The sequence below is a fragment of the Lynx canadensis genome, chromosome E2 (genome assembly GCF_007474595.2).
Source record: "Lynx canadensis isolate LIC74 chromosome E2, mLynCan4.pri.v2, whole genome shotgun sequence".
Lineage (NCBI taxonomy): Eukaryota > Metazoa > Chordata > Mammalia > Carnivora > Felidae > Lynx > Lynx canadensis.
The window spans coordinates 178,896-239,843 of record NC_044317.1 but is presented as its reverse complement, the minus strand read 5'-3'; the positions used below and the strand labels follow the sequence as shown (position 1 = coordinate 239,843).

Genomic DNA, 60,948 nt, shown 5'->3' with positions numbered 1-60,948 from the left:
AAGCCTCGCCCACACTCCCTGCAAACATAGGGCTTCTCCCCTGTGTGTGTCCTCTGGTGTGTAATAAGAGCTGACTTATGACTGAAGTCTCTTCTAAACTCATTGCAAACGGAGGGCTTTTCCTCTTTGTGTGTTCGTTGGTGTCTGCTGAAATGTGATCTGTCATTGAACCCTTGCTCACAGCCTCTGTTTTTGATTCTTACAATTCTTGACATTCCTACCCCCATCAATAATTTTCCTGTATCCTCTGAATTCAAATTCTGGCCTGTGCTGGGCCCTTCTTCCACCATTCCCTCACACACTCTAGAACTCCCCATTTGTCCTTTGCATGGGGTGGAAAATGCCCTTGAAATTCTCCTCTGCTTTATACTTTTAAGCAAAGGTCTGGACCTTTCTTTGACCTCTTGACATTTTGCTTTGTCATTCCAGCTGTGTGGATCAGAATGTTGCTGCTGCTGCTGATTCTGATCACCTGGGCAGGGATTCTCTGGTTGGAAATGTTTTCTTGCAGATATTTGTGGGAGGCTCTGAGAAGAGTGTTTGCATTCCACATGTTGGCTGAGGAATTTCTGACTGGAGAAGGCCAGCGAGCAGGAGGGACATCGATGGATGTCTGGCTGTGGTTCTGCTGAAAGAGGAAATTTTTGGTCAGGTAGATGTTGCGTTGTATGCTTTGTCTCCTGGTAAGGCCTGCCCCACTACTCATTTTTATTGTGTTGACAATGCAAGATCTGTCTCCCACCAAGTTTTCCTTTATTTTTCCATTCCATTTTCACTTACTACATTGAGTAAATCCAGAAAGCCCATTTCAAGGGTCTTTTTTATGTATTGCCCAGACTAGGTACCTTCAAGCAGCATCAGAGGAAGCTTCCCTCCTTATAGGAATGGAACTACAATGACCTTTCTCCACATACAAACACCTTCTAAGTCATGTGACTCTGTGACAGTGTCTACAGTGATTTTATTCTATTGAGAGGCAACAGCCCTTTTGATGACTTAGAATGTGTCATTAAATATGAACTTGAGTCTCCCCATTTAAAAAAACATATTTAGGGGCACCTGGGTGGCTCAGTCGGTTGAACGACCGACTTCGGCTCAGGTCATGATTTCACCGTTTGTGAGTTTGAGCCCCATGTCGGGCTCTGTGCTGACAGGTCGGAGCCTGGAGCCTGCTTTGGATTCTGGGTCTCCCCCTCTCTCTGCCCCTCCCCTGCTCACGCTCTGTGTCTCTCTGTCTCAGAAATAAATAGAAACATTAAAAAGACATATTTAATTGACAGCCAATATGTGTCTGGATCTCTATCTGAAAGTGGGATTTGGATTGGACGAGACAGAGCAGTGCGGTCTCCTGGACTAAAGGACTCTGGTTCCTGCCGCTCCAACTAGGTTATAAACTGCTTCTCTTTCAGTTTTCTACAAATCATAACATGAAAATATATCCTTCATACTTTATTTCATTCGGTCTTAGCTCATCTCAAATACAATGGGAAGTCCTTTCAAAATATTTCCTCGACCAAGTATGGGTATATATATCACACTCCCAACCACCATTCATCTTCTGCCAACCCACCACCCTCTCTCACTTAGAGATGAAGTGATCTTGGAGGGGATTACCCACTGCAGTCTCTCTCCAAAATTAACCAAAACATCATCTTAAAATAGAGAACACGCCACTCTCCAGTCGAAAATTGCACAATTGTTCTGTCTCAGTCAGGAAACACCCCAGTGTCTCAGCGTGGACCACAGGCTCTAGGGCGTCTACGTATCTATGGATTCTCAGCCACATACCACACATGCCCCACCTCTCTTGTGCCTCAGGGCCTCTCTCCTAGCAGGCCCCCTCTTCCTGGAATCCTTTACCCCTGGGTGTTTGCGCATGTCCAGAGAGAGCCCTTCCCTGTCCAAGCTCTGCCCCATCCCATCCTCTCCTCACACTGGTCCCCAGGCACTTTCCCAGGACTAGTTTTATTTTCAAAGCACCACTTGCTGTGTGATGTTATGCACACACATGCATCTGTACATGTGTTTCCCTTACTCATTCACTTATCAGGTGCTCAAGAGCAGTGATTCTGACAAGCTTGTTCCACCTCCAGTTCCTGGAAGGCTGTCTGGAACAGAGTAGGAACTCACATGACAGCTAAGTAAATTATGAGTGAACGCACACCAACATACACATGTCATTTAGAAATACTGAGCAAATTAAGAAGAGCGAGCTAAAAGGGCAGAAGAAACTGACTTAGTGAGGGAGCTGGTAGGTGCTTGAAAATTTAATTTTTTGGCCTCTAAGTCTTTTATCACTATGTTCTGTTACACATTTTATGCACGAGGTATTTAAAAAATCATAACAAAAATGAAAAACTTAAAAATTATTTCTAAGAGGCCAATGCATATGAAATGAATCCTTATTTCTGAAGCATCTGAATTGCAATCGTACTGATTTTAGACAGGATTTTACTCTACTCGAGAGCTGGACATGGAAACTGCCACGGAGAATTCTTTCTTTTCTTTCTGTTTTGAAGAGCATTGGTGCCCACCTTTCCCTGTTGAGAGCTCGCTCTTCCACTTGCTTCCCCACTTGATGCCCAGCTCCTGGCCGTACTCGTCCCCGTACCAGACTAGCAGTTCACAGCCTGGCCTGATGACCCGGCAGGTTCGGTAGAAGATCTGCCTGTGATACTGAAAGGCCACCAGGTTCTGCTCCTCATCGTCCCTGGCACAGTTCACATACCTGGGGTTGAGGCAGGGAAAGGGAAAAAGAACCATAGGAGATAAATTCCCATTATGTGTCAGATCTGCCCCGATGCTCAAGGCCTCTATGCTGTGGTGCTGTCCACTCCCCAACTCCTCAGGAACCTTCTGTTCATACTTAAGTCTCCCTCACAACATCATATGGATTCCCATCTCTAAGTTCTGCTTACTGGCCACAGCCTGCCTTTAATGTTTTCCCCTTTGCTCGATTAACCATTTTCTAAATCCCAATTCCAGACTTACTGCCACCTTGATTGGTCACAAAAACCCAGTGACCTTTTGTTTCTCTAAACTCTAAATTAAGTTCTGTTTTATACCACAGAACTTGATGCTTGACCATGGACTCTGCTTCTAGATCAACACACATCATTCCACACTCAGCCCAAGTGTGGCTATCTTCCTTTGAGAAGGCTTTCCTCAATCTCCCTACACTGTGTCTGAGGTACCATTCACTTGCCTCCCCTGAGTTCCCATAGAAACTTGGAGCTTCCTTTGTCTTAGTAAAATGACACAGAAAAGCAATATTTTATTTACATACTGCATTCCCTGATAAAATGAGAGCCCCTCAAGGAAAGGGGCTGGGTCATGAAGCACAGAGGCCTGTGGCCATACTGTAGCCCATTCTTATACAGGCTTCAGAACCCAGTTCTATTAGAACTGAGACGAGGAAGAGCTACTGCCCTCACATATTAAAGGTCACTTGTTTGAAGCTATCTCTCCACCGTATACCTCTTGAAAAACAGGGAAATGATAGTTAAATATTCTTAAACTCAATTGTCTATTGTCTGTCTGCAATATATCTTCCATAAAACATGGGTTGTATAATATGTTTAACTCATGAACTCCATTGTCTAAACTGGAACATAGTAAATGCTTATAAACATTGATCAGATAAATTGAAGTGTGAGTCCAGTGTTCCTGACGAATCTAGGCTCCTCAGGTTTTTGCCAGTGTCCAAATTTTGTCTAGCATATTTTGAGGACATATACTATATTCTTATCTCCTTTCCCCCATTAATTTCTCTTGAAATAAAAGAGCATTACATGGAGAAAAAAGAGGAACAGAGGATTGAGGGAGACCATTGAGGGAGACATGATGAGAAGCAAAGGGACGTAGGTTTGTGAGAGGTGAATGTCCTCTCTGGAGCTCTGAACTCTATTGGCCTTACCTCATCCAGTTGGCCCAAGAGTTATCCTTTCCATCCACATACTCGTAGCAGTTTCTCCCTTTGGTGATCTGAGTTTGAGAAAGATAAATTAAAGTTTTTTGTTTTTTGTTTTTTTGTTTTTTGGTGTGTGAGGGGTGGGGAGGTAATAGAGGGATTATTTTACTCTCCTGTGGTCAGTGGTCTTTCAGCCTGTATGGAATCAGTCCCCAGTGTGACCACATGATGTACTCCTTAGTCGTTGTCTACACAGCTGGGTCGCTTTGTCAACTCAGAGCTCAGGTCCCGCAAGGGAGGAGCTTCCTGTTTGTGTCTGTACCACTATGCTCCCTCTTACCCCCTGATCTTTAAGTAGGAACACCAGGTTCATGCAAAGTCCACTCAGTACACAGAACTAACCATGTTATTCTCATCCATGTAGAAGGTGATGTCCTACCAATCCACGGCAGAGATGTGGGAAACCAGAGGACAGGGGAAGAGGTAGATGATTCTCACCAGCCAGGAGTATCCACTGTTGGCTGCCTCTTCGTCTTCGGTGATCTGGCCCTCATAGGGGCCAAAGTGTGTACCCAGTGGCAGATCAGATGCTTCATTCCATACTCCAAGCCCAGCCTCAGGGATGCTCGATGGTCTGATTCTCAGACCAGGGGGCAGAGTGAGGGCTGAGCGGTTGGGATGCCCCTTGCCCACTGCATTGTCCTTTACGAACGTAGGGGGCCCATGAACAGCGCAACTGTCAATGAAGAAATTCTGACACTTCTCACAATCTGGAAGTGAGAGCAACAGGGGTTAGGAAAAGGGTTAGTGCATGTTCCTGCACTTAAGTAGCTTCAGAATTAGCCCAACACACATCATTTAGCCTCTATCCTATACTCCTGGTTACTAGGGGAGCAGAATGATTTGGGGTCCCTATGACATAATGAAGTTATTGTACCAGGAGAGAACAGCTTTCTCTGAGAGTGGGCCAAGATGGTCACTTACAGAGGTAGTCATCATCCTGGGGCTCGCTGACCTCTTGGTATGCAAAGCCCTTTCTTTCTCGTAGACTATACATCTTCACTCCAATCTCCTTTCTCCTGAGCTCTGAGTTGGAAAAGAGTACATGAGTGAGGTTGGTGGGGTCTGGAGTGTTAGTCCCGTTTTGTCAGAAAATGCAAAATCTCCTCTAATAAATTATTACTTATCCTTCTATATACTCTCTCCCCACTGTCCAAACTCTTACTTCAGAGAGTAAGACTCCATACTGACTGTAGATGGCTAATTCAATGTTAGTTTCTTCCCATTATCAGGCTTACTTTACAATATTTCTTCTTAGAAAATGGTTCATTCATGCATTTCTTCATTCAGAAAATATTTGTTGAGGGCACATTTCATGTTAGGCATCGAGCAAGAGCCTGGGCATTCAACACCAAGAAAGTATGGTCTTTATTATCACTGAGGGATTTATTGGACAACTTGCATGTGTCAATTCTTAAATGTTTAATGCTTTCAAACAGTATATGAGCTATGCATTCTTATCTTCAGTTTATAGATTAGCATTCAGGAGCTCAGAGAATTTATAAGATTTATCCAAGACCTCAACGGTAACTACAGGTCTCAGGTTAGTCTAGCTTTAACCTAGGCCTAGCCAAAGTCCACTCCACATACCTAGGTTGTATTCATCAAACTTTCTGGAGGACTTAGAGGGACCAAAGTTCCCATATTATTCTTTCTCTTACCCAATTTTCGTCTAGAGTGATGTCCAGAGGTACTTGCTTCTCCAGGAAGGGACACTGGTTTCTGGCCCTGCTCTGAGCCACTTGTGTTCAGCAACTTTGCTGTTTCTGAGAATTCCTTCAAACTAGATTCCTTACTTAATGGCACTCTGTGGGTTCCCTTCAATGTGAGAGTCACATGTTAAAAGACAACAGGCATTTTTTTTTTTTTTTTTTTAGTCCTGTAAGGCTTATGATGTGTTTTCACATGAATTGCTTTGGTTAATACTTCAACAACACTTGGAAATACCTGGGGATTCCGAATACTAGAGGGAAAAGAAAGGGAATATGTGGATATTGAATTCAAAACTATAACCCATGGCTTAAGACTCTTTCTCTTTAAATTTTCTCAAATTTCTCCATAAAAGTGAGAAGGAGGCAGGGAGAACACTTGGGAAAACTGGCTGGAGAATCAAGAAGGTCTGTGAAAGAAAGTGGTGAGGACTTGTAGATAAAAAGAGGGGATCATCTATAAACTAGTGGACATTTAATGGAGGAGGAAATGTAGACAAGTGGAAGGGACTGCACACGTCTGGAAAATGAGGTGACAGAGCAGAGAGAGGGGAAAGATGATAAAGCGTTGGAGGAAATGTATCTAAACACTGGGGGGAAAAAAAGGATGCTAAATTTGTCGCTTGCCATATCCAGGAAAGAATATTTGGAATTAAATTAGCTGGTTCATGTCAATTCTGTTTGAATAAGGTTGTACCAGCAGCTAGCTCTCTTCAGTTTTCCTGATCCATAAAATGGTATACATGCTAATTTTTAAAAAAGTTTTATTTATTTAAGTAATATTTACATCCCACATGGGGCTTGAACTCATGACCCTGAGACCAAAAGTCCCATGCTCTTTCAACTGAGCCATCCAGGTGCCCTGTATACATGCTATTTCTTAATGTTATAGTAAACAGGAAATATTATAATGATCATCAAATTGTCTCATGAGCTATTTGATACAGTATGAATGTGAGATTACAGTTCTGCTGTCAATTTAAAGGGTTCTCAATTGTCTCCATATTCAAAATCTAAATCACAGATCTTATTTTCAGCATTCTTTGGCCCTTTTATTTCTAATGTAATCTGTAAACGTGGAATTACTTGTTCAGAAAACATTCAGGGGCCCTGTGGGGCCTGGGACTTCTGAGAAGAAAGAGCCTGCAGGGCAGAAGCAGGCTACACAAACGATTCTGAACAACATGAGAGTTGCCTAATGAGAGCTCAGAGGAAGGAGCTGTTGCTTCTTCCTACAAGTATGAACATTTTAAATCAGTTCCAGTTAAGTAAGTTTCTTTTTTTCTTCTTAAGTTTATTCATTTTTGAGAGAGAGAGAGAGGGAGAGAGGGAGCAGGGAAGGGGCAGAGAGAGAGGGAGGGAGAGAGAATTTCAAGCAGGCTCTGCACTGACAGTGATGAGATTTCACGAACCATGAAATTGAGAGTCTGACGCTTAACTGAGTGAGTCACCCAGGTGCTCCACAGATAGGTGAGTTTCTAAAGAATATTATGTAACGTATATGAAGTCTTTAAGTCATTTTATATGTTGTTTCTCAGTCATCAAACCTGAAGGTACTCAGGGCTTCAGATGCTTCCTCTTATTAGAATGGGAGGCTCTGGGGGCATCTGGGTGGCTCAGTCAGTTGAGCGACCGACTCTTGATTTTGGCTCAAGGTCATGATCTTGCAGTCCTGGGATTGAGCCCTGTGGTGGGCTCTGTGCTGGGTGTGGAGCCTGCTTGAGAGTCTCTTCTCTTTCTCTCTCTCTCTCTCTCTCAAAATAAATAAACATTAAAAAAGGGGGGGGGCTGGGTGACTCAGTTGTTTAAGCATCTGAATCTTGATTTCAGCTCAGGTCATGATCTCAAGGTTGTGAGACTGAGCCCCAAGACAGGCTCCATGCTGGAAGTGGATCCTGCTTAAGATTCTCTCTCCCTCTGGGGCGCCTGGGTGGCTCGGTCGGTTGGGCGTCTGACTTTGGCTCAGGTCACGATCTCACTGTCCGTGAGTTCGAGCCCCACGTCGGGCTCTGTGTTGACAGCTCAAAGCCTGGAGCCTGTTTCGGATTCTGTGTCTCCCTCTCTCTCTGACCCTCTCCCGTTCATGCTCTGTCTCTCCCTGTCTCAAAAATAAATAAAACGTTAAAAAAATTAAAAAAAAAAAGATTCTCTCTCCCTCTGCCCCTCTCTGCTCTCTAAATAAATAAATTAACAAATAAATCGAATGGGAGGCTCTGATGGCGGGGATGCTATCTCTTTCATCTGGGACGATCGAGTGTACAAATTGCTGGTATTATTTGTCGGCTTCTCTTACTTAGGGGGTCTTAGCTCATCTCTCACTTCAGCATACTAGAAAAGAACTGGGTCGAAATGAATCAAATGAATAATGTAAATTTTATAAAACTATGAAAGTCTTAATGAGCTTTTAAGTGGTTTAGAAAAGGAGCTTGAGATTAGACTGCACTACCACTAGCACTGTGATGTCAGGTATATAAGCAAACATGTCTTTGTCTCAATCTCACCTATAAATGGTGATATTTATAGTACCCCCCCCATAGGGTTGTTGTAAGGTTTAAGTGAGTTTATTTGTGTAAATGCTTAAAATAAAGTCTGAAGTACGGTGAAAATAAAACAAGTGATAGCTAATATTGTTGCTGTTCTTGTTAACTATTACAGCGATGATGATCTCGGATATTGTGCTAAAGAGATCAGTAAAGGAAGGCAGCAGTTTTTAGGATACTCTGAATTCTTCTACTCTTACCTGTGTTTAAATCCATGAGAAAGATTTTCTTGTCATCAGGATCTGGGAAATACTCACCTTGTGTTGTTTATTCTGATCCACTCTGGATGCCACCCAAGAAGGTTTGACTATAAAGTGATGAGAAATCAGTGTTTTGGTTGGCAAATGTTTCTAAGCTCCAGAGACTCTCACTAGAGACACAGAACTCTTGACTAAGGAGTGGCAAGTACAAGGACTACCAAAAGGTGATTGGAAAGTGGTTTTTGAAATATTATCAAAGTCTATGCTGCTACTGGTGACATGAACTAATTTTCTGAAAATGTTAAAAAAATAGACAAAACCTCATTTAAGCTTCATCCTATGTTCATAACTTATCTATTACATATAGTTATATATATATATAACTACTATATAACTATATATGTAACTATATATAACTATATATAACTATATAACTATATATATAACTATATAACTATATATATAACTATATAACTATATATATAACTATATATATATAAATATATATATATATATATATATATATATATATACTGACCTTCTATGACAAAAAAATCTCAATAAGCTGTGAATAGAAAAAATTACCTCACTCTAATAATGGCCATATATGAAAAGTCTATCTCCAACATCATACTCTGCAGTTTAAAACTGAAAGCTTTTTCTCTAAGATCAAGACTAAGGCAAGGATGCCCACTTCACTACTTCTCTTCAACATAGTACCCGAAGTCCTAGCCAGGGCATTGGAGAAAAATAATAAGTAAGTATGTAAGTAAGTAAATAAAGTGCATCTAATTTGGAAAGCAAGAAGTAAAATCATTGTTCACACATGACATGGTCTTATATGTAGAAAGTCCTAAAGATTCCACACAATATCTGTCAGAACTAACAAATTCAGCAAAGTTGCAGGATACAAAATTAACACTAAAAAATTAGTTGCGTTTGTATGTACTAACAATGAACAATCCAAAAAGGAAATTAAGAAAACAGTCTTATTTATAATAGCACCAAAGGAATGAAATAATTAGGAGCAAACTTAAGGATGTATAACATTTGAACACTGAAAACTACAAAACATTGCTGAAAGAAATGAAAGAAGGCACAAGTGAATAGAAGCACATCCCATATTCATGGATTGGGAGTCTTTTTTTTTTTTTTAAGTTTATTTATTTTGAAAGAAACAGTGTGAGTGGGGTAGGGGCAGAGAGAGAGAGAGAGAGGGGAGACAGAGGATCCCAAGCAGGCTCTGCACTGTCAGTGAAAAGCCCAATGCGGGGCTTGAACCCATGAACTGTGAAATCATGACCTGAGACGAAATCAGACGCTTAACTGACTGAACCACCCAGGTGCCCCCATTTCTGGGTTTTCTATTCTGTTTCATTGATCTATGTGTCTTTCGTACCAGTACCATACTGTTTGAATCACTACAGCTTTGACATATAACTTGAAGTCCAGAAATGTGATGCCTCCAGCTTTGTTTTTCTTTTTCAAGACATTTTCATTCTTTTGCATATGGATATTCTATTTTCCCAACACCATTTGTTGAAATATTGTCCTTTCCCCATGATGTAGTCTTGGCATTCTTTATTTGATATACATATATATACAAATACACACACACACACACACACACACACAGGCACAATGGAATATTAGCCATAAAAAAAGATGAAATCTTAACATTTGCAATGACGTGGATGGGAGCTAGAGAGTATTATGCTAAGCAAAATAAGTCAGAGAAAGACAAATACCGTACATTTCATTCATGTGTGGAAGAAACAAAACAAATGAGCAAAGGGGAAAAAAAAAGGCAAACCAAGAAACAAATTCTTAACTATAGATAGCACACTGATGGTTACCTGAGGGGAGGTAAGTGGGGGAATGGGTTAAATGGGTGCTGGAGATTAAGGAGTGTACTTATGGTGAGCACAGGGTGCTGTATGAAAGTGGTAGTTTACTGTATTGTACACCTGAAACTAATATAATAACACTATATGTTAACTAACTGGAATTAAAATAAAAACTTTAAAAAGGGAATGAAGATGGATCTTCATCTTACATCATATACAAAAACCAACTCTGAAAGGACCGTAGACCTAAATGTATGACCAGAAACTATAAAGCTCTTAGAAGAAAACAAGGGGAAAAGCCTCATGACATTGAATGGGGAACAATTTCTTGTATATGAAACCAAAAGCACAAGCAACAAAAGCAGAAATAGACAAATGGGACCATACTAAACCTAAAAAACTGTGCAGCAAAGGACACAGTCAACAGAGTGAAAAGGCAATGGGAGGGGCACCTGGGTGGCTCAGTCGGTTAAGCGTCCAACTTCAGCTCAGGTTATGATCTCACGTTTCATGAATTCAAGCCCCGTGTTGGGCTCTGTGCTGACAGCTCAGAGCCTGGATCCCACTTCAGATTCTGTCTCTCTCTCTCTCTCTCTCTGTCTCTCTCTCTGTTCCTTCCCCTCTCACACTCTGTCTCGCTGTCTCTCTCTCAAAAATAAATAAAGAATAAAAAAATTTTTTTTAAAGGCAATGGGAAAAAATAATTGTAAAATATACATTTGATAAGGGGTTAATATCCAGACTACACAAAGAACTGCTGAAACTCAATAGTAAAAAACCAAGTAACCTTATTAAAAATTGGGTGCTATGAAAAGAATTATGTCTCCAAAAGGTCCCTGTGTGAAACCCTAACCTCCAATGTGATTGTATTTGGAGATGGGGTCTTTGGAAGGTAATTAGATTTAGATAAGGTCATGAGAGTATGCTCCTCATGATTGGATTAGTGCCCTTAAGAAGAGAAATCTCTCTCTTTCTCCAAGAGTATGCACATATAAATGAGAGGTCATGCTAGCACACAGTAAGATGGAGGTTGCCTACAAGGCAAGAATAGAACTGGACTATGATGGCATCCTGATCTCAGACTTCCAGCCTCTAGAACTGTGAGAAAACAAATTTCTGTGGTTCATGCCACCTAGTCTATGGTACTTTATTATGGCAGCCTGAGGTTTTAATACAATGGCAAAAGGACTTGAAAAGACATTTTTTTCCAAAGAAGATATATACAAGTGGCTAAAATGCACATGAAAAGATGTTCCAGGGGAGCCTGGGTGGCTCATTTGGTTGAGTGTCCAACTCTTGATTTCGGCTCAGGTCACAATCTCGTGGTTTGTTGGTTTGAGTCCCACATTAGGCTCTGTGCTGAGGCTCTGAGCCTGCTTGGGATTCTCTCCCTCCCTCCCTCTCTGCCTCTCCCCGGCTTGTGCTCACTCTCTCTGTCTCTCAAAATAAATAAACTTAAAAAATTAAAAAAAAAAGAAAAGATGGTCCATTGTCACTAATCCTCAGGGAAGTGCAAATTAGAACTGCAATGAGATATTATCTCATACCCATTAGTATAATCAGTATGAAAAAAAAAAAAAACCACCAGACAATAACAAGTGTTGGCAAAGATGTGGAGAAATTGGAACCCTTACACACTATTTGTGGGAATGTGAAATGTTGCAGGCATTATGAAAAACAGCATGAAGGATGCTCAATAAATTAAAAAGAATTGTCATATGATTTAGAAGTCAAATTTCTGGGTATGTGTATAAAAATTGGAAACAGGATCTTGAATAAATATTTGTACATTCAAGGTCATTGCAGCCTTATTCATAATAGCTAAGATGTGGAAGCAACCTAAATGTGCATCGACAAATAAATGGATAAAGGAAATTACACACACACACACACACACACACACACGGGAATATTATTCAGCCTTACAAATGAAGGATGTCTTGTCATATGTTACATCATGGATGGACTTTGAGGACATTATGCTAATTGATATAAACATATCACAAAAGACAAATACTGCATGATTCCACATATATGAGTTATCTATTTCATGGATATGGAAAATAGAACGGTTGTTTCCAGGGCCTGTCGGGGGAAGGGGAGGGGAGGAAATGGAAAGTTGTTGTTCATGGGTATAGAGTTTCAGTCATACAAGATGAAAAAGATCTAAAAATCTGTTGTTCAATAATGTGCATGTAGCTAATAATACTGTGCTGTATACTTAAACATTGTTGAGAGGGTAAATCTATGTTATTATATTTTGTAACCACAATAAAGAAAATTGGGGTGGGAATTTTAGCTGAGGGTAGATAAAGCTGTGTAGATGTATGGTAAACCATGGGGTATATGAAGACTCTTTTCATGTCAAACCTTTGTGGACAACCACACACTGGGTTTTCAAATCTCTGAAATCCGTAGATAGAATCATAGACCTAACCCAAGTTGCTTTCTCCAGTTTAGGGAGATCAACCCTTCCAAACTCTTTTGTTTGAACAGCAAAAGAGGAAGTGAGTTTCTCAGTTCTATTTTGTAGCGATCACACTTCATGTTGTTTGCCTGATGCTGTCTCTGGTGAGTGATATGTGGGAAAGATCAGGGAGACTAGTTACCTCAAACCCTCTTGCAGAATTATGACAAAGAATCTGGTTCATTTTGGGGTAAGAAGATCATGTGTGTGATTAAATATACCTAAAAACTGTATCTTTACATAATATGTTCATCATTTTCTCTTTTTAAGAAATTTAATCCAATAATTGGATAATGAGAATAACTGCAATTACTTTTAGAAAGCTCTCTGGTGGACGTACAGTCTAATTAAGGTTTCTTTATCTTCCCTTTCATTAACTAGCAATGTTTAGCAAAAACAGTCTTTTTTTTAAAAAAAAAACGAATGATAAATCTTAAACATACAGAAAGGTATGGAGAATTATATTGGAAAACCTATACATCCACCACCATTCAGCCTTATCTCTACATTCTGCCACAACTTTATATCTTTTAATTTTTATCTTTATATCTTTTAATTTCTATTTTAAAATTCAAAAACAATAAAAGCAAATAAAAAACTATCCAAGACACAGCAAAGCCACCTGTCACCCATTCCTTCTTCCCTTATGATAACTGTTCTGAATTTGGCATTTCTTTTTCATGTTCAGATTTTGATACATTTACCACTCTTAATGTATTTATAAATAATATAATTATTATCATCCACATTTTAAAATTTTATATGAATAGCCTCTTACTGTGTGATATGCTGTTTTGCGTCTACTTATATTTATGTTTCTGCGGAAAGAGTTTCCTTTTTTAACTCCTGAGATGCAGCTGAGACCTAAACTTTGGGTTCCAGGAGGAAATCTCTAAATCTTCCTGGCCCCTCACCTTGCTGCCTTGGTGTCCATTCTTCATCGGAATCCTCAGTGTCATCTACTTGGGGTTTGATGGCCTGCCTGCGGTGACACATGAAAGCTGGTCGAGGGGCTCTGAGACCTGGAAAGAAGCAAAATCCTTGTCCTAAGAGGGAAGATCTAGAAGGAGGAACAAAGCACGGTAGCAATGGAGCACATCTCCTAGTCAGTGCGACTCAGTTGTATGGGCTGAGAGAGTCTAGAACAAGGCAAGAGATGAGCTGTGCATTGCCAGTGCAAGCCCTACACTGATAGAAGAGAACAAAATTTCATTCCAGATTTGTCTTCACACAGAAGGGAACTGTGATCAGACAGAGCCACCGAGAGGCAAACTAATATAGGGACTGAAGGCCTGATTCATGTTTCCCAGGCTCCTCAGCACCCAGCACTTCTGGTTACCTATAGTCATCAGCACTTCATAGTTCCTTTTCACATTCCTGTATCGGATTTTCTCCCAGTCTCCCATCTCTGTCCATTCTTCCTTGGAGAAGTATATGGAAATGTCTTTGAAAGCATCTTTGGCCTAGAGAAAATAAGAGAACCCATCAGTGACTTACTAATGCAAGTCAGAACTTAGAGCCGGGCCTTCTCCTCCACCTTGTATGTAGTGTGTACCCTGCTTCCTGGGTGCTCTCTGTTAAGCCAGGGTAAAGCGTTTCTGTCCTTCTTGATGGTGTCCTGATCAATTGAACAAACACTAAGCATTTTACCAGCTCTCTCTTGGCAAAGGGAAATCGCTGATGCTACTATCCCGTGTAACTTCCTCCCCCACCCACGTCCTGTAAAGGAGTGAGTGCCCTTTATCCTGTGTACATTCACTGGTGTAGGCCAGGAGCCTGTGGTCCTCCAAGGACCAGCTCCTGGTCACCAGGCCCCTCTCTTCATCCTCTCCAAGAAGTCTGGAGCCCAGCTTCTCCCACACCTCTCACCGTGGGCTTCCATCTTGCTTTCCTTGAGCTTCTCTCAGCGGACTGCTCCGGGAATCTGAGGGGGCTCGTGGTGCCGGGACCTCCGGGCTGGCCCCGCTCTGACTCTGAGGCTGGCAATGGCTCCATGAGTCTCTTTGTCCTAAGGCCGAGGCACCTGTGGAAGGAGAAGGTGCTGACAGGGGGTGACAGCGCAGACCACTGCCCAGAGCCATGTCTGTTTTCTCCATCTGGGTGGGGTATCCAGAAAAGATGTGGGCAGCCCAGGGAGGATTAGAAGATGCAGGGGAAACCTGCGGGTAGTGATGGGATGGAGAACCTCTACTGGCAATGACAGGCCAATCTAACGTGAGCTAGATTTTGTTTCTTTTATTCTACTGCAGCTCGGCCCATATGAGGAAAGGTCGCAAAGGGATGTGGCTGTGGGCGTTTGGTTAGAGTCCTGAGGTGCAAGGCCAGAGGAGTACCAAGGAGGCCTGGAGGCCCCTGAGTGCCGGCCCGTTCCGGGGAGAGTAAGTGAATATTTCTCAAAGAAGCGCTTCTTGGGATGTGCACCTGGGGATTCTGGAAAAATCTGGTATAAACAGGCTCAGTCTCTAAGGGACAGAGATGTCTCAGGGTGAGGAGATTTGGTCTCTCGCAGGCTGAGGGAATTGGGGTTTCTTAAGTCAAGGGGATTTGGGGCCTCAAGATGAGGACACTTAGGGTTCCTCAGGTTGATGATACTGGCAGTCTCTCAGGACGAGATTTGGGTCTTTCTGGCTGAAGAGGTTTAGAATGCTCAGGTTGAGAGGATTTGGGATCTTTGAGACTGAGGAAATGTTAAGTCATATTCTGAGGAGATTTGGACTCTCTCATTAATGGGCTTTAGGTTTTCTGACATTGAGGTTATTTGGGGTCTTTGAAGCTGAAAGGATTGAAGAGTTCACAGGCAGGGGCTGTTCAGGGTCTCTGACACTGGGGAAATTTGTTCTCTCTGTGGGTGTTACATTTCAGGCTCCTCGGGCTGAGGACATTTGGGGGTCTAAGAATTGGGGGGGTTAGCGTTTCTCTGGGTGACGCGATATGAGGTTTCTGCAGCCGAGCTGCTTTGGGGTCCAATGCTGAGGAGACGTGAAGTTCCACGAAGTTAGCGGATTTGGGTTCCCTGACGGCGGCGGGATTGGGTGTCCCTTGAGGCTGAGGGGATTTGGAGCCTTTCAGGGTGAGGGGATGTAGGGTCTCCCAGGAGGGCTTTGAAGGGCTCAGGATCAGGGTTTACAAGGGGTTCACACGGCACGGCAAAGTCCTCGGTGTTTTCGTCAGTCTACCGGGCCTCTCTCGTTGCCCACCCGGATCTGCCGCCCGCTCCTGAGCCCCGGAGGGCTGTGTGCCGGGAGAGAGTCAAGACACAGCGGAGGGCGAGATACCCGCTTATACCGCCCTGTCAGGCAGGAGCCACCAATCAGCGCTGCAATCGAAGCGGTCCCTCCAATTGGCGGTCAGGAGGGGTCTGATGGGGCGGAGCGTAGGGCGAGCCGTGTGTGTCAGTCATTGGCCGAACGCCACCCCCGCGGATGCTCCCGCCCCACCCCGCGGCGATTGGCTGCTCTGAGTCCAGCGCGTGTCTCTCAAGAAGGCTCCCCCCGCCCCCCCCACCCCGCCCCGGGCATTCTGGTAGTTTTCATCACTTCCCTTCCGTACCCGCCCCCCCCCCCCCCCCCCTCCACGTTGGTGAAGGACGCGCAGGGCCAGAGACTGCGCAGGGCGTCCTGCAGCGCAGGCTGAGTTTGGAGCGTTGAGCTGACGGCAGGGCTTTAGGGTGGACATAGGCATCCTGTGTTCTGAAAAGATTCTTTCTCTACCAGACTTTTATCAGGCTCTGGAAGGGTCTCCTAGGCCCATCTGTCCCCGTCCTTGTAAAATCCACTTTTAGCGAGAGCTGTATGACCCGTTAGTATATAGTGAATATCGTATTACATGCAGGGGACAACTATGTAATTAAGTATTGTCTGGTGAGACGGTGTGTAGAGACACCAAATAAAATCTCTATGGCTCAAAGATTTAAACCCAACAAATGGAATAGTAAGTATATTAGAAAACAACTCGGGGGTCGGATTCCTAATGAAAAGTAGAAGTGGCATTCGTGAGTAATAGGCGTGTTTAGATAATGCAGGTCCAAAAGTCATCAGAAGTAGTGCTCGCTTGGCAGCACGTAGACTACAATTGGAACAATATAGAGAAGATTAGCATGGCCCCTGTGCAAGGATGATACACAAAACTTTGAAGCATTCTATATTTAAAAAAGTCAAGAGAAGTAAGAAGACGTAAGTAAAATCAAAGAAAAAAATGAAAAAAATTCGAGTATTTTGCATAAAAATAAGGCATCAAATACAGGACAATGAGTCCACGGGGGGGGGGGGGGGGGGGGGCACTGGCTTTCAGAAGATAAAAAGGGAAGAGTGTTTCTGACCCTTACCAAGTTGTTTTTTTTTTTTTTTTTAATTTTTTTTAATGTTTATTTCTTTTTGACAGAGCATCAATGCGGGAGGGGCAGAGAGAGAGGGAGACACAGAATCTGAAACAGGCTCCAGGCTCCCAGCTTTTGGCACAAAGTCCGACCCGGGGCTTGAACTCACAGTTGGCGGGACCATGACCTGAGCTGAAGTCAGACGCTTCACCGACTGAGCCACCCAGGCATCCCTGACCCTTACTAAGTTTTGATCACAGAAACATAACATGATTTCCTTGTACATGAAGTAGGCCTTCTTTCCAAGGAAGGAATGTAAGACTCCAGGCAAGGTCACCCGGGCAAGTGGACTGCTCCCTCTGCTGTCATGAAGGTAATGGCAGACCAGAACTTTAAGGACCCACAGACCTCTCAGGTTCCTGCAAGAATGGTGCTGGAAGTAGAGGCAACAGTGAAAGAGCGGGGAGTTTTTAGAAACTGGGAGACCATCTCTGTGTTTGCAGATGTTTTGGGAGTTGCTGCTACCCTGACTGGTCAGCTGTGAGTTGCTAGCAGATCTTGTGCAGGAGCATCTATGTGGTCCCTGTTGTTGGCTTTGCTGTTCAAAGAAACATGAGACTTTAAAAAAAAATTTTTTTTTAACGTTTATTTATTTTTGAGACAGAGAGAGACAGAGCATGAACAGGGGAGGGTCAGAGAGAGGGAGACACAGAATCTGAAACAGGCTCCGGGCTCTGAGCTGTCAGCACAGAGCCCCATGTGGGGCTCGAACTCACGGACTGAGAGATCATGACCTGAGCCGAAGTCGGAATCTTAACCGACTGCGCCACCCAGGCGCCCCGAGACTTTTTTTTTTTTAAACATTTATTTTGAGAGAGAGAAGTGAGAATGAAGGGGGAGGGGCAGAAAGAGAGAGAGAGAGAGAGAGAGAGAGAGAGAGAATCCTAAGCAGGCTCAGGGCTGGCAGCCCAGAGCCTGATGGGAGTGGGGGTGGGGTTCCAACCCAGGGAACTATGAGATCATGACCTGAGCTGAAATCAAGATTCGGAAGCTTTACCAACTGAGCTACCCAGGAGAAACAGGAGACTTTGTTTTTTTTAATTTTTATTGTATTAAAAATTTTGAAGTTTATTTATTTATTTTGAGAGAGACAGAGTCAGCACAAGTGGGGTAGGGACAGAGAGAGAGGGAGACAGAGAATCCCAAGCAGGCTCCACACCATCAGCACGGAGCCCGACATGGGGCCTGAACCCACAAAACCGTGGTGAGATCATGACCCGAGCTGAAATCAAGAGTCGGACACTTAACCAACTGAGCCACCCAGGCGCCCCAAAACAAGAGACTTTAAAAAGGCAAAAGCTTGATCTTCAGGTGCTCAATGTTTACCTTAAATATAAAACTGCCGTTATTTTACCAGCAAAAATGGCTTTATTCTGGAATAGCAGGGAATTGCACTCCAGGACTAGCAAGCCCAGGAAAAACCACAGGCTAGTCTTCAGAACAAATAAGTGGATCACTCTTGCATACAGAAGGGGGATTTGGGAAGGGTATTGATAAACAAAAAGTTCATTAGAGTAAAGGGAGTTGTAGTGGCTTCTCATTGGCTGACCTATGACTGTCTCTCTTGTCTGGGCTGTTGTGAAGAAACCATCCTTCCTCCTGCTGAGGTAGTAAAGTAGTCAAAGTAGCATCCACTTGCAAGATGGTCTCTTCCTGTTGGATAAGATACTATGGAGTAAAAGGATCCATTTAAATAGCAAAACTAAAACAAATAAAGCACTGTCAAAAAAAACCAAAAAAACCCCAAAACCCTCCCAAACTAAGATAGACTTGGCAACAAATAAGAAAAATACAAAAGAATGACAGAGAGAAAAGAAGTCGATGGAAAGACATAATGTGTTGGGTTTTTTTTTTTACCTTTTTTTTTGAGAGAGAGAGAGACACACACAACATGAGCGGGGGGAGGGGCAGAGGGAGAGGGAGACACAGAATCCCAAGCAGGTTCCAGGTTTTGAGCTGTTAGCACAGAGCCTGACTCAGGGATCGAATCCACGAAAGGGGATTTCATGACCTGGGCCGAAGCTGTACGCTTAACTGACTGAGCCACCCAGGCGCCCCGTGTTCTTGAACAGAAATACGGAGTGTTATAAATATGTCAGGTCTCCATATGTTAATGTAAATTTTAATGTTATTCCAATAAAATAACAATGTAATTTATGGAATTTTCCAAGCTCATGAAATAGTTATGTGTAAAAATAAACTCGAATAGCAAGGAAACTTGAAAATAATTAAAAGTAGTGGGTGGGCTAGCCTGTCAGATGTTAATATTTCTTTTTTTCCTTTCGAATTATTTTATTAAATCATAGGTGTACAACAGCTTCTTTACACACTCAAATTTTTTTAAAGGAAAAATATGTCTTACAACACCATGATCCTGGGTAATAGCTTTTCAAAACTTGGAGAAAAATCTTAAAAAAGGTTTCACGTGTCATCTGAGACTTACAAATTTAACATTATCGAAGAAGGAATGCTTCTACATTCTTACAAAACCACAAGAAAGAAATAACGATTCGGGGCACCTGGGTGGTTCAGTCGGTAGCGCCTCCGACTTTGTCTGGGTTCATGATCTCATGGTTTGTGGAATTGAGCCCCACGTCAGCATGGAGCCTGCTTCGGATCCTCTGTCCCCCTCTTTCTGCCCCTCCACTTGTGCTTTTCTGTCTCTCAAAAATAACTAAGCATTAAAAAACAAAACAAAACAGGGGCGCCTGGGTGGCGCAGTCGGTTAAGCGTCCGACTTCAGCCAGGTCACGATCTCGCGGTCCGTGAGTTCGAGCCCCGCGTCGGGCTCTGGGCTGATGGCTCGGAGCCTGGAGCCTGTTTCCGATTCTGTGTCTCCCTCTCTCTCTGCCCCTCCCCCGTTCATGCTCTGTCTCTCTCTGTCCCAAAAATAAATAAAAAACGTTGAAAAAAAAAATTAAAAAAAACAAAACAAAACAAATAAAAGAATCAACAATTAAAAAGCTAAGAAAGCCTTTTTTTTTTTTTTTTTAACAATTCTTCCTCCACAGTAACATGCTGTTATTAAACAATCCATTCACAAAATGGCTGTCTGCGTCTGTCTTGGTGTCTTCTGCCGTATCGGGGGTAGGTATTAACATTTCTTATAAATACTCATATTAAAACTGTCCAGTTTGGCAAGTGAGGATACAGTCATATTAATATGATTTAAATAAAATCTAGAAGTAGGTCTGGGGCCGTTCATTTTATGTATTGTATAGGGGGAGCAGAGTGGAAGGTGCAGACCCTGTGGCCCCTGGCCCAGGTCCTGGGGCAATTTGGAGCTCCCTGAGTTCTGCCACCTGGCAACTGCAGGGTTGGGTGTCGTCAGTGTGATGAGGGACAATAAGGCAGTCTGGCACCCCACAACCCCCCCCCCCCCGTGGGATCTGTGTGACATTCCTCAGGCACTTCTGACTGCCCAAGAACCCAGGAAAGGGGCAAACAAGTGGTTGACTGATAAGAGATCAGAGTCAGGTGGGACCTGAGCCTCCATCAGTTTAGACGTCTTAGTGAATTACAAGAAAAAGGCAATCTTATTGGTAGCTTAATCTTCAGAAACCTGTAGACTCAGTCTCTTGGAGCTCCAACTTCACCCTCTCCTCCATAGTGATGTGGGGGACAAAGGCAAGAAGGAAATTGAAGTTAAAACTAAATTTCTTTATAACCTTCAGTCCATTGACAAATACTTGAGGCTGATACAGAGTATAACATTTCTCCAGGCACTCCCTACTTAGGTCTTAGCTTAGAGGGAAAACAACCTTAGCTTGACAATAGCAAGGCCTCAGGTGTCTTTGGAGTCCTCTTTAGCATATGAAAGTCTTCTGGAGGCCTCCCTTGGGTCTTTACCTTCCCCGACTCCATAGTATGTAACAGTCACTCTTCACAATCCTAGTGAAGCTCTCTCTGCCCACGGTCCTGTCCCGGTGCTTTAATAAGATCACCTTTTTGCATCAAAGACGTCTCAAGAATTCTTTCTTGGCCATCAGCTCTGAACCCCCATCATTCCCAAACCCCATCATTCCTGCTGGAGGTCCTTGCCATAGGGCTGGGCGTGGCCCCATATGAGACTGCCTGGGTGACCCTGGCCGCCTACCTGGCCTCCCAAGAGCTGTCCTAGCTGTCCCTGGGGCCTCCACTGTGAATCAGGGCCCAGCACGGGGCGCCTAAGTGAGCGAAACCCTTTTTCTTGGCCGTCGCAACGTGAGATTAAATTCCAGACGCTCTCACAGCCAATAACAGTAATAATAATGTGTCTTATATACATATATCCGTAGTAGTGGTTCTATTTTTCTGGAGAATCGTGATGAATTTGGGCCCACAAGTATTCAGTGAAATGATCATTAAGGGAAGTAAAATTTTTTTTTTAATGTTTATTTTTGAGTGAGAGAGACAGAGTGCAAACGGGGAGGAGCAGAGAGAGAGGGAGACACAGACTCCGAAGCAGGCTCCAGGCTCCCAGCTGTCAGCACAGAGCTTAACGTGGGACTTGAACTCACCAACAGTGAGATCATTACCTGAGCCGATCAACTGACTGAGCCACCCAGCTGCCCCTAAATTTCAAAATATTTTGGAAAAGATAACACTATTGGCGGTTTGGGGAAGCAAGCTGGGAGAAGGCATGTATTGGTATAATCTCTACGAAGATCATTTTGACAATAGCCATCAAGATGTAATATCTACATAATTTTTGATCCAGAAACTCTACTTTTCAAGATTTACACCATAGTTGTGCTTCCCTTTTATGAGATGAAGTATGTTAAAAAATTTTTTTACCCACGCTTTTTACAATAGCAAGAGATTTTATTGAGAAAGAAAGTGTTCAGCAGAAGACAGTTTGTTAAATTACAGTTAACTATTCCGTAGTGGAATATTATAAAACTTCAAAAATGCATGAGGGTGTATTATATTTCAATAAAAAAATGGAAACCTAATGAGATGGTTCAAGTGAATTTTTAACTCGGACTAATTTCTAAATTTTTTCTTTAAAGTTTATTGATTTATTTTGAAAGAGAGAGAGTGCAAGAGGGATAGGGGCAGGGAGAGAGGGGAGAGAGCATCCCAAGTAGGCTCTGCACTGTCTGCATTGCCTTGTTTTTCTTTTGTGTCATTTGGAATGTTGTGTTTTCTTTTTTATTTTTTTTTACTTAAAAATATACAAACATTTACTGTAAATAACTTACTAAAAGAATAAATGAGGGGCGCCTGGGTGGCGCAGTCGGTTAAGCGTCCGACTTCAGCCAGGTCGCGATCTCGCGGTCCGTGAGTTCGAGTCCCGAGTCGGGCTCTGGGCTGATGGCTCAGAGCCTGGAGCCTGCTTCCGATTCTGTGTCTCCCTCTCTCTCTGCCCCTCCCCCGTCCATGCTCTGTCTCTCTCTGTCCCAAAAATAAATAAATGTTGAAAAAAAAATTAAAAAAAAAAAAAAGAATAAATGAAAAGTATTGGGCTATATATATGGCATACTTGCTTTCCCTATGTAAATGAAACATGTTGATCAGCCAGAATATGAGGTCAAAGTGTCCAATTGTCTCCCAAAGCTTCAGCCTAGCAGGTAAATTCTCATAGGTCAAAATGTTATACTGTGTCACTGGGTTACTGTTCTTCTCCAGAGATACCTGGTCCCAGCACTGTTGTTAAATTTTAGATTCCCCAGAAATGTTGTAGCTAAAGGAGAGACTTTGTTCATAATGGAAATACACCTAAGAGAAAATGAAAGCCTCTGTCACCATTTTCAAGAATATTAGATGCATGTCCTTGAAAAGTCACTCAATTTTTCTGAACTTCACCTGACAAATAGTACAAAATCTCTAGTAAACCTGATTATAAGAAAGTAGTGTTGGAAACATTTAATTTTGCACAGCCTTATGCACTGGGGTACATTAGTTACATTTTGGGTAACACATCCATTCATTGTGATAACAATGTTGTCACATTCCCAGAAAGCAGTTTTGAAGTTTGTTTTGTTTTGTTTTGCTTTTTACATATGTGCCTTTAAATACTGTATTAATTCTACTACATTGTGGTCAAGCATTCATTCAATGAAACATGTCTCCTGTCAAATTACATGCAAGCAGCATGCACAAAAACATTTTCTTTTCTTTTTTTTTTTTAATTTTTTTTTCAACGTTTATTTATTTTTGGGACAGAGAGAGACAGAGCATGAACGGGGGAGGGGCAGAGAGAGAGGGAGACACAGAATCGGAAACAGGCTCCAGGCTCCGAGCCATCAGCCCAGAGCCTGACGCGGGGCTCGAACTCACGGACCGCGAGATCGCGACCTGGCTGAAGTCGGACGCTTAACCGACTGCGCCACCCAGGCGCCCCCACAAAAACATTTTCAAATGTGCATTTAGCATGGTTTTATTTTCGTTACATGGTGAATTTATTAAAATAACAGCTCTGAAGTTTGTACGCGAATAGCACTCGTAGAAACAACTATTGTATATTTAAATTCTGTTTTAAATGTATCGCATGGTGGTCACAGCATGGTAATGCGTGTAGAAGCTTCAACATGTTTACTAAGGTGAGATGAATGTAAAGATAAACAGAGAGGGTTAGGGTCAGGGTTTGGAGTTTAGGGGTCAAGGTTGGGGTCTGGGTCTAGTGGCTAAGGGTTAGGGTCAGGGTTAAACATAACTTGTCCCCTTCCTGTTCCTCATCATCTCTCCAGGATGCACAGGACTTGCCCAGGGTCACCCGTGAGGCAGAGATCAAGCTGGACCATGGGTTTTCTACTCTCCCCACCCCCATCCTGGGCTCTAATAGAAGAATGAAATGTCTGCTGGTTACGGTCTGTTTCAAATCCAGCCCAAACTCAGTCAAGAGCATGGAGGGCCTCAGAACTCATGCAGGTTCCTTCTGCCCTCCTTCCCTGGGAAGGGTGCTGCTGGCCCCAATCTGCGTGGGCAGTTCCAGGTTCCAGCATAGGTGTGACCCACGAGGATACATGGGAGACAGGTGTGGATTTATATAGCACTGGGTGCAGTGGTCTACCAACCCCTATGTGCAGCCTTCTTTCAGGCTGGTGGGGCCCTCCTAGCACTGGCTGGGTCCTTTGTCCTATCCAAGCGATCAGCAGTAGACTGTCAGGTCTCAGACAGAGCAACCCTTGGCCTCTGACCACCCAGGCAGGCATCTGTAGTCTTCAAGCTCAGACCAGCCTGGGTGTTGACAACCCCGGACTGTGTTCCTGGCAATTGAACAGTCCACGGGCAGTGTAGACAGTCCCACTAGATGTTTTCATTTCCAGCATTTGTGTGGTTGAAACAAGTGCCTCCTCCCTCACTTCTAGTCTCCCAAGAAAGATAATAACCCTCCAAATGTGAATGTGGCCTTGGCCACTACAGCCACACAGCAGACTGGCCCTGCGGTCCTTTGGCCTCCCAGTTGTAATGTAAACCTTTGACATGCATACTCATTAGGAGTCAAGGATATAGGACCAACTGTGTCTCTCACTGAAGCTGCATGGTCTCAGAGAGCCACATGCACGACCCAGGGACTGTGGCCTCCAGAAAGCCTGCAAAGTGTGGATTCCATGTTGTGGAATAATTCTTGAGCCTCTCATTGTTTCACTGAGCAATAATTTCCTTACCATCTTCACATTTGGTCTCTGCTCTTTGTAAAGGAGAGAGAAGAGACTGGAAAATGAGCTAGTTTGTTCTTTGGGGTTGGGTAATTAATGTGGCCGGGAGGCAGGTGTGACTCCTGGTCTCCCTCCTCCCAGGGACACGAGTGAGGTCTGTGTGCCCTCCGGTCTCTGAGCACAAGGATCCAATGCCCAATACAGGAGCCTTGGGTTTCCCACCAACAGCAAGGTTGCTTTTTCAGCAGGTGAAAGGGGACAGCAAGAGCACTGGACGGGCAGCTGCAGCCCCAGCCCTGAGTGAACCCCTTCCTTCCCTGGGCACGGCGGGTTCCACAGCTGCGCATTCGGCCATCAGTGATGCGGAATCTGCTGCTTTCTGAACCCTTCATCTGTTCTCATGCCCAGGTTCAGCACCTCCGCTTTCCTTTGGGAACTGCATTTCACTCACTTCCCATCCAAACCGCTCCAGAGGGCAGATCCCACACCCCGCGTACCTCAAAGACGGGCATACAACCAATCCAGCCAACCCCGTGCTCTACCCTCTGATGGCTCCAAGGATGAGAATGTGACCCAAGCCAGGCCAAAGGCACTTAAAGCCATGACTTTTCATGGAACCCAAGAGAAAGAGAAACTTTTCCCAGGAGAATGGACAGTGAGTGGGTGTCAGCCTGGAGTTGCTGGAGGCCCCAGATACAGTGAGAGAGACTGTGCCTGTGAGTGGGGCTGCCCCAAAGGCACTTAGCAGGATGGAGTATTGGAGAGGGTCCAGGTCACACTGGGAGAGTACGAGCCCCTGGACCAGTCAGGTTCAAACCCACTCTTAACTTGCTTCTTGCAAGTATTCATTTATTTCTACCATTGGAAAATATTAACTTGTTTTACTTTAGTAAGTGTGTCCAGTCCCTTGCCATCTAAAAAGTGCTGGCTGACTCATCAGAACCAATAATTCCGGAGACTCCCTGTGCATGGTATCCTCACTGGGCGGGCCATGGTTGGGGGAGACAAAGACAGTGGGTGGGGTCAGGTCTCAGGGGAGCTCCAGAACAGCTCTTTATCCCTGTTCGTTCTCTGTCCTGGGAAAGGAGAACCCCCAGAACAATGAGAGGAGAACCATCAGGAGTAGGAGGCTCTGGATGAGCGATCGGTCTGTTTGTATTTTCCTTATTTTAGGGTACATTTTGTTGATGTGTGTTTTTACTAGGAAGACACTCATCTCTAGCTTTCCAGTCTGATGCAGTAGGTTTCTCTTATTTGATCTTTAGTTTTGACTTTTTCTATTTTTCTACAGAATTGTCACAATTAATGAACAAATATTAATATGTTATAAGGTTTATTTTTGAGAGAAAGAGACAGAGAGATCATGGGGGAGGGGAGAGGGAGAGAGAGAGTCCCAAGGAGGCTCTCAGCTGCCAGTGCATAGCCCGACAACGGGGCTCAAACCCACTAACCATGAGATCATGACCAAGAGTCAGATGCTTAACCAACTGAGCCACCCAGGTGCTTTGATAGGTTGTTATTTACTAAAACTCATACTTTATTCAGGTTCCCTCTGTTCTACTTTTTCCTGCTCCAGTGTTGCCTGCTGGGCACCACATGACATGTATCCCCCACATCCCTTGAGGCTCTTCATGGCTCACATGGCTGCGACAGTCCCTCAGACTTGTCTTGCTTCAATGACCTTGGCAGTGTCGAGGAGGACTGGTCAGGTAATCCTCAGTGGGATTTACTGGGTGTTTGCCTCATGATTAGATTGGGGTTATGGGTTTTGAGGAAGCAGGTCACAGAGGTAAAGTGCTCTGTCATCACTGCATATTAAAGGAACATGCTCTGGAGGCTACTTATCACTTTCTGTGTTCACTTTGGTCGCCTGGCTGAGGCAGTGCTTGTCATGCTTCCCCACTGTGAATTACTCTTTCCCATGTGCGTATGATGTGTCTTCTTGAGCAGGAATACACTATGCGGAGCCCACAGTGTAGGAGAGGGGAGTTAGCTCCACCTCCTTGATGGATGGCTGAGTGTCTACATCTATTATGTGGAATTTGATAGGAGAGGTCTATTCAACCCATTTTTTAAAAAAATGAAATGTATTGTCAAATTCGTTTCTATACAACACCCACTGTTCATCCCAACAGGTGCCCTCCTCAATACCCATCACCCACCCTCCCCTCCCTCCCACCCCGCCATCAACCCTCAGTTTATTCTCAGTTTTTAAGAGTCTCTTATTCAACCCATTTTTTTTTTAAAAAACTATGTAATCTGTTAAAAATGTAACCAAGTAATTTAAAAGATCCCACTGGAACAATTAATGAAGCAGGCAGCGTCCCGTCTAGTAAACAGAAAGGAGCTCTTTGAGCTGTAAGGAAGGAAAGGTTTTTAAAGGCAGAGAGGGAATTGAAAAAAAGGAAATTACTAGCAGAAGATGCATTGTTTTAGGCAAGGTCACTCTTCCAAGGGGACCAGAAGGGGCCATTCAGTACATTTTCCAGGTTGACTGGTTAAAGGTTATCTGGGGCGTGTGTGTGTGTGAAACTGCAGTTAGGTTAGGTAGTAAGTCTTGCTTTGCTGGGTCTCTGAACATAAGTGACTCCACTTTTGGGACCGCAGTTTCATTTTTAACTATCTATCTATCTGTCTATATATCATCTATTTATTTTTTACAGTGAGGACAGCTGGGTAGTCATTTTAGGCTGTTGGTTATACTCTAGCACTACAGTGTTTGGTGGCTGGTTCATTTCTCCTTGGCCATTGAGAGTACTTTCCATTGGCTTCTGTTTTCCTTTGACATATTTCATGTGGGGTTTTTCTTGGTACTTTCTTACCTTCTGATACTGGCTCCTATATTTAATGTCTTAGTCCTGGTGTCAGCAGTTTCTTCAAGGAGCCCTGGTTCCTTTCATTAGAGAATGTATTAAAAAACTTAAATATGGGATCTAAATGTGCTCAGTGGACAATGCAAGGAAATATATGCATATATTCCAACCTATGTATATATACCTAATTATAAACGTTTCTATGTGGAACTGTCTGTATCTATATTAAGCTAAAGATCAGTTTTCACTGATGTCTCTAACCTGGTGATGTCTGGTGATGTCTCTAACCATATCTCATCACATGCACATTGTGATCTTCTCCCTTTGCTGGTCTGTAACTTCCCACTCCAGTAGTGAGAAACCTGGCTCCCATCATCTGCCATTTATGTAATTCATCGCTCCATTCCAGATCGCAGATGTGGTGTTTTCAGAACTGTTAGCTGCCACCCCGAGGGAAAGAACTTTATGAAATAGAGTCCACTGCTTATGTACAGTACATTTTTCCTTTTGTTCACAGATTCCATTCACTTCCAAAGTTACTTAGGTCAGCACGTTTTGCTACGTAACCATGAGCAAAACTACAGTTTTTTTTTTTTCATACGTTCCTAATACAGTTAGATTAATTGTCACATTCTGTACTCCATTGAAGGGGAGGAAGAAATTTTCCTCCTGCAAGATTCTTCCAGCTGGACTAAGAATTATATTGACATGAGACAGATTGAAAGGGGAAAAAAATCAAGGTGCACATGGGGGTCCCATAATGAAATTTAGACCCAAAGAAATAACAAAGGCAGGCAGTTTTTATACTTTGTGGACAAAGAGAAAGTAAACCTGTGATGAATTCACAGGACAAAGAAAACTTAACCTTGAGAGAGAGTAAGGAACTCTAAACAGAAATTGGGCTGTGGTAGTAACTTAGTAAAAAGTAACAAGGGTTGTTTATACAGCTTTCTGGGCTCTAAATTTCCCATCTCTGGTGATGTGGGAATCTCTTTACCACCTGGTACAGGGAGATCTTCACATGGAGATTGATGTCATGCTTCCAGGGGGACAGATGGGGTCTGAGTGTTCCTCTTACGTTGGCTATCTCTTAAGTAACTTTTATTGAAATGATCTATGTGCCAAAGTGGCACATTTGGGGCAGCCTGCCCTTGGGCCCTAACATCCTGTGACAATACTACATTCTAAATAACTTAAGTTTAGTGGATTATGGTTTACCCTTTGTGATGTAAAAATGTTTGGGTTTTGACAAATGCATTTTGGCAGGTAAAAATCACTCGAATATCATCAAATACTTCAACCACCCAACCCTGATCCTTTTATCATCTCTAGTTAGGTTTAGGGTTAGGTTTAGGATTAGGGTTAGGGGTTAGGGTTAAGGTCAGGTCAGGGTCAGGTTTGGGTTCGGGGTCGGGGTTAGGGTTAGTGTTAGGGTTAGACATAGAGTTACAGTAGGGTTAACGTTAGGGTTTGGGATTTCAGAAGGCTTTTAGGTTTAGGGTTACGGCTAGGTGTAAAGCCGTAAAGTTAGGATTAGTGTTAGTGTTAGGGCTATATGTATGGTTAGGGTTAATATTTAGGTTTGAGGGTTCGGGTTCCTGTAAAGTTTATGAGAAAGTCTATGCCAGAGGGACTCTTACTGTAAGTGCACTTAGTGGTGTCACCGAAGACGTATTTGGACCTGGGATAGTAGCTAAACGATGCTCCCTAGCCAGTCACGTCCTGACCTTCCAATCCCATTCCCAACATGAAGACCCTGAAACCTCATGTGGACGCCTCCTATTTATGAAATATCCGCCGGAGATACAGATAGGACACCTACTTCCTGTGCTGGAAGGAAGGGGCGTGGGGAAAAGCCTATATGGTCTCCAGCTTATTATTATTATATTGTCATATTTTGCATTGCAGGGTCCCATTAACCCCCTTGGATAATTGATGACATAGGAAATGGTCATTATTGCTGTAACTAGTTTAGACCAAGGGCTGTGGGACCCTTCTCTCCTCGGAGCTCATGGGCTCTCTGCCTGCTACCTAAATGCAGAATTGTGTTCTTTTGTCAGGTAACGAAGTGAGGAGACAGTGAGTAGGAAGAGGGCGGTGTCTTCCATGAGTGTCGAGTTGGGTGGGGAGGGTCCCAGATATGCCTTCTTATTTCAGGCAAGGAATGTTATGTTCAGAGCTCCTAAATAAGGTTAAATCTCGATTCTTTTTGGATTAGAGAGGAAGAACATGAAAATGTGAGCAACAAAGCCAACGGTAGTCCATTATTTGAATCATGTGTCCCCCACTTTGTCTTGGAAACAAAAGCGATTCAAGGAGTTCGTGCCCAGTCTCCACCCAACAAAATCCTGCTGAGGCATCAGTGGTCTTGTAGACCCTCTGCAGCAGATAAGATGAGGCCAGGTGCATGCAGGCAGGGCCAGCTGCAAGGACAGCTTCTCCGGGAGCTCCCCCAAATGGGGATCAGCCCGCACTTGGGACTTCCAGCTAATCTGGATCAGAACACTGTGCCGATGTGTCTGAGACTCAGCTGCACCTGTCAACAGGGTCCCCCAGGCTGGTATGTTTCTCCCACCAGAATTGTGAAATCTTCTGTCACCATGTACATTTGGGAAATGCCAGGAGCATCTCCTTGGGCTTCAGCCCCAGCACACTGGCCAGGACCCAGCAGCAGAAGCCTAGTGCAGATATGAGTGTAAGTGGTGGGGCTACCCGTCAAGCATCTGGCAGCTTCCCCTGGAGGGAAGTGCTAACCTGCCCTATTAGCGAGGACACATGAAAATAGGGGTCCCCCACCCCTTGCCAAAGTTCACCTGCCCCTGTTTGGACAATCACCTGTCTGGACAAGGAGGCCAGGACACCCTGCCTGCATGTTGGTAGTGGGGAAACCCGAGCCCTGGGGTGTCAGGGGCACAGCACCGGCTGCCAGCCACCTCTGCCCACCAGGAATGCTCCAAGCAGGGTAGGGTCTCTAACCAGACTTGATAAACAGAACATACAGACTGCGTGCTTTTTTGTGGGACTCCCGACACTCAGAACCCTGTCTCAGAGATTCATCTGTTTCCTGGCGCGGACCCTTCCTTTTCTGCTGCTGAGTGGTGTTCTACCACGAATGCACCGGGATTCCTTTGCCTTTCTACCTTTGTCCACTTGGATGGTTCTTAATTTGACGTTATAATAAAGCTGCTAGGAGCATTCTTGTACATGCCTTTGGTTGAACATGTGCCCTGATTTTGAGGGGTCTACACCCAGAAGAGGGACTGGCAGGTTAGAGAGCGTGTGCCTGTCTGCCTTGAGTGGTGCTGCTGAACCGATTTCCAAAGCAGCCGTACCGTTTCATGCCCCCGCCAGCTGCTCCACATCCTCCCCAGCACGCGGTATTGTCAACTCTAGAATTCTGGCGGGTGAGTAGTTTTCCACGTACGTTTATTACAGCGCCAATTACACTAGAGTGTTGGGGGGAGTTCCTAACTTGGCACTCCTATCTATTTCCCCTTCCTTAATGCAGTACACTTATAGCTGGGCCTGGGGTCACTCAGCTGGCGACTGCACGTCCCAGCTTCCCTTGCAGCTGCAAGCGCCCCGTGACTAAGTTCTGGTCAATGATATGTGACAGAGCTGATGCGTGCCACTTCCAGTCCCACTGAATCTGTGAGCATGCCCTTCCTCCCCGCAGATGCCATGCTGCCCAGGGTCGGCCTGTCCACCTCTGGCAATGTTATGCTAGAAGTAAATAGGTGTCCACCTTCGTTAAGCCACTGCATTTCAGGTCTCTTTATTACGGCAGCAAGCCATGCGCCCAAAGGATGCACTGTGATTGCACGTTCACCTGTGGCTCTAACACAGCGACACCTGTGCTGATTCTGTCTGTTCAGCCCCATCCTTTCGCCAGGGTGCCGTTCCCACCCAGCCCCGAGGTTCTCTGAGATGATGGGCCCACCCTGCCTGGGCGTAGGCAGGTGGCCCCGGTCTAACTGGTCATGGGTCCCCATCCTGTTTGGGGTTATAGTTCCATGGGTTGGGCATGAGACCCAACTGTAGTCCTCCCATTAGACTCTCAGTATGGTGAGAGAGTCTTTGTCATTACTGTGGATTGTGGCGGGAGAGGGAAACCAACACTCCAGCAGAACCAGAGACAATCAGACAGAGGACAGGAGGAAGCCCAACAATGGTGTCTCAGCTCCTGGATGAGCAGCACCTTTAGATGTAAGTGACCCAAGACTGTGAGCTGAACTGCTGCCACTTGCAACTAAAAGTCCCATCTCCTTCACTAATAATAAAATAAACATGTTTGGGAGCGATTTTATGTAAGTATTGTGTTAAGTGGTAAAGTCTGGAGACACCTTTAAAATGATAATTGTTTCTTGTTAATGTTTATTTACTTATTTTGAGAGAGGGCGTAAGTAGGGGAGAGGGGCAGAGGGAGGGAAAGAATCCCAAGCATGCTCTATGCTCAGTGCATAGCCCGATTCAGGGCTCAATCCCATGACCCCGGGATCGCCACCTGAGCCAAGATCAAGAGTCAGACGCTTAACCAACTGAGCCACCCAGGCACCCATAAAATAGCAATTCTTAATCTGGAGAGACTTTGGAGGTAAAATGGATGGGTGGTCCACTTATATGTGGATTCAAAAGTTTTCTGTGTGTGAATTTTTGAAAAATCATACCGTACAGTCCCGTAAATATACCGTCTCTTCCTGTGATTTCCTCAACGACATTTTCTTTTCTCTGGGTTACTTTTTCGTAAGATTTCAGCATATGATACAAACAACATGCACAATATGTACTAATGCACTGTATCAGTAAGGCTTCTGCTCAGCAGAAGTGGTTAGTGGTTAGGTTTGGGAAAGTCAGAGTTATTCATGGATTTTTTACTTCATGGGGGGTTGTTGCCCTAACCCTCACGTTGTTTGAGAACACATCAACATTGGTACATGTTACAGACCATCATTTTTGGAAGGAATAAAATTAGATGAGGGTATTTAGTAGAAAAGACCCCAAACCTGCCAAACCAGTGAGTGAATAGGCATTAGCATGAGATGCCCTGCTGACATGTAATCCTGCCTGATGTTGACATGAGGCAGACGGTTACTGTTCTTGTGTCTTTTGTGTAAGTTTTGGCAAATGTACACACCTGTGAGACCATCTCCATGATCCAGGACATTTCCTTCACCCCCAGAGTCCCCTCACATCCATTCAAAGTAAACCCCACCCCCTGCCTGCCATTTGCCAGACAAATATGCATCTGCCTTCCCTCCCTGTCCACCTGCTTTCCCTGTTCTCTGACCTTGGGGTCATGAGACGGGACAGTCTCTCTCTACAGGACATCTGAACCTCACTGTGACGTGGGGGATGTGCACCAGCAATTTGCTCGTGTCCATGTGGTCTCTCGTATGCACGGTCCTACCTCTTGTTTATTCATTTACTAGTGGATGGACACTGAGTGGTTTCCATGTTTGTGATGGTTGTAAATAAATGCCTTTAACAGTGGATAGTATGAGTTTAGAAAAAACGGATGTTTATTATTATAAGAAAGTAAATTATGCTCATACCACACATAGATATTTGAATAAAGGATAAAGAAGCAATATTTCTTCAGAGTCCCACTACTCAGTTGTAACCACCAGGCTATTTTGCTGTGTTTCTTCCCAAACTGTGCCATGTGTGTGTATGTACATAAAATCGTGATAATTGGGAAAGTAATGCAAATGTAATTTTGTTCTTGTCTTTTATTTTATTTTTATTTTATTTTTTTTCAACGTTTTTTATTTATTTTGGGGACAGAGAGAGACAGAGCATGAACGGGGGAGGGGCAGAGAGAGGGAGACACAGAATCGGAAACAGGCTCCAGGCTCCGAGCCATCAGCCCAGAGCCTGACGTGGGGCTCGAACTCACGGACCGCGAGATCGTGACCTGGCCGAAGTCGGACGCTTAACCGACTGTGCCACCCAGGCGCCCCTGTTCTTGTCTTTTATAATGAACATGAGTGTCTTAGTGTGGGTTTTCCGGGGAAGCATAACGTATAACATTTATTAAAAGGAATTGGCTCACACACTTATGGAGGCTGGGAGCCCCCTGACCTGCAGCCAGCCCACTGCAGACCCGGGAGCTGGTGATGTGTGTGGTGTGCATGTGTGTATGTGTGTGTGTGTGTGTGTGTGTGTGTGTGTGGTGTATCTGTGTGTGTATACCTGTGTGTGTACTATAAGGAATTGGCTCACACACTTATGGAGGCTGGGAGCCCCCTGACCTGCAGCTGCTGCAGACCCGGGAGCTGGTGGGGGGGGGGGGGTCAGAGCCTGAGCCAGGAAGCCCAGGAGCACAAGCAGAGCAGGTGCACATTCTGGTCCAGAGGCAGAGAAGCCCGGGTCCTGCTCAGCAGCCAGGCGGAGAGGGGTTTACTCCCCTTTCTGCTGTATTCAGGCCTCAGTGCACTGGACGAGGCCCACCCTCACTAGGGAGGGCAGATTCAGGTGTGAACCTCACCCAGAAGCACCTCACAGTTGCACCTAGAATGCTGTTTGGCACACAGAGAGATTGATTTTAGGACAAATCATTTACACAGATAGCCGTGTGGAAGGTATTCCGTTGCTAAACCGCCTTCTCAAAGACAGGGATTTTGTCTGTAAACTTCAGACCCAGAAAATTGACTGTTCTGCCAATGTGAGATAATTATCTGTCCTCCCTGAAGCAGAGTGCTGTTTCTCTGGAGCCCTGCCTCGCTGTGTGCCTGCGCTGGACGCCGTGTGCACAGTGAAGCCAGAGGCCCCCAGAGGAGACCGCCAGGAGCCTCGTGCGGACGCACAGGAACAGAGGCGGGGCAGTGTGGCACTGTGTCCAGAAGGGACCGGTGGGGCCCCGACCAGAGAAGCCTCCAGGCCTCCCTCCCCTCTGCTGTGGCGCAGGGGGCAGGGCTCACAGGCTCGCTGGGAAGTGCTCTTGCAGAGCATGGGATGGGGGCTTGCAGCATGAGAGAAGGAAGCTAGTTCTGAAAGCCTCAGTCTCCTCCCTGTGCCTTCACAGTGGGAGACGGAACATTCACCTCAGCATTGTGCCCACTGGGAAGAAGCATCACCACGTAGACCCCCTTCCACTTCTGCACAGGGCACACACTGTCTCTTGTTTCGCTGCTTCTCAAGGGCATCTGGGCCCCTGGAGAATCTCTCAGGACTGCACTGTGGGAGCACCTTGCGAAGCTCAGAGTCCTCAGGCAGTGGCACCTGCCCTTCCACGCATGCCGTGCTGCCTGTGATGCTTGAGCCCTGCATGCTGCCCACATCCAGGAAGTTTGAGGATTTTGCCCAGACCAGGTTGGGGAGGGGAGCCGCACCACCATGCCATTTGGCCTGGGCCCTGGAGACCCCCCCCCCCAACCCCTGCCTCACCATCTGCATGTTCTGTGGGATGTTGGTGTAGGGGGCATCCTGGCTCTGGGTGACACACCCCAGGACAGTAGAGAGCAGGGTCTGGCTTAGGCTGGGGCCTGACCCTGAGTCCAGGCGGTGCAGAGCCTTGCCCAAGGGGCTGCATGAACCCCTCAGTCTTCTCCTCATGGGGACAGGGGGCATTTATTTCTGCACCTCCTCTACCCTCAGTGAGTAGTGAGCCCAAGTTCAAGATGCCCACAGATCAGGTGTCTGTGAGAGCATGTTTCCTGGCTCCCAGACAGCACCTCTTTGCCGTGTCCTCACTTGGTGGAGAGGTGAGCGAGCTTTGTGGGGTCTCTTGGAAGGGCCCCACTCCCATCCATGGAGGATCCATCCTCCTCAACTAAGCACCTCCCACAGGCCCCTCTCCTAACACCATCATCTTGGGTGCTGGGATTCTAACACGAGCTTGGGGGGCACATGACCATTCAGACCATAGAGGTATGGCATCTCCAGCCTCACTCCCAGCTGTCTCATGAAGGGGTCTCCACCTTCCACAGACACTGCCTTCGGAAGTCCCAGATGAACTTGTCCTCTGTTCCCTGCAGTCATGTCTTCAAAGCCACAACCTTCCTCGTAGCCTCTCTGTTGGGGGTCAAGCTGCTGCATTGGCATATATTTCGGGTGCAATGTAGGCCAGGTGTTCATCTGAGCACTCAGGGCTGTGCAGGTATGCTGTGACCGGGAACCCTTGTCCCCATGCCTGTGTGATGGAGCCAGTGTGTGCCATTTGCCCCGGGCCCTTCCGGTTGTGGGACTTCTGCTCAGACTTGAGCTCTGGTCCCCATAAGCAGGAAAGGCTAATGTGACAGAGTGAGACTGGGCATGTTAATGTTTGCACCCCTGGATTCAGGTAATGTGCTCCTCTGTCTCATCCCCCCCTGCTTCTCACTGTGCCATTCAAATTTACTTAAAGAGCCTTGTGATTCCAGCATACTAGTTTGGTCGATGAGCCTTTGTGGTCCATGACCTCTGGGGTAGCTTGTCCGGCAATGCACCTGGAGGAGACAAAGCGGTGTCTTCACCACCTCCTCCAGCTGCAGCTCCTCCCGGTGCTCCAGAGGTGGAAGGAGACTTCCTGCCTGCCTTCGAGGGACCGTGCAATTATGGAGGCAACTGGCCCCAGAAAACAAACCCTGTGTTCTCCTTCTGTGAGTGGGACACAAGGTCTGGGCTGGCCCAGAAACAACTGTTCCTCAGGGTCATCAACCTCAGGAGATTAAATGTCACCTGGCGTGTAGGGCTGTAGCCTCTGTAAGATCAAGCATTTTGGGTAACAAGAGTTTGGCACAGCCAGTTGGTCACATATGTGCATGTGACCATGTGACATGTTTGTGGATAACCCAGACATCCTGAGGCCCTAAGTAGCCACACGACGTCCAGATAGTCACCGTGATGGCATGACTTTGCATGCAGGTGCAGTCCTCAGGCACCGCCTCCTGACTGCTTGCTCTCTTCTCTGCTGTGTTCTAAAAAGTGAAGCTGCAGGATGGCTGGAACCTACACCATGGAAGGTAGGAGGTGGTTGCTCTTGAGGAGAGGCATGCTGGCCGCAGTGACACGAGCAAGAGATGGGGAAACCGTGAGCAGCAGATCCAAGAAATAAAAAAGCCAGTAGATGGGTAAGGGGGTGTCAGGGCTGCTTCCTGGGGAACCTCATTGCTTTACTGTTCAATGAGCCATGGCTTGGCCTTCCAGACATGTGTGCCAAAGCCCCAGTGGGACCTGGGATTGCCCAGGCATCTCTACCGTGTGCTCACCAGCCATAACTCAAGCTTGTGTCCTTCTCACCTTCAGAGGATCAAGGGTATCGGTGGTCCTTGCTAAGTACATCCTATGTCTTCACAAGTTTGCAAACATCACAGTTTGCCGGGAGTGACACTGGGGACCTGGATTCTTGATGCAGTACTTTCTGACTTCAAGATGTCTATTCATTGGCAACCTGGTGAATTTTGTAAATAGGGCCCATGTTTGTTAATTCAGCTGCATCGAAGTTAATAGGATCGAATAAGGTCCTTTCATAATATGTTAGTTGACATCAAATCCAATGAGATACTTCTGAAAATCTGAGTTGACCGAGAAGGCTTTTCCAGAAAACGAGCCCTGATTCATGAAGCAGCAACTCAAAGATTTGTCTTGTAGTTGAGACCCTTCCTATAAGCTCCCCTCCCATGGCTTGTGTCAGGTCTCCTGCTGCTGCCAAGCAGGGATCAGCCCCAGGGCTGGCCTCCTGTCCATGACATTGTACTCGGCCTCAGCACAAGCAGATGGACTGCTGGCATGGAGTCTGGAACCGGGAACTAACAGAATCTGATCCCAGATGTAATTTCTAATGGGATCCAGGGTGCAGAGCAGAGCCACAAGTTACACGGGGCTGGTGTAGAGAGATGTCCATGGTTTTGGAACAACCCCTGGACACCCTGATCCCACCTCCTCCTGCCACCAGCAGATACTGAGAAATTCCATTCCAGGTCAGTGAGGGGCATCAGCCCAGGGACGTGGAGGGCAGCAAGTTGTCCCCAGCTCTGACTGCTCCCCACTGTGGGCCCATCCATGGCAGCATCAAGGCATCTTTGGCCTCAACCACTGTTTCAGGAAAACGCTTGAAAAAGTCAATCTCAGCATTTATTTCCAGGGTTCCAAACCACATCTGAGGAAGGAAAGATCGGCAACAATGCAAAGAGAGCCTCTCAGCCCAGCCCTGCTCTCCAGCCCTGAGGTCCAGGGGTCCAAGGGTCCAGAGGGAAGGACTCATGGGGTTGAGTAAGACAGTCTCCTCAGCATTGACTCCACAGGGGTGTCACTTTCTTGGCTTATCCCCCTCTAGCCCGCAGATATCCAACAGAATATGTGGGCTTTCCGGAAACTTGAGGGCTGTAGTGGGTGGTGGGGGCATTTTAGGCCCGTGTTTTTGAGGAAAGATGCCGCATGGTTAAGACCCCGGGCCTGGGTGCTCTGGGGATGGGCAGGCTGTAGGTGTGTTCAGAGGTCATGGCAATGCTCAGGGCTGTGTGGTCAGTGGTGGGCCTGGGTTCAGTGGGCCCCCTGCAATGCCCTTCCTGCACAGAGTGGGGCTTTTCTGTCTCTGTAACCCCAGTGACTGGCTGGGGCCTGTGCCAAGGTAGGCACTTAGGAGGTGTTAAAAATAGAATATTAGAACTAGTCCAGCCCAGTACGCTGCTCCCGCCTACCCAAGCCGCTCTGGTATCTCCCTTGATGCCTGCTTGGCATGATGTATCTGGAGGACCAGTGCCTGGGCAGAAGCTGTGCCCATCGGTGGTCAACAAGAATTCCTTGAATGCCTGATGTGTTAAGGAACTTGTCTGATCCCAATGTGAAGGGTGAGGAGACAGTTGTTGGGGTGGGGGGTGGGTCAGAGTGAGTAGGGGAAGGGATCGGATTCAATGGCTGGAATCCCCCAAGACTCTGATACTTGGAGGGGCCCAGAGATGGTGTTCATGGGTAAGGCGTGCACCTTCCCTCCCAGCCCATTTTATCCCTCTCTGACCCACCTCTCAGAAGCCTTCATGGGAGGGCCCCGTTGTAGGTAACCTCTGATACGTCTGATGACCAAGGTGTCACCTGGATCACATACTTTGGCAAGGGGTTCCCAATCAGGATTCTGTCCCTAAACCATGAGATGCATGTGCAAACTTGGAACACCCCTCTCCAGGATAACATCCTCAGTCAGGACTGAGAGAGGAGCCCCCTGGCACGGAAGTGGGTGCTTGGTCCTCATGCCCTCAGAACAGGGCCTTTCCCACGTGCGAGGGAGGCACTTGGTATGTTGTCCATCACTTCCCCGCTCTCTGGTCCTTGCCTCTCCCCACAGGGGCCCTTGCAGGAAAAGCTTCTTAGGGTTCATCCCTTTCAATTTCCCTCTTCCTTCCCTCATTGAGGAAAGTTCTGAAGCACATTCTCTTGTTCCTTTGTAAAATCATTGTTTCAGAGTTGGAAACATCACCAGGAGACAGCTGAGTCCAGTGTTGTCTTTGCTGATACTTAATCAGGGGAGCTCAAGAGGCAATCAGAACCACTGCAGGTCCCGCCAATGTCCTCACTGGAATGAATACCACCATCAGGACATCAGGACTCATTGACTTCAGGACAGCCCTGCCCTCCGTACTGGTGCTCCTCCTTCCTCTTAACTGTTGTGGGTTTTTAGTTAGTTGTTGTGTGGTGTGAAAGATAGGGGTCTGGTGTTATGCTTGGGGCTGTCCAGTTTTCCCAGCACCATTCATTGAAGAGACTGTCTTTTCACCATTGTGTATTGTTGGTTCTTTTTGGGGGAATTAATTGACCACATATGTGTGGATTTGCTTCTGGGCTCTGCATTCTGTTCCATTGGTTGTCTCTTAGCCCATAACATACTGTTGGTTACTGTAGCTTTGTAATATAGCTTCAGATCAGGGAATGTGATGCCTCCCGGTTGGTTCTTCTTTATACAGATACTTTGGCTATTTATGGTCCTCTGTGGTTTCATACACGTTTTAGGATTTTTCTAGTTCTGTGCAAAATGGTACTAGAATGTTGATCAGGAGGGATTACATTGCATCTGTACATCACTTTGGATAAAATGACAATTCTATAATATTCATTTTTATAATCCAGGAACACATAATATCTTTCCATTTCTTCATCTATGTCTTACCATTTTCATGGTATACGTTTTTCATGTCTGTGGTTAAGTTTTTTCCTAACTGTTTTCTTAACTTCTTTTGATGGTTCATTATGAGTTTGTCCAATGTAATGATTTTTGTATCTTGATTTTGTATACTACAATTTCACTGAGTTTGTTTATTTGTTTTAACTTTTTTTTTTTTTTTTTTTTTTTTTTTGGTGGAGTGATGTGGTGGAAGATGGGAACTCAAAATGGCATGTTTCTACCATATCCTAGGTCATTCACAACATCCACAGCATAGTGGCCACTAATATAATTCTACCACGGTGTCCTTTAGTAATGTGTTGCATCTTGTGAACTGTGTCCAGGTAGGGTTTGGCCTCCACCATGAAATTTGATGTGTTCTACACTTTTCTGGTATGTTACTAATATACCAGATTAATATACCAGTTGTTTTGAGAAGTAGTGTAGTTTCCATGAATTTCCAACATATAGAAAGTCTGTCATAGCAGTAGAAATACTCTTTATCTCTACACTCGGCTTCACCAGCTTTCTTTTTACACAGTTGCTACTTCTTATGACATACTTCTTTGTTTTTTACTCAAAACATGACACCTTCCCCAGGAACTGTCATAGAACTCCCACACAGGGAAATCATTATGGTTTCTTCATTGTAATCTAATCCAGAGGCAACTTCAACTGTCATCACCTGCCCAAACTCTGTGACAATGACTCTTCCTGTTGTGACCCACTTTACTGTTCTTGAGACTTTCACTCACTTCACAACCATGATGGATTTAAAGATCACAGAGGGCTCCAATCTGGGCAGGCTTTTCTGTGTGGCTTCTGTAATTTAGTATGTTTTCCATTTTCTTTCATGTCATGATATGTTTTAGTACTTCAGTCATGACTTTGTGGTTCAATTTACAAAACATAATAGTAACCATTTAGAAGATTTTTTGTAAAGTTTTTAAAACGTTTATTTATTTTTGAGAGAGAGAAAGAGAGAGAGAGAGAGAGAATGAGTAGTGGAAGGGCAGAGAGAGAGAGACAGAATCTGAAGCAGGCTCCAGGTTGGCTTTGTGAAACATGGAGCCATAAAGCCCCTTGGAAATGTTGGCCTGATACTTTGCTTACAGAGTTCCCAGCAGGCTCACCAGGTGAGTAAAGAAGGTCACTTCCTGGCAGGGGCAGGAACCTCAGGATATCTTGGGGACCTCATGAAGAGGAATTCGCTCAATTCTACAGGTATTGCAGGCCTGTCTGATAGCAAGTATTTGGCTTGGCTTCTGGCCTGGAGAGGCTACTAAAAGTTCAACCCGGAGATTCCTTATAAAAGGTTCCAACAAAGCAAACTTTAAATTTTTTTTTTTTTCAACGTTTATTTATTTTTGGGACAGAGAGAGACAGAGCATGAATGGGGGAGGAGCAGAGAGAGAGGGAGACACAGAATCGGAAACAGGCTCCAGGCTCTGAGCCATCAGCCCAGAGCCTGACGCGGGGCTCGAACTCACGGACCGCGAGATCGTGACCTGGCTGAAGTCGGACGCTTAACCGACTGCGCCACCCAGGCGCCCCAACAAAGCAAACTTTAAAAGATCCTCATGATCAGTCGCTATTCCTGCTGAGCTTATGTAAACAATTAGGCCAGATTTGTTAAGACTGGACTTGTTCTACAAATGCATTGGTCTCAATTTGGCTATCTTTGGAAGGGGGGGGCGTTTAGAGGGAAAACTATGTTTCAACAACGCACAGTTATGGATGTTAAATTCTAGTTCTGTTTGCCTTTAAATGTTTGTTGTTTGCCTAAACGAGACAACTTGAGGTAAACTTCAGAAAAATTGTCACAGTATTTCACATATAGACAATCTTCTGTGCTTGTTATTCTGTGGGGATAATAATAAGACCCCATGGGCATATGATTATTTAAACAACTGGAAAACAGGATGGATCTCTAAATATGCAAACCATATCTTCCCTAAACCTGATCTGACAGTTCCCAGAAACCCGCCCCTTTTGAAGACTTGGAGGTTTACAGACATACAACCAAATAGAGGATTCAGTTTCAGGTATCAACCCATGGGTCCATCACTCCAGAGTTAAGAAGGCCAACTCAGAGGAACCCTCAACCTGGTGAAGTGATCCAGATCCAGTCAACCCGCTTAAACTGACCCTCAACAAGACACTGGCCCCTGACATCTCCAGCCCTGCTCCAGCCACACCCCAGAAGCTGGCTGGCCTGCACACGGCAGAAGCTTGAGGAATCAATCTTGTGACCATTGGCCCCTGTAAACTAAATACCCTGGTACGTTTTATTGAAAACACTGTTTCTCGCCAAACTGTAGCACGTATCTTAGCCTTCAGAGGGTACCAACCCCTAGAGCAAAAAGTGATGCCTAATAAAAGATTTTTAAGAAGGCGTTAAAGGGCTGAATGTTGGGAAAATGAATAAAGTTTTACACCATAAGATGGCCAATGGGACTAAAACAAGCTCTGGTCTCTAGCTCGGAGACCCCTCTTCCGGGTTCTTCTTGCCCTGTTTGCTGGGGGCGCAAAAACCCGTCACAGATATGGAAGCTGACAACTATAAATTCCCCTTCCCCCCTTCATTCAGGGCTCAGATCTCTGGAGAAACAGTCTCCTCTGAGCCTGCCAGTGTTAAATAAATCTCCAACCCACCAAGATCTCCTAGTGCCGCTTGGTTTTTCTGCCAGCGTTCCAGCCTGGTTCTGTAACAGCACCAGCCAGGAAGACACAGGAAAAGACAACAAAATAAGGTTCATGTTATAGGAAAGAGAAGCTAAACATAAAACAAAAACAAAAACAAAAAACTTCGGTAATTTTCCTTCAGTCCATTACTGTCATTTGAAGAGAGATTTGAGGTCTTCCACTGGTTCACAGGAATTAGAATGCGTGTCAGCTTGCATACTAGATTCCTGTGAGGAAGGTCCAGGTTTAATTCTCGATATGTGAGTCCATGAAGAATGGCCTTCTAATTTTACTATAGTGGAAGTACATAATATAACCCAGTAAGGGCACCTTCCGTTTTGGAGTTAAAACCCCTGCTGTATTGGACTTCCAATCCTTTAAATATATCATGTCTCCTGCGTTTATATGGGGTGGGTTTCTGGTAACTGTCAGATCAGGATCAGGAAGGCTATGACTTGCATATTCATTTAGATATGTATCAGTTAACCTGGCCTCAAGTGAATAATTAAATAAAGCACTATATTTATAGTTTGTATTTATATTTATAGTGTAGACTATTTATAGGTCTACAGTGAGAAAAGACTTTCCATATGCAACTATTGGAGGAGTCCATCCCATTTTTAGTTGTTTAAGCAATCATATGCCCATGAGGTCCTGTTACTATCTGCACAGAATAACAAGCAAGAAGACTGTCCATACCTGTGCTATTGTGACAATTTTTTTTTCGAGTTTATCTCAAGTTGTCCAGCTTAGGCAAACAGTATTTGTAGACTATCAGAACTAGAATTTTATTTATTTATTTATTTACTTAAAAAATTTTTTTTTTCAACGTTTATTTATTTTTGGGACAGAGAGAGACAGAGCATGAACGGGCGAGGGGCAGAGAGAGAGGGAGACACAGAATCGGAAACAGGCTCCAGGCTCTGAGCCATCAGCCCAGAGCCCGACGCAGGGCTCGAACTCACGGACCGTGAGATCATGACCTGGCTGAAGTCGGACGCTTAACCGACTGCGCCACCCAGGCGCCCCTCAGAACTAGAATTTTACATCCACGACGGTGCATTATTGAAACATAGTTTTTCTCTTTCAAAACCCTCATTTCCAGAAGAAGCCAAATCAAGACTAATTCATTTGTAAAACAAGTCCAGTTTTCACAAACTTGGCCTCATTATTTACATAAGCTCAGCAAGACTAGTGATTGATCATATAGATCTTTGAAAATTTGCTTTGCTGGAACCTCTTTCAGAAGGAACCTTTAGATTGAAATTCTAGTAGCCTCTCTAGGCCAGAAGCCAAGTCAAGTACTTGCCGTCAGACCTGCCTGCAAAACCTCAGCTTTGGGTAGATTCCTCTTCATGAGGTCCCCACAGTATCCTGAGGTTCCTGCACCTGCCAGGAAGTGACTTCTTTACTCACCTGATAAGGCTGCTGGGAACTCTGTAAGCAAGGTATCAGGCCAACATTTCCAAGGGGCCTTATCGGCATCATGCTTCATAGTCAATCTTAGTTTCTTAACGATGCTACCATTCTGGCCAGGGTACTAACTTCCAGCCGTAGGGCAGGCTTTCTCCTCCCCGTAGAGTAGCCACGGTTGAGGGGATAGCAGCCTGAGTGATCAACATGAAAGTGTTGCAATAACACCATACTTCTCAAAAGGCCCTGAAATGAGGGTAAAGGAAGGAAAGAGTATGCATCAAGTTTGCACCAGCCCAGAATCCAGATGAAAAGACTCATTGCCCCACATCATGGGTGCCATATAAATGATGAAGTTTTTGGGGTGATAGTGGGGTTCTCAGGGTCTGGAACCCATGCCAAGAAAGAATTCTTGAAGACGTCTTTGGTGCAAAAAGGTGATTTTATTAAAGCACAGGGACAGGATCCGTGGGCAGGAAGGGCTGCCCCTTGTGTTTGCATTTTAAATTTATCTACAGTTTCCAGTGGATTTTGGTGTAGGTTGTAAAGTTTGTGTGTACATTTCACTTCATATGGTTTCCAATTAATTCTTCCTTAACTATTTTTGGCGGAGTCGGGGGATAGTGGGCTCCACTTAATTTTCAATTTCCAAGATGTCATGGATTCAGCGGGCGGCCAGGAGGGGGCGCTGCCTTCACGGACCTGCGAGCCCAGCGTGTCCTGCACTACCGCCACCGCCTGCAGGGGGCGCCTGAGCCCCGCTCCCCGACGCCGGCGCCCGCACGCGCATTCAGCCCGCCTCCTGACTTCCTCAGGACCCGCGCTGGGGGGGTATTCGGGGGGATGTGGGGCCGCCGCTGCAGGGACTGGAACCGGGTCTCCTGAGGACCCGCTGTGGGGGCTTCGGAAGATGTGGGCCGCGTCTACACTGTCAGAAGCCCCGCCTCCTCAGGACCCGCTGTGGGGGATTCCAGAGGAGGTGGGGCCGCGTCCAAGAACACGGTCTCCTCAGGACCCGATGTGGGGGGATTGAGGAGGACGTGGGGCGGCGTCCACGCCGACAAGAACCCGTCTCCTCAGGATCCGCTGCAGGAGGAGCAGGAGGAGAAAGCGAGGCCGGGGGAGGAGGAGCTTCCGGAGCGGGGACGCTGAGGGGGGTTGGTGTTCAGGGGACCCGGAGGGGGAGGGGCCCGGCGCGGCATCGTGCGCGGTGACACTGTGTCCCCGAGGGGGCTGTGCACGCGGCCGTCGGGTCTTCCCGCTTCGGGCTCCGGGGCCGCGGGGCCGCGCGTCCGTGTTCCTGCTCCGCGCCGACTCGGTTCCCGCAGCGTCCTCGCGCGGTTCGCGGTCCGGGAGCAGGTGCCCGGGCGGTGCTCGCGCTCCCGCCGCTCTGGTCCCGCGGGGTCCCTCCCGCCTCCGCGCGCGGGTCGGGGTGTCCGTCCCGTGTCCGCGACGGCGTCGTGGGGAATTGGGTGCGACGGCCCCGCATCTGCAGGTCGCCCCGGGCAGGACGGACGTGGTCACTGGGGTCGGTTCCTCCGCGTCCAGGGGCACAGAGTGGTGGCTTTGCATCCCTGAGCGACTTCCTCCGTTTCTGTCCCCAGTGTCCTGTCCTCAGAGAGCAGGCCTGTCGCCTCCTGGCTTAGATTTCCTCCCGGGCACGCCGTTGCGGTTGTACGTGGGACCGTCTCTTTCCGGCGGGTGGTCGGGAGTGTGTAGACGTGCACGTGGTGTTTGTGTGTTGATCTCGTAGCCTGCGGGTGCGGTTACTTATTAGTTCTGTTTACCTTAAATAGAGCGCCGCCGGTTCTCAGCAGCAAAACGGGTGTGTTTGGCAGGAAGAGAGTATTCGTCCTCCTGTGACTGGCGTATTTCCCTCCGCACGACGACTGCAAGCCTCAGCCCGTGTCGCGGCAGGTGTCAGAAGTCCCGCCCTTGGTGAGGCCGAGCCCATTCCGTCGCGCAGAGAGCGCATCCTGTTTATTTATTCGTCTGGCCGCGGTCGCTCGGGTTGCTTCCACGTTTGGGCTCCTGGGAAGAGGCTGCTCTGAACCCGGGAACAGGAAATGTGGGCTCAAGGCTTCGCTTTCAATTTCCGGGCGTGTGTGCAGAGGTGGCGTCTGTGTCAGCTTCCTGAGGAGCCACGTACTGTTCCCTGCGGCCGCGCCGTGTTACTTCATTCCTTTAGGGGACGGAATACTATTGCCTTTCACGGGTCTGCCCCAGTTTGTTCATCCGTTCACCCACCGCGGGCCATTTGCATAGTTTCTACCATTTGACTATTGTGAGCAGGGCTGCTGTGTATGTTTGTGCACGTGCTCTTTTTTTCAACTACTGTTTTCAATTCATCCGGATACCCATCTCGGAGTAGAGTTGCTGAGCCATATGGTAATTCTGTGTTTTTATCTTTTTGAGGAAATGCCAAACTGTTTTACACACAGACTGCACCACTTTACATTTCCACAAGCACGTTTAAGGGTTCCAATTTGTCAACATCTTTGCCAACATTTGTTATTTTGTAGTTTTCTTGATGACGGCAATTTTAGTGTGTGTAAAAGGGTATCTAACTGTGGTTTACATCTTCATTTCCATAAGGACTAATGACGTTTAACATTTTTACACGTCTATTCACCATTGGTATGATCTCCCCGGGGAAAGGTGTATCTGAGTCCTTCTCCATTTTAAAACGTGTTTGTTGTTGTTGATGATGATGAGTTGTACAAGCTCTTTATATATTCTGTATAACAGAATAATGTATAACAAGACAAATAATGTGCAGATATTTTCTTCCATTCTAGGCATTGCCTTTTCTCTTTTGGGATACCACCATTTGATCTACAAAGGTTTTTAATGTTGAGGAAACGAAATTTATCTATTTTTTCCCCTTGCTTGCACTTTGGTATCAGCTCTAAGAGCATTGTTAAACTCAATGCTCATGACGATTTATCTCCATTTATTTCTTCTAGAGTTTATAAGTTTGCCTCTTACATTCAAGCTTTTGATCCACTTTGAGTTAATGTTTGTATGTGGTGTGAGGGTAAGGGTCCAGTTTCGTTCCTCTGTGTGTGTGATAGCCAGTGGTCAAGCACCATTTGTTGAAAAGACCATTGTTTCCACAATTGTATGTTGTCCACCCTTGTCAAAATTCAGTTGGCCATAGATGAAAGGGTGTATTTCTGGGTTTTCAATTAAATCCCACTGATCTGTATGTATATCTTTATGAGAGTATCACAATGTTTATTTACTGTTGCTTTGTTTGAAGATTTGAAATTGGCAAGTATGAGCTTCTACCTTTGATTTTCTCGATTGCTTTGTTTATTTTGTAGTCCCTTGATTTTCCATATGACTGTCAGGATTAGCTTGTGCATTTCTTCCCAGAGGCCTTTGTAAATTTTCCTCGGAATCACATTGAATCTACACGTTGCATTGTGTACTATCGCCATTTAGCAATAGTACATTTCAGATTGTCTTTAATTTCTTTCAGTAGTGTTTTTTACATCTATTCCCAAGTATTTTATTGATGTTGATGTTACCCAAAATGGAATTGTTTTCTTAAATTCTTCTTCATAAGATTCATTGTTAGTGTATACAAATAAGTGAGATATTTGTGCATCAAAATTTTTGCTGTGTAACTTTCCTGAATTAGGTGACTAACTCCAATAATTTTTGTTGATTTTTGGGGAAGTTCTTGATATAAGATGATGTCCTCTCTGGTTTCTGAATAGATGTAGTTCTACCTTTTCCTTTCACATGTGGATGCCTTTTTTCTTTCCTCATCGCTCTGGGTAGAACTTTCAGTACAGTACTGAGGAATGGGTGAAAAGCCTGCATCTTGGCCTTGTTCCCGGTATCAGAGGAAACCTTACAGTCTTCAAAATTGAGAATGATGTTTGCTATACGTTTTTAAACAAATTACTCTTTATTCTGACTTTTTTGTGTCTATGTCATGAACTAGCATTGGATTTTGTTTAGAGCTTTTTCTGTATCAATTAACAATTGATTAACAACCAATTAACAATTCATAACAATGCTTGGTTTCAGCGTGTTGAATAACCCTTAAATGTCTGGGGTACACTTGCTTATGGTGCGTGATTCTTTTATGTGCTTTGGTTTTTTATATCACTGTATTCTCTGGAGGATTGTTAGATCTGTATTTAAAAGGATACAAATATGTTTTTTTTTTCTGGTTTTGTGTTGTATTGATGTTATATGACTGGGAAAGGTATTAGGGTTTAAAGAACTATGGCTGTGTCCAGAATAAGTTATGGGGATGGGATGAGGATGGGTAAAGCTTACAGTGACATTCAGGGTTATGGTCAAAGTAAAAGATAAAGGTAGGGGTTAAGGGTCAGAATCAGGCTTAAGAAGAGGTGAGTAAATTGAGAATCAAGGTGAAAGTCAGGGTATAAAGTCAGGGTAAAGGGTCAGGATCAGGGTGAGTGTTTAAGGGTTAGGGTTTAGGGTTAGGGTTAGGGAAGGTTGGATTTAAGGATGGGGGTTGGGGTTAGGGTTCAGGGGTTTGGGGTTCAGGTTAGGGGTTAGGGCTAGGGGTTAGGGTTGGGGGTTAGGGTTAGGGTTGGGGCTAGGGGTTGGGGTTAGGGTTAGTGGTTAGTGGTTAGTGGTCAGGGTCAGGGTTAGGTTTTAGGGTTAGTGGGTTAGGGTTAGGGGGTTAGGGTTAGCATTAGAGGGTTAGGGCATTAGGGGTTGGGGGTTAGAGTTAGGATTAGAGGGTTGGGGTTAGGTTTTAGTGTTAGGGGTTAGGGTTCGGCTGTTAGGGGTTAGAAGTTAGGTGTTAAGGGTTAGGGTTAGTGGTTAAGGGTCTAATTTAGGAGTTTGGTTTAGTGTTTACAGTTAGGGATTAAAGTGAAGGTTTAGGGTGATCATTAGCATCAGGGCAAGGGTAAGACTCGGGTTATTCTTCCTCCCCCCTGGGCATGGAATGTTTCCAGGTTTGGTGCTCCTTCCACTGCCTCCCACTGCACAGGAGAGGGTTCGGCGTGTGCCCCCCCCCCTCCGCCAAGGTCGGGGGTCACGATTGCGCCATCGCCTTGGGAGGGAGTGGTGTCACTCACATGCTCTGTCACACCTCATGTAGGAGGGGATCACCCAGGTACTCCTCCTGTGTCCCTTCATTGGTGATATAGCAATGATGTTCCTTTTATGTCAGACGTTTTTTGCGGTGTCTCAGTCGCTCATTGGGTTAAGCGTCCTACTTTGGCTCAGGTCATGGTCTCACTGTTTGTGGGTTTGATCTCTGGATCAGCCTCTGTGCTGACGGCTCTGACCTTGTAGCCTTCTTCAGATACTGTGTCTCCTTTTCTCTCTGCCCCCTCCCCACTTTTGTTCTGTTTCTGTCTCTCTCTCTGAAAAAAAAAATTGAAGCTGAAAACATTTTAAATCAGGTCCGTAGTCTTCTTGTTTCTTGTCCTATTCCTGCCTCTTCATGGGAAGGTCCATTTCACCGATTTGAACAGACTGTTAAACCCTCCTGTGGCCATTCATATGAGTCACTGTTTAGGGAAGAAGTGATTATGCTGCCTTTGCACGGTTAGGATACCACGGCCATTTCACGAATGTCCCTGGGCAGGCAGGGCCTCTAAAACTAGAAATGCTAGAGGTGATTTTATTGGTAAACAGGCGGCGTTTGTGTTTGCTGAGTTCCTTTTACTTCTTTTCATCTTTCCTTGATTGCCTATGTATGTTGGGCGAACAATTGGTTTGATATTGACTTACAGTTAGGTTATTTTTATCTCATTGTTAACTATCCGTGGTTATTCACTCTGATATAAGCTGATGCAAGGACAAATATTTCTTGTTGCACATACTAGCATTGCTTCTATTGTGAAATTTACCCAGTTTTAACTTAGGAGTTGGTTGTTTATTTTTGGTATTCAGATCTTAAGATCATATGCCAATGCCTGAGTCCTACTATGAATGCTCATTGCCACATCCCTAACAGCTGCCTACAGTACACAAATCATATTTTCTGCCCTTCTAGGACAGTCTCGATATACGTACATCAGCAAGGGAGGGGTATCATGCTTGCACCTCCCCCCCTCCCGCTATCGGCGAGGGAGTAATGATGCCACTATTAAATATGACGTTTCCTGAATGGCTCTTTTCACTTTCATAGCTAAAGGAGCAGGCAACTGTTAAGGTAAGTGTTAGGGTAAGTGTTAGGCACCCCCGGTTTGGTGAAAGAGGGGATCTCGCCTGTGCCTTGCTCCCCTACCCGAGGAGCGGTGGGGCGGGGGGGGGGGGGAGAGGGTCATGGGGGGGGTCCACGGTTGCGTGGTCGCCATGGCAAAGAAGCGTGTCACTCATGTGCTCTGCCCCACCTCATGGCAGGAGGGGGTCACGCTTGTGCCCCTTCTGCGTCTCTTCATTGGCTATGTAGCAATGATGTTCCTTTTAGGTCAGACGTTTTTTTGTGGTGCCTCGGTCACTCAGTGGGTTAAGTGTCCCACTTCGGCTCAGGTCATGGTCTCACGGTTTGTGGGTATGAACCCTGGGTCAGCCTTTGTGCTGAAGGCTCTGAACGTGGAGCCTCCTTCAGATACTGTGTCTCTCTCTCTCTGCACCCTTCCCACTTGTGTTCTCTCTCTCTCTCTCAAAGAAGAAATGAAGCTAAAAACATTTATTCTTAATGCTCCTTACCCATTTAGCCCATCCCCCCTCCCACAACCCCTCTAGTAACCCTCTGTTTGTTCTCCATATTTATGAGTTTCTTATGTTTCCCCCCCCCCTCTGTTTTTATATTATTTTTGTTTCCCTTCCCTTATGTTCATCTGTTTTGTCTCTTAAAGTCCTCATATGAGTAAGGTCATATGGTATTTGTCTTTCTCTGAGTGACTAATTTCACTTAGCATAATACCCTCCAGATCCATCCATGTAGTTGCAAATGGCAAGATTTCATTCTTTTTGATTGCCGAGTAATACTCCATTGTATATGTAAACCACATCTTCTTTATCCATTCATCCATTGATGGACACTTGGGCTCTTTCCATACTTTGGCTATTGTCGATAGTGCTGCTATAAACATTGGGGTGCATATGTCCCTTCGAAACGGCAACCTATATCCCTTGGATAAATACCTAGTAGTGCAATTGCTGGGTTGTAGGGTAGTTCTATTTTAATTTTTCGAGGAATCTCCATACTGTTTTCCAGAGTGGCTGCACCAGCTTGCATTCCCACCAACAGTGCAAAAGAGATCCTCTTTCTCCACATCCTTGCCAACATCTATTATTGCCTGAGTTGTTAATGTTAGCCATTCTGACTGGTGTAAGGTGGTATCTCATTGTGGTTTTGATTTGTATTTACCTGATGATGAGTGATGAACATTTTTTCATGTGTCAGTTGGCCATCTGGTTGTCTTCCTTGAAGAAGTGCCTGTTCATGTCTTTTTCCCATTTCTTCACTGGATTATTTGTTTTTTTGGGTATTGAGTATGATAAGTTCTTTATAGATTTTGGATACTAACCCTTTACCTGATATGTCATTTGCAAATATCTTCTCCCATTCCATCGGTTGCCTATTAGTTTTGCTGATTGTTTCCTTCGCTGTGCAGAAACTTTTTATTTTGATGAAGTCCCAGTAGTTCACTTTTGCTTTTGCTTCCCTTGCCTCTGGAGACATGTTGAGTAAGAAGTTGCTGTGGCCAAGATCAAAGAGTTTTTTGCCTGCTTTCTCCTCGAGGATTTTGATGGTTTCCTGTCTTACTTTGAGGTCTTTCATCCATTTTGAGTTTATTTTTGTGTATGGTGTAAGAAAGTGGTCCAGGTTCATTTTTCTGCATGTTGCTGTCCAGTTTTCACAGCACCACTTGCTGAGGAGACTGTCTTTATTCCATTGGATATTCTTCTCTGCTTTGTCAAAGTATAGTTGTGTTCTGTTCAAAGTCTGTTCTTGTGCCATTACCATACTGTCTTGATGATTACAGCCTTGAAATACAGCTTGAAGTCCAGGATTGTGATGCCTCCTGCTTTGGTTTTCTTTTTCAAGATTGCTTTGGCTATTCAGGGTCTTTTCTGCTTTTATACACATTGTAGGATTATTTGTTGTAGCTCTGTGAAGAATGCTGGTGTTATTTTGATAGGGATTGCATTGAATATGTAGATTGCTTTGGGTACTATTGACATTTTGACAATATTTGTTCTTCCTATCCAGAAGCATGGAATATTTTTCTTTTTGTGTGTGTCATCTTCAATTTCTTTTATAAGCTTTCTATAGTTTTCAGTGTATAGATTTTTCACCTCTTTGGTTAGATTTATTCCTAGATATTTTATGGTTTTGGTGCAATTGTACATGGGATCAGTTCCTTGATTTCTCTTTCTGTTGCTTCATTGTTGGTGAATAGGAAAGCAACCGATTTCTCTGTGTTGATTTTATATCCTGTCACTTTGCTGAATTCATGCATCACCTCTAGCAGTTTTTTGTTGGAATCTTTAGGGTTTTCCATATAGAGTACCGTGTCATCTGCGAAGAGTGAAAGTTTGACCTCTGCCTGGCCAATTTGGATGCCTTTTATTTCTTTGTGTTTTCTGATTGCAGAGGCTAGGACTTCCAATACTATGTTGAATAACAGTGGCAAGAGTGGACATCCCTGTCTTATTCCTGACTTTAGGGGGAAAGCTCTCAGTTTTTCCCCATTGAGGATGATATTAGTGTTGGGTCGTTCATATATAGCTTTTATGATCTCGAGGTATGATCCTTCTATCCCTACTTTCTTGAGGGTTTTTATCAAGAAAGGATGCTGTATTTTGTCAAATGCTTTCTCTGCATCTATTGAGAGGATCATGTGGTTCTTGTCCTTTCTTTTATTGATGTGATCAATCACATTGATTGTTGTGCGGATATTGAACCAGCCCTGCATCCCAGGTATAAATCCCACTTGTTCATGGTGAATAATATTTTTAATGTATTGTTGGATCTGGTTGGCTAATATCTTGTGGAAGATTTTTGTGTCCAGATTCATCAGGGAAATTGGTCTATAGTTCTCCTCTTTTGTGGGGTCTCTGTCTGGTTTTGGAATCAAGGTAATGCTGGCTTTATAGAAAAAGTTTGGAAGTTTTCCTTCCATTTCTATTCTTTGGAACAGCTTCAAGAGAATAGGTGTTAACTCTTCCTTAAATGTTTGTTAGAATTCCCCTGGAATTTCCCCTGGAAAGCCATCCGGCCCTGGGCTCTTGTTCTTTGGGAGATTTTTGATTACTAATTCGATTTCTTTACTGGTTATAGGTCTGTTCAAATTTCCTACTTCTTCCTGTGTCAGTTTTAGTAGCTTATTTATTTCTAGGAAACTGTCCATTTCTTCCAGATTGCCCATTTTATTGGCATATAGTTGCTCATAATATTCCCTTCTTATTGTTTTTATTTCTGCTGTGTTGGTTGTGATCTCTCCTCTTTCGTTCTTTGTTTTATTTATTTGGGTCCTTTCCTTTTTCTTTTTGATCAAACTGGCTAGTGGTTTATCAATTTTGTTAATTCTTTCAAAGAACCAGCTTTTGGTTTCATTGATTTATTCTACTGTTTTTTTTTTTTTTTTGATAGCATTGATTTTTGCTCTAATATTTATCATTTCTTGTCTTCTGCTGGTTTTGGGTTTTATTTGCTCTTCTTTTCCCAGATTTTTAAGGTGTAAGGTTAGGTTGTGTATCTAAGACCTTTCTTCTTTAGGAAGGCTTGAATGCTTTATACTTCCCTCTTATGACTACCTTTGCTGCGTAGCAGAGGTTTTGGGCTGTGGTGTTATCATTTTCATTGGCTTCCATGTACTTTTTAATTTCCTCTTTAACTTCTTGGTTAGCCCATTCATTCTTTAGTAGGATGTTCTTTAGAGTCCAAGTATTTATTATCTTTCCAAATTTTTTCTTGTGGTTGATTTTGAGTTTCATAGTGTTGTGGTCTGAAAATATGCACGGTATGATCTCGATCTTTTTATGCTTGTTGAGGGCTGATTTGCGTCCTAGTATATGATCTATTCTGTAGAACGTTCCATGTACATGGGAGAAGAATGTATAGTGTGTTGCTTAGGATGAAATGTTATGAATATATCTGTTAAGTCCATATGGTCCAGTGTGTCATTTAAATTTTTTTTTTCAACGTTTTTTTATTTATTTTTGGGACAGAGAGAGACAGAGCATGAACGGGGGAGGGGCAGAGAGAGAGGGAGACACAGAATCGGAAACAGGCTCCAGGCTCTGAGCCATCAGCCCAGAGCCCGACGCGGGGCTCAAACTCACGGACCGCGAGATCGTGACCTGGCTGAAGTCGGACGCTCAACCGACTGCGCCACCCAGGCGCCCCCAGTGTGTCATTTAAAGCCATTGTTTCCTTGTTGATTTTCTGTTTAGTTGATCTTTCCATTGTTATAAGTGAGGTGTTGGAGTCCCCTACTATTATGATATTACTATAAATGAGTTTATGTTTGTGATTAATTGATTTATATATTTGAGTGTACCACATTTGGCACATAAATGTTTACAATTGTTAGGTCTTCTTGGTGGATAGACCCCCTTAATTATGATATAACATTCTTCTTCATCTCTTGTTACAGTCTTTATTTTAAAATCTAGATTGTCTGATATGAGTATGGGTACTCCGGCTTTCTTTTGGCGATCATTAGTATGATAGACGGTTCTCTGTCCTCTAACTTTCAATCTGAAGGTGTGTTTAGGGCTAATGTGGGTCTCTGGTAAACAGCATATAGATGGATCTTGTTTTCTTTTCCATTTTATTACCCTATGTCTTTTGATTGGAGCATTTAGTCCATTGACGTTTAGAGTGAGTACTGAAAGATAGGAGTTTGTTGCCAAACAAACAAAAGATAGGATGTTTCTTGTAGAGTTGGAGTTTCTGGTGGTGTTTTCTGGTGCTTTCTAGTCTTTGTTGCTTTTGGTCTTTTGTTTTTTCTTTTTTTCATATTTTATCCCCTCAGAGAGTCCCCCTGAAAATTTCTTGAGGGCTCATTTAGTGGTCATGAACTCCTTTAAGTTTTGTTTGGGAAACTTTTTTTTTTTTTTTTTTAAATTTTTTTTTTCAACGTTTATTTATTTTTGGGACAGAGAGAGACAGAGCATGAACGGGGGAGGGGCAGAGAGAGAGGGAGACACAGAATCGGAAACAGGCTCCAGGCTCCGAGCCATCAGCCCAGAGCCCGACGCGGGGCTCGAACTCACGGACCGCGAGATCGTGACCTGGCTGAAGTCGGACGCTTAACCGACTGTGCCACCCAGGCGCCCCTGTTTGGGAAACTTTTAATCTTTTCTTCTATTTTGAATGACAGCCTTGCTGGATAAGGAATTCTTGGCTGCATATTTTTTGATTCAGCACATTGAATATATCTTGCCACTCCTTTCTGGCCTGTCAAATTTCTGTGGATAGGTCTGCTGCAAACCTGATATGTCTTCCCTTGTAGGTTAAGGACTTTTACTTCCCTTGCTGCTTTCATGATTCTTTCCTTGCCTAAGTATTTTGTGAATTTGACTATGATATGCCTTGTTGACAGTCACTTTTTGTTGAATCTTATGGGAGTCCTCTGTGCTTCCTGGATTTTGATGTCTGTGTCTTTTCCCAGGTTAGGAAAGTTATCCATTATGATTTGCTCATACAACCCTTCTACCCCTTTCTCTCTCTCTTCATCTTCTGGGAACCCCCATGTTTCTGATGTTCTTTTTTAATGAGTCACTGATTCTCTAATTCTTAAATGGTGCTCTTTGGCCTTAGTATCCTTCTTTTTTTCTGCTTCAGTATTTTCCATATGTTTGTCCTCTCTATCGCTGATTTCCTGCTCTGCCTTATCCATCCTTACCACTGTGGCATCCATTCGAGATTGCAGCTCAGTTATAGCATTTTTAAAATTTTATTCTGACTAGCTTTTACTTCTTTTATCTCTGCAGAGAGGGATTCTAACCTATTTTTGACCCCAGCTAGTATTCTTATTATCATGACTCTAAATTCTGGGTCAGACATCTTGGTTGTATCTGTGTTGATTATGTCCCTGGCTGTTGTTGGTTCCTGCTGTTTCTTTTGGGGTGAATTCCTGTTTCATCATTTTGAAGGAAGAAAAGGAATTAATAAGGTAAAAAAAATTAAAATTAAAAAATTAAAAACAACACACACACAAATCAAATAAATGATGCTAGATCCTAGGTGTGTTTTTTTCTGGCTATTGAAAGGAGCTTGATAGATTAGATAAAAAAAGGGGGGAAGAAAGGAAAACGTTTGAAAATTTGAGAAAATGAATATAATTAAATAGAATAAAATGAAATGATGGATGTAAAATAGAATTTTAGGGGCGCCTGGGTGGCGCAGTCGGTTAAGTGTCCGACTTCAGCCAGGTCACGATCTCGCGGTCCGTGAGTTCGAGCCCCGCGTCGGGCTCTGGGCTGATGGCTCGGAGCCTGGAGCCTGTTTCCGATTCTGTGTCTCCCTCTCTCTCTGCCCCTCCCCCGTTCATGCTCTGTCTCTCTCTGTCCCAAAAATAAATAAACGTTGAAAAAAAAATTTAAAATAGAATTTTAAAAAATTACAAAAAAGTAAAAAATATAGGAGAAAAAAGAAAGAAAATATTTTTAATAAGAAGTGACAATAAAAATAAAATTTTCCCTTTATGTATTCAAGAAAAAGAAAAGAGGGGTGCCTGGGTGGCTCATTTGGTTGAGTGTCCAACTTTGGCTCAGGTCATGATCTCACTGTCCGTGGGTTCAAGCCCCACCTCCGGCTCTGTGCTGACAGCTCGGAGCCTGGAGCCTGCTTCAGATTCTGTGTCCCCCTCTCTCTCCGCCCCACTCCTGCTTGTGCTCTGTCTCTCTCTGTCTTTCAAAAAATGAATAAACATAAAAAAATTTAAAAAAAAGAAGAAAAAGAAAAGAAATAAAAATAAGTAAGTTGAATAGATGGACCAGCAAACAGACTGAAATACGATTGAAATTACACCACTTTCCCCTACAAGTCAAACTATGAAGCACTTTGTAGTCTGTAAACTAAGCAGGCAGAGAGATTTGTGGTGTTCCTGAATAGTGAGTTTGGCCCAGTCAGGCGGGGCTTAGTGTAATGGATCTGTTCTCCACCAGATGGTGCTGTCTAGCTTATGAGGGTGGGTTGTTGTGGTGCTCGTAGGTGTGTGTGTGCATGCACAGGAATGGTGAAAATGGCATCACCCAGCAACCCAGTCTCTAGTATTGGAACTCTGCTCTCCCTGACCAGAAACCACACACCCGTTCTTTGTTTCTGGTTTCTGTCCACTCCCTGCTTTAACACTCTCTGCGAACAAGCCGTCAAGTTGCCAGGTGCACCTCCCTCCTGAGTTTTATCTCAGATGAGGCTGTGTTTCCTGACCTCTCACTTCTGAGGGACTGTGGCTTTGACCTGCTCAGATCCTCTGGAGGAGGATCTTACTGAGCAATGGCCAGGTGCCAGCCGCACCGAGGATCATGTTGCTTCTGATGCCCAGAGACTGTGGCCGGGTGCCAGCCCACCTCAGAAAAAGTTCATGCAATCCTGTAGCAGCAGCATTTCAGGGATTATGGCAAATCACAACACACATCTGGCACCAGACTTCACCCTCAATGACCCTGTTCCAGTACCAGAAGATGTGGTTGTTTGCTGGGGTCTGCTGCGACGAGGTGGCCACACAGCCTCTACCAAATGTCCTTCCAGCAGTGGAACTGCTTCTCCCTGGGTGGTCTGAGGACCTCTCAGACCCCACTCTGCTCTGGGATTCTCCTTTCCCACCAGAGCACCGCCAGGTATTGAGATGTGGAGTTTTAGACTCTGCACTCTCCCTGTTTATAGAGTGTTAATGGAATTTAAACCCTCTCCTTTCTCCTTTCTCCTTTCTCCCTTTTTAGTTCAGTCCCTGTAGCTGTTTCCACTTTTTCATCTTCTCTCCAGCTGCTGTTGAGGGGGTGTTTTTCCCGTATTCTCTCTGCCCCTGTCTCCATCCTCTCTCTGCAAGCCAAGACAGCTCCCAGCCCTCTGTGGCTTGTCTTTCCCCCATTCACCTCTCCACACTGTGTACCTGCTGAGTTCTGTGGTTCAGGTTGTGCAGATTGTTGTGTTAATCTTCAAATAAATTTTCTAGGTGTGCAGGATGGTTCATTGTTGATCTGGCTGTATTTCATGGATGCAAGACGCAAAAAAAAACTTCCATGCTGTTCCGCCATCTTGGCTCCTCCCCTACTGTGTTAGTTTTTATACTGTTCATGAAACCTCCAACTCTTCAGTCTCGCCTCTTCCGTCCCTGCTTTTTCCAGCTGCTTGGTTTCATTGAAATTCCTAAGTGCTAATATTAATTGGGTGGTGGTGCCACCCTGCCATCCTACTGCATTTCTCTGGTCCACTCACCTACATGACTGTTCCATAGCTTTCCTTCACTCCTCCAATCTCTAATACATCATTGATCATCATTAAAAATTTTTAATGTTTATTCATTATTTTTGAGGGAGAGAGAGAGAGAGCACAAGTAGGAGAGGGGCAGAGAGAGAGGAAGACACAGAATTTGAAGCAGGCCCCAGGCTCTGAGCTGTCAGCACAGAACCTGACACAGGGCTCGAATCCACAGACCGTGAGATCATGACCTGAGGCGAAGTCGGATGCTTAACCGACTGAGCCACCCAGGCGCCCCTCTAATACATCAGTCTTGATCGTTCATCTCAGCTGATTTCTTTGTTCTCTATTCCACTGAAAAAGCAGAATTAGTTAGGAGATATATCTTGCTGCTCCTAGAGAGGAATTGTCCATCCTCCTGCCCGAGGCCAGCCCCTCTAGCCTTACATTAGATCCCATTAGATTCACTACATTCAATTCATTCCCCCTTCCTTAGGATGTTGGCAATCTCACCTCCTTGGCATGTCAATTTCCCCCTCTTGACTGCATCATCCCCCAAAGCATATAAACATGTTATTGCTTTTCCCCTAAGAAAAATATTCCTCTCCTGATCCCATTGGTCATTTTTAGATACCATTCCATGTTTCTGTTCCCCTTGGTCGAAATTGGAGATACATTCATTTTTTCCAGTTTCTCTCATCCATGACCTCTAGAAGCTACTCAAATCAGGCTTCTTTTTTTCAAGGTCACCAAAGACCTCCATATTGCTAAGTCCCTTGGGCAATACTAGACTTCTTTCTTTATTCTTAGTCTTCATCTTACTTGACCTATTAATAATATTAGATCCATGCAAATGTTCACTATTAGGGACTGAATGTTTATGTCCTACCCTAATTTATATGTTAAGCTCTACTCCCCAACATGATGGTATTAGGAGGTGGGACATTTGGGAAGTAATTAGGATTAGATGGGGTCATGAGGATGATGTCCTTAGGGATGGGACTAGTGCCCTTGTAATGAGTCATGAGAGAGCCTGCCTCCTTTCTCTGCTTCTGCCACATGAGGATAAAAGAGAAATCTACACCCCAGAAGAGAGGTCTCACCAGAACCTGACAATGATGCTCCTTGATCTTGGACTTCTAGACTCCAGAACTTTGAGAAATAACTTTGTACTGTTTTTAAGCCATCCATGTGTGGTATTCTATTATATTAATCATAACTGACTAAGACACTCTCCTTGATACAGCTTCATCACTTAGCTTGCAGTATACCATATCGATCAAGTCTCTTCTTCCTCAGTGTTCTTTTTGCTGGTTCCTGTTGTCACCCCAAACCCTAAATATTGGAGGCTGCATGTCTCAATCCTTACATCCCTTTTTTTCACTGTTTTCACTCTCCTAAATACCTTTCCCCCTGATGATCCTCAAATTTAAATCACCAGCCCAGACCTCCCCGTGAACTCCTGTCTCCTATTTCTCTACTTGATGTCCTTGCTTGTATGTCTGACAAACATCTCAAACACATTACATTCAAAACCAAAATCGTGATCCTCTTACAACCTTCTCATTCCACAGTTCTCTTCCCATAGTAAATATAAATTCTATTTTTCCAGGTGTTGGGTTTTAATATCTTGGAGTTTTTTTTGACTCCCCACTTTGTTTTATACCCTACCTTCATGTCCATTCTGTCATCAGGTACTGTTGGCCTTACCTTTAAAATATATCTAAATCAGACTCCTTTTCATCCTCTCTGAAATTACCACCCTGGTCCAAGCTACCATCATTCTTCATCTAGAACATTATAGCCACCTTCTCATTGGTATCCTGCTTTCTCCCTCTTTGATACATATTATTATTATTAATTATTATTATTATTATTATTATTATTATTTTAACACAGAAGCCAAAATGGTCCTTTAAAAACTGAAGTATGACTATGTGACTCTTCCACTCACAATTCTGCATTGTCTTTCAGCTCTCTTGGAGTAAAACCCAAAGTCATTACCCTGTGGCTTACGAGATCTTATATTATCTGCCCCCATGCTTGCTAGTCTTTGACCTTATCTTCTACCAGTCTCTCCTTCCCTTACTCTGCTCCACCTATATTGACCTCTTTGCTGTTTTTCAAACAGCACCAAATTTTTATCTCAGAAACTTTGCAAGAAACTTGGAAAGTATTTCCTCAACTATACACATGGATTGCAGCCTTCCCTCTTTCTGGCCCTGGAGCAAATGCTATCTTGTCAATAAAGCTTTCTTAACCACCCTAACTAAATCACACCTTCTTTCCCAACTTTGAATTCTCATGCCCATTTATTTTCTTCTACAATACTCATCCTGAGCTCATACATTATATCATTTTGCTTATGTTTTTGGTAAATTATCTGTTCCCCAATTCCCCTATTGAGTATTAGCTCCAAGAGAACAGAGACTGTGGTCTGTTTTGTGAATGCCTGTATCCCTATTGCTTTGAACAGGGCTTCAATAAATATATGTTTGAAGATTGAATACCTTCATATCTTTATATTAACTCTTTCCTCTGAGCTGTCCTGAACGCTGTTTGTTTTGCAATTTTTAAATCTTTTTGTAATACAGCATCCTGTCAGAGATCCTCTCTTATGAAAACAGCTCCTAGTTGCTTTTACTAAAATAATAATAATCACTAGCAGTTATATTATGCTGACTCTGATCTAAATGCTTTATCTATTTTATAGGTACCATAACAGCCCCATGAAGTAAGAGCTATTGTAACATCTATTTTACAGATGAGTTGACACAGGACATTTAAATTCACACAGGTAGTAAGTGGTGGAGCTAGGATATTTTAAACTCAAGGAATATGGCTGTAAAGGCTGTGCTTTCAACCATTGTGTTATGCTGCTTAGAGATAGAGGTTGTGTTAAGGAGGTCTGCAGAAAAGGTGAATAGAGACTTCCATTTGACTT

The 60,948-nt window shown here is 44.5% G+C and overlaps 1 protein-coding gene and 1 non-coding gene across 2 annotated transcripts; one reads left to right on the top strand and one right to left on the bottom strand.

Annotated features, from left to right (window-relative positions):
• Positions 1–364: 364 nt before the first annotated feature.
• PRDM7 (PR/SET domain 7) lies at positions 365–34,773 on the bottom strand. The gene is made up of 11 exons (XM_030299199.1): positions 34,619–34,773; positions 14,603–14,756; positions 14,073–14,196; positions 13,648–13,755; positions 8,477–8,526; positions 5,632–5,788; positions 4,895–4,996; positions 4,409–4,680; positions 3,917–3,984; positions 2,535–2,728; positions 365–762 (listed from the first exon to the last, which is right to left on the bottom strand). The coding sequence occupies exons 1-11, from the start codon at positions 34,771–34,773 to the stop codon at positions 365–367; spliced, it is 1,782 nt and encodes a 593-aa protein (XP_030155059.1).
• Positions 16,776–16,881, top strand: LOC115503614. The gene has a single exon (XR_003965449.1). It is a non-coding gene; the product is annotated as a U6 spliceosomal RNA (small nuclear RNA).
• Positions 34,774–60,948: the final 26,175 nt, after the last annotated feature.

Excerpts from the sequence above, each read along its gene's own strand:
- PRDM7 (XM_030299199.1), bottom strand. The coding sequence starts at position 34,773 with ATGCAGGGCTCAAGCATCACAGGCAGCACGGCATGCGTGGAAGGGCAG. Across the intron at positions 2,729-3,916 it reads TCTTGGGCCAACTGGATGAG|GTATGTGAACTGTGCCAGGG; the intron begins GTAAGGCCAATA and ends CCTCAACCCCAG. Across the intron at positions 763-2,534 it reads CGAGCTCTCAACAGGGAAAG|GAAAAATAAAGGAAAACTTG; the intron begins GTGGGCACCAAT and ends GAAAATGGAATG.